This window comes from Henckelia pumila, chromosome 4 (assembly GCF_033568475.1).
Source record: "Henckelia pumila isolate YLH828 chromosome 4, ASM3356847v2, whole genome shotgun sequence".
In the NCBI taxonomy this organism is placed as follows: domain Eukaryota; kingdom Viridiplantae; phylum Streptophyta; class Magnoliopsida; order Lamiales; family Gesneriaceae; genus Henckelia; species Henckelia pumila.
In genome coordinates this window covers 154,036,694-154,108,782 of record NC_133123.1, presented here as the reverse complement: position 1 = coordinate 154,108,782, position 72,089 = coordinate 154,036,694, and the positions used below count along the sequence as shown (strand labels likewise).

Genomic DNA, 72,089 nt, shown 5'->3' with positions numbered 1-72,089 from the left:
CCAAATTTGTTTCAAATAGTATATTAATAAAAAGTTTTGGAAAATAAATAAATGATTATAGTAAAAATTGCATAGTATTTTCAAAAAAATTATTTTTTACTATAAAATATGAATGTAGGAGTAACGTTTTTTCATTGTCTATATACATATTTACCATTTTGTTCTATATAAATTATATAACAATGAGTAAAGTGGAAGTTATAGACTAATGAACAAATTTAAAATGAGAAAAATAAATAAAAATAAAATAAGCTAATGAACAAATTAATTAAAAAACTTAATTAATCTCACTATTAAATTAAATAAAAATAATTTATATTTAATTTTTAACAGTATTGCTGTTCAAATTTCTTATGGTGTGTAACAGTTAGACTAAAATATTTTAAATAAATAGAAAAAAAATTCAAAATCCAATTTTGTTTCAAATAATATATATACTAATAAAAAGTTTTGCAAAATAAATAAATTATTATAGTAAAAATTATATAATATTTTCAATAAATTTATTTTACTATAAAAGTATGAATGTAGGAGTAAAGTTTGTTCATTGTCTATATACATGTTTGCCCTTTTGTTCTGTATAAATTAGATAATAATGAGGTTAAAATGACAAAAAAAGAAAGGGACAAAGATGGAAAAATATACAAAACAATTAGGTGTAATAATTTCTCACATATAACTTCCATTTAAAAGGAGTATATTTAATTCTATATATTCCACTTTACTCTCTTTCTACTATTAATTGTGTCAAAATTATCACAAAAATTGTTATACATAAATTTCATATGTTATTATATGAAATTTGAGCAGCAATACTGTTAAAAATTAAATATAAATTATTTTTATTTAAATTAATAATGAGATTAATTAAGGGTTTTTTTAATTAATTTGTTCATTAGACTATTTTCTTTTAATTTTTTTTCACATTTTAAATTTGTTCATTAGCCTATAAATTTCATTTTACTCCCTTTCTACTATTAATTGTGTCAAATTGTAAAAAAATTTGTTATACATAAATTTCATATGTAATTATATGATTTTTTTTTCATTTCATCAAAGTATTTTCAATATTTCAATATAACATTTTGTAATAATATTCGATCAAGGTGTAGATTATTGTAACCGACAAATTATATTAAAAAGTATTGCAAAATAAATAAATATTTATGGTAAAAATTACATTTCATTTCGACAAATTTTGATAAAATATTTTAAATAAATATAAAAAAATTCAAAAATTCAAATTTGTTTCAAATATCATATTAATAAAAATTCTGGCTAAATAAATGATTATAGTAAAATTTATATAGTATTTTTCAAAAAAATATTTTACTATAAAAGTATGAATGTAGAAGTAAAATTTTTTCATTGTCTATATACATGTTTACCTTTTTGTTCTATATAAATTAAATAATAATGAGGGTTATATAAGTAAAATGACAAAAAAGAAAGAAACAAAGATGAAAAAATACACAAAACAATTAGGTGTAATAATTTTTCACATATAAATTCCATTTAAATGGAGTCTATTTAATTTTATAACTTCCAATTTACTCTCTTTCTACTATTAATTGTGTCAAATTATCAAAAAAATTGTTATACATAAATTTCATATGTTATTATATGAAATTTGAGCAGCAATACTATTAAAAATTAAATATAAATTATTTTTTTTAAATTAATAATGAGATTAATTAAGAGTTTTTTTTAATTAATTTTTTCATTAGCCTATTTTTTTCACATTTTAAATTTGTTCATTAGCCTATAACTTTTATTTTACTTTTTTTCTACTATTAATTGTGTCAAATTGTCACAAAATTTGTTATAAATAAATTTCATATGTTATTATATGATTTTTTTTCATTTCATCCATGTATTTTTCATTAAAATTATTAAAGATAATAAATATTTATTTTATTAGATTGTGTATTATTTCAATCTAAAACAATTAACATAATAAATATTTTCACTCTAATTTTTTTATTTTGTCTTTAGATTGTGTATTCTTTCTATTCATTGTATATATGGATGTTGAATCCGACATTTTGGTGATAACAAACAACAACTCATTGTATAGGAATGTGCTGCCAATCTTTTGTATTTCAGGAATCTACTACAACTCCTACCGCAACCGTCTAAACTCTTCAAGTTATCTACCGGAAGCTTGTCAACCGCCTTTGTCTCTCGATCGGTTGTAGTCACAAGCCTATCGACTGGTTATTCAAACCAGCAGAGGATAAATCTATCTACCGGTAGAATGCCAACTGCTTATCAAGATATCTCAAGACAAATACTTGAGACAAGACGTTCATTGCAAGATCTTTTATCAAAAGCAGAACCGGTGTATCAGAAGATCTGTTGACTCTTGCATCGAGAGATAAATCGGCGTATCAGAAGATCTGTTGACTCTTGCATCGAGACAACAGGTTGCACTAAAATGGCAAAAACGCAGAATGGCTACAGATAAAGCATTCGACCGTTTATACCAGTTTTGGACCCTGGAAGTTGTCTGCATTTAAAGAAGTGTACGATCTTCATGCAGAATCATCAATGTATTTATGAAGCATTAAATGTGCATAGCATCAGAACGTTCAAAATAAAGACGTTGTTGATTGACCTATATAAAGGGAAGATTGCTCAAGAAGTGACAAGAAGACAAGCAACACGAAAAATCTCAATCAACTCAATCACTTGAATACTATCAGAAGTCCTCATCTGATATACTGAAGCAATACTTGAGCACACTTACAAGATCATTCACTTGCTGCTCAAATAAACCCTCGCCTACAGTTTACATATCTGATCTTCAAGGATCATCCTAGGGTTTCCAAGCCTCTCGACCGCTCTGCAGTTTGAGAAGCTCAACCGGACTGTATTCATTATTGAAGAGACTTGAAGCTACTCTGAAAGCTTCCACCAGTCTGATAAGAACTGAGAATCTTATCTGTGTAAATCTAGGAGTTTCGGATTAGGCATTGGATAAGTCCTAAGTCTGAAGTGGGTGTATTGCAAGACGTTGTAATAACCAAAGTCTTCTAGTGAATTCCTTCCTAAGTGGAAGAAGGGGAGACGTAGAAGGATTAAGCCTTAGAACTTCCATAAATCGTGCCTTAGTCTTTACTGCATATTTATCTTATATATTGCTCATACATCGTGTTATAACTTGCCTTTGCATCACTAAAACCTCTGAACTATTTCCGCACTATTTAAGTTGTTCAAACCGTTTTAGAAGTTGAGAAAACAGATTAAGTGAACTAAACTTCACTTGATCATTTGAAAAGAAAGAAAATAAGTTTCAGAGTGTATTCACCCCCCCCCCTCTACCCTCTGAACCGATCCCAACAAGTGGTATCAGAGCGGGTTCCTTTCTCAACTGCTGATCTAAAGTTTTAAAATCATGACTTCTTTCAACAAAATTCCTATGTTTTCTAAAGAAGATTATGATGACTGGAAAATTCGCATGCAGGCACATCTTGCAGCACAGGACGATGACATGCTATATGTCATAACAGACGGTCCAATCAAAATCATGAAGGTCAACCCAGCTCTAACCGATGGTGCAGGACAAATGATTGAGAAACCAAGAGCTGAGTGGACTACTGAGGACAAAAAGAAGGCCAATCTTGACAATGTGGCCCGGGACATCCTATACAAAACACTGGACAAAAACATGTTCAGCAAAATCAAGTCATGCTCCACAGCAAAGGAGATTTGGGAGAAGCTCACTCAGCTGTGTGAAGGAAATGACCAGACCAAGGAAAACAAGCTCACCATGGCCATTCAAAAATATGACAATGCCAAAATGAAGCCAGGAGAAACCATGGCTGAATTTGATGAACGGTTCAGTAGTATCATTTGTGATCTTATTGCTTTAAGAAAAACTTATACTAACCGTGAAATTGCTGTGAAGGTTATGAGAGCTTTGCCCAAAGAATGAGAGATCAAGACAGTGGCCATGAGGGAGTCAAAAGACTTAAGCAAGGTTGAACTGCATGATCTCTTTGCAGATCTCAAAGCCTACGAGTTCGAGCTCAACATGAGGACAGAAGATGAACCATCTACCTCTCAACCAACCAAGGCCTTAACCTCAACGGTGATGCGTCCACCGGTCGAGGAAGCTCCAAAGAGATCAGCTGAGAAAATCAGCAACGAAGCCATGACACTCTTTGTCAAGAAATTTGGTAGATTTATGCGTAAAAACAATTCTAAATTTAAAAATTATCATAAATCGGACCATACAGACGATGGTCCTACTTGTTTTAACTGTGGCAAGCCAGGCCACTTCATTGCAGATTGCACCAAGCCTAAGAGCAATTATCAGAAGCAATTCTTCGAAAAAAGAAGGGGCAAGGAGGACAAGAGAACGTTTAGAAAAGGAAGAGACCAAAGGGTTCTAGTAGCAGACGAAAGCAAAAGCAAGTGGGCTGAGTCTGACTCTGACAACCCCAATACCGGAAGCTCTTCAGATGACAGCGATGATGAAAAGGTGGAATGCCTTATGGCTGACATCGAAGAAGAAGCTGAGGAGGTATTTGACTTTGGTTCACCTGAATTCACTCACAGTGATCTAGTTACTGCTTTACATGAAATGGCTAATGAATACAAAGCATTATCCAAGGAATTCGAGGAGGTAAAGGCAGAAAAAGCTGACCTAAAAGATAAGTCAAGCGAATCAAGCTGCATGCAGCGAAAAGAGCTTGATGGTCTTAAGGTCAAGCTAAGTCTGCTGGCTACTGAGAATGACACCTTGAAAAGAGTGTTCCAAGCAACCTTGACTGAGAACAAAAAACTACTTGAAACAATTAAGGCTTGGAATAAATCTTCTGTAACCATTGACAAGATTCAAGAAATCCAAAGACCGGCACATGACAAAACCGGTCTAGGGTTTGGAACAAATGAACAGTCTATGGAATCTTGTATTCAGTCAAGCCTGGACAAAGGCAATCTTAACAAAATAAGATTTGTCAGGTCCAGCATGATATATGAACATGATGAGTGCAGCTTTGACAAAAATCAAAAAGTATCTAACGAACGAAGCTCTAAGCATAGAGGGCTGGGATATGTGGATCCCCAGATCTCTAATCAAAGAGGAACTTGGATTAAACCAAAACCTAATGAAAGAATAAAGGGAAATCAATCTAATTTCAAAAGGCCATGGAATGAGTCTAACTACTCTAAGAGAAGATGGTCAAAGGAGAAGCCTTACCAGTACTTTAATGGCAGGCCAGTTCAAAAGAGGTACAGGCTAACTGATAAAGATCAAAAAGGCAAGCAGCACACAGCAACCTCACAAGCACACACATTTACTGCTTATCGACCGCACAGATTTCTGGACACACACACGGGCAAACCTGTAAGGGTGTTCCAGGTGTGGGTCCCGAAAGGGCTAATCCGACCTGGACCCTACTAGATATGGGTACCAAAAGTTCTTCACTTTTTGCAGGTACTAAAAGTCCAAACGGGCGAGAAGACCACTTCTATCAAGGACACTACCTGGTACTTAGATAGTGGTTGCTCACGGCACATGACAGGGAATCCAGAACTTCTAACAGAAGTTGTGCTGTGCAAAGGACCAAAGATCAGCTTTGGAGACAACTCCAAAGGTAAAACCGTGGGTAAGGGTAAGATTATTCATGGTAACATTATTATTAAAGATGTGTTGCTTGTTGACAAACTGTGCTATAATTTGATAAGTATTAGTCAACTATGTGACAATGATCATTCGGTCGAGTTTCACAAACACACTTGCATCATCAAAAATGACAAAGGTGAGACTCTTATGACCGGTGTAAGAGACCTAAACACCTACAAGGTAAACTGGTCTTGCTCACATATTTCTTCACCTACTTGTCTTACTGCTCATCATGATAAACATTGGTTGTGGCATAAGCGGTTAAATCATCTAAATTTTAAGTCCATCTCTAACTTGAGAAAGCATGATTTGGTTTCTGGTCTGCCTGAAGGAGATTTTATAAAAGACAAAGTTTGTCCTGCTTGTCAACTAGGAAAGCAGGTGAGAGCAACCTTTAAAAATAAAGGGTGTATGTCTTCTTCCAAATGCTTAGATTTACTTCACATGGACCTATTTGGTCCTATACCAGTAAGAAGCATAGGGGGAATGAGATATGCTCTTGTTGTTATAGATGACTTTTCTCGATTCACTTGGGTCATCTTTCTCTCTTCAAAAGATCAAACTGCACCTCACCTGATTAAGCTTTTTAAACGCTTGCAAAATGAACAATCTACTGTGATAGATAGAATCAGGAGTGATAGAGGGACTGAATTTTTAAACACCACTCTTATGACTTATCTAGATGATCAGGGAATCAAGCATGAGTTGTCAGCTGCTAGATCCCCACAGCAAAATGGGGTGGCTGAAAGAAGGAACCGTACTTTAAAAGAAGCAGCCAGAATTATGATTGCTGATTCAAATGTTTCTCAAAGGCTTTGGGCAGAAGCATTTAACACAGCTTGCTATACTCAAAACAGATCTATGATTAATAAACGATTTAACAAAACTCCATATGAGATCTGGAATGGCACAAAACCTGATATTTCATACTTCAAAATTTTTGGGTGCAAATGCTTTATCCACAACAATGGCAAAAATCATTTGACAGCCTTCGATGCCAAAGCAGACGAAGGAACTTTTATTGGTTACTCAGCCGTTAGCAGAGCTTATCGAGTGTTCAATCAAATATCACTAACGGTCGAGGAAACCATTCATGTTGTTTTTGATGAATCTACTCTTTGCACAGAACAAACTCAAGGGAGCATAAATGATCTGAGTCATAGACTGAAAAACACAAATCTACAGGAAGAGAGTGACAGTGATCCATATCCTCCAAAGAAGGATGATCCAGTTCCCTCTACCGTGTGTGATCAAACAAGGCCAGAAGAGGATCCACCGGTTGATAACGATCCTCCTGCAAATGATGATCCAGTAAACGAGGACGTTCGTCAACCAATTGATGACAACCCTTTAGGGAATTATTTTAGGTGGAACAAAGATCATCCACCTGGGTTGGTCATAGGTGACCCTTCTGCTCCTCGAAAAACACGTGGTCAAATGATTAATGAATTCTTGCATGCAGCTTTCATATCTCAGGTAGAGCCCAAGAAGATAGATGAAGCTCTATTAGATGCCAGCTGGATTGAAGCTATGCAAGAAGAGTTGAATCAATTCACCCGCAACAATGTTTGGCATCTAGTTCCTCGACCGGAAAATCAAAATGTGATTGGAACTAGATGGGTGTTTCGTAACAAGCTCGATGAACATGGAACTATTGTGCGTAACAAAGCTCGGCTTGTTGCACAAGGATTCAGACAAGAAGAAGGCATAGACTTTGAGGAATCCTTCGCGCCAGTTGCAAGACTAGAAGCAATCCGCATCTTTCTTGCCTATGAAGCTTTCAAGGACTTTAAAGTTTATCAAATGGATGTCAAGTCTGCATTCCTCAATGGTCTACTTCAAGAAGAGGTGTACGTTGAACAACCACCAGGTTTTGTCAATCCTACTCATCCTCAATATATCTATAAACTTGACAAAGCCCTCTATGGATTAAAACAAGCACTGCGTGCATGGTATGATACATTACTAAAATTTTTACTGGAACATGATTTCCAAATTGGAACGGTCGATAAGACCTTGTTTAAATTTGTAAAAGGTGATCATGTGTTACTAGTACAAATTTATGTTGATGACATTATATTTGGGTCAACTAACCCCAAGTTGTGCTCAAAGTTCTCTAAGATGATGCAGGAGAAATTTGAAATGAGCATGATGGGCGAGCTAAATTTCTTTCTTGGATTGCAAGTGAAGCAACTTGAAACTGGAATATTTATCAATCAATCCAAGTATGCCAAGGAATTGGTAAAGAAGTTTGGAATGGAACAGTGCTCAACTGTATCTACCCCCATGAGTGCATCAATCAAGCTTGATAAATATGAAGGGGGAATCCCGGTCGAGGTAACAACGTATCGAGGCCTTATTGGCTCATTGCTTTATTTGACTGCCAGTCGACCGGATATCATGTATTCAGTTTGTTTATGTGCTAGATTTCAAGCAGCACCTAAGCAATCTCATTTCATTGCCGCCAAACGAATAATTAAATATATTAAAGGAACTACTAATGTGGGTCTTTGGTATCCCAAAGATTCAAATCTTAATCTTATTGGCTATTCAGATGCAGATTATGCAGGTTGTAGAATTGATCGCAAAAGTACAAGTGGCACATGTCAATTCCTTGGAGATAGACTAATTTCGTGGTCAAGTAAGAAGCAGACATCAATTGCTACCTCGACCGCCGAAGCAGAATATCTTGCTGCTGGCAGCTGTTGTGCTCAAATACTCTGGATTCAACAGCAGCTTAATGATTATGGAATCCGGTCGAGTGAAGCTCCAATCTACTGTGACAATACAAGTGCCATAGCCATCACTCACAATCCAGTGATGCACTCTAGGACAAAGCACATTGATGTCAGGCATCACTTTATCCGAGATCATGTCTTAAAGAAGGAAATCAGGCTGAAATACATCTCTACCGATCAGCAAACAGCAAACATATTCACCAAGCCTTTACCGGACGCTAAGTTTTCATATTTTCGAAATATTCTTGGCTTAGTAGATCTAAGTTAGTATGCATGCTTTTAGGGGGAATGATTGCTAGTATGACTTTAATAGCTTAGCTGTTACATTGCCATAAATGTTGGCATATCATCCGCCTTTAGCTAGTCTCTGACAGGATCCGTACTAGCAGCTTTGTGCTTTGAACCAAATGACATTGATTGGGCGCGGTGATTATACTCTTCAAAACTTTTTGAATTTCAAAAATACTTTTCATGACATCACCATATGGCCCATAGGTTCCTATATATACTTCTTTACACTCGTATATCAACCTTTCACCGTTGCTAAAGCTTTCATATTGCATTAAAAGTTCTATCGTATTACTATCAAGCTTTTGCTTACTCTCTGCTCGAGTTCTTATCTACAGCTATCATGTCGATCCAGAAGACTTGCCTTGCAATCAACTTTGATTCCGTTATTGAGGCAAACAATGCAGGAATCACTGAGGTCTTCACCATGCTTGAAGCCTCTGGACTGAAGAAGTTTTTGGGAAGCAGCGCCATCTGCGATCTGCCTGTCTTGAAGGAGTTCATTGCAACTGCTCAAATCGAGCATGGGACTGTCAAATGCTTGATCCGGACAGAGTCCTACTCCTTCAATCAAAAGTTCTTCGCCAGCACATTTGATCTGCCCTCCAGGGGTTTGACAAAATGCGCGGATCTTCCCGATGGTAACTGCTCATACTGGTTGAAGGAATTCTCAACCACTGATGCTCCGATCAAACTGCCGGCTCAGAAGACATCTCTTAAAGCTCCATTCAGGCTATTGACCAACATCGTGGCCAAGAATCTTCTTGCCAAGGCTAGATCGTACGACAAGGTGACGATGGAGAAATTCCAATACATGGCTTGTATCGCCTCCAAAATCAACATCAACTGGTCAGACATATTGTTCACTACTTTATGTGAAATGATCAGGGGAAAAGGGCAATCCAAGGGATTTGCTCTGCAAATTTGCCACACCTTGAGCGTCCTTGGAGTAGACTTCTCCAAGACTGAGCCTCTGCATCCCACCAAATGACTCAACAAGTCTACAATCTTCAAGTTTCTGAACAAGAAAGAGGTTGCGGTCGACACTCTGCCTTCAACCGCAAGTGTTGTTGCTGTCACTCAACCGCTTTCAACAGTCCCGGCAGCGGCCAAACCAGCCCATCCCAAGAAATCTGCCAAGCATCAACTTATCATAGAGTCTGACTCTGAAGAAGAATCATGTGAGCACGTTCCACTGATTCAAGCCTTCAGCAAGTCATCTCCTTCTGTCTCCAAAGCAGCTGTGCCATCCACGCCTGCAGGCGAGAAGAAGAGGCAGCACAAGAAGTTAAAGTCCCTTTCTGGACTTGCTCCTACCGTTCCAACACCAATTCTGCCAACGGTCGAGACTACTACCACTACTGCTCCTACTGCTCCACGTCCTACCAAGGGTGTGATAATCATGGAAGGTGCCTCATCAACTCCAAAGGTCACTCTCGCTGATCCCAAGGACAAAGGGAAAGGTGTGATGATCTACTCACCTAAGGCTCAACCAGCAGCTACTGTAGAGCTCAACTTGATCATCTCTCACGTTCTCCGCATTGTCAAGCGTCACCTACAGCGCTTTGACAGATGGCATCATTCCCGTACTCACCTGACGCTTGCTCAAATATTTCCTAAGTGGAAAGCTCTGAACGTTATTGAGCAGAAGATGCTTCTTTTTGCTGACACTGAAGACATCGTGGAGGCTCTGGGAAGAAGACAGCTCATCGACTTGAAGCTTCGAGGAAGCCTGATATCTCTGTTGATTACTGAGCGTGTCCAGAACTTCAAATCCAAGGGTCCTACCGCCACCGATGACTTTGTGATTTTGATTGGACTACAGAATAGTCTACGTCAAATCACTCAACTACTTCAGCACTTCCAAGCTCTTAACAACGTAAAGACAACAGCTTCAGCAGCTTGTATACAGGCTTATGGACTGGAAGCACAGGTGATGATGAAGACTTTTCTTACCCAAGATCAGGGTGAAGAAGACGTCTCTGCTATTACTCTTTCAGATGGGATTCTGACCGGTCTCATCACTGCTGACCTGTTTCAGTCATCCGCTCTAGGATCGATTGTGGCAGCATCTTCATCGGTCGACCCCGCCTCAACCATAGTCCCAGCAGTAATTCAACCGGAAGCAGCTGTGACTGCTCACTCATCTCCAGCGGCGACCGCTCACACCTCTCCCAGTCGTCTACAAGATTTTTTAGAAGTGATTGAACAAGAAATTCCTGTCACCTCTGTGACAGAGGCTCCTTGCAGCAGTGAAGCAGTAGTGCCCCCAACAGAGATACCAAGCACTATTGTATCACTTGCACCTCCAGAACAGCCAGTGACTGATGCTGACCCAGCACTTCAACCGTCTCCATCTACTGAAAAGTTTGTGGAAGATCTCGTAATGGATGAACCGAGTGCTGATCCTGCTACTCCACCAACCATCTTGGCTGCAGTCGAGACCCTTACATCTCCAACTGTACCACCATTGGAAGGTACATCAGCTAGCTCACCAGCCAGATCACCAGCATCACATCATCTTGAGTCTGGCCCGGCTTCACCAAGTAATGACACATAGAGTCAAATGCTTCAGACTGATGACTCATATATTGAAGCCATGGCAGCAGCTCTGGATCACACATTGATGAATAGGCTTCATGAGCTCCTGCAAACAGTTCGATCCTTTTCACAAGACATCACAAACACATCCTCATGGGTTGACAATTCACGCAAGACGATGATTCGGCATTTTGAGACCGTGTCTCGAGACCTTGCTCATCTGTCCAAAGAGATCACTGCCCATCATCGCACTCAAATCAAAACGCTCTCTACCGTCTCCGAACAAGTTGTCAGATCCGAAAACCGCCTTCATAGGCAGTTGAATGATCGGATGGACACTATGAAATCTACTCTAATTGCTCAACTAGATGCAAAAATTGATACTATGCAAGCCTGCCTTGGCACTCAACTCACTGAGATCGTCCTTCGACTCAACCAAGGTGATGCCAAAAAGGGGGAAGAAGAGCAACGAAGAGCAGCAGAGGCAAGAAGACGTGAAGAAGAATCCAGAAGAAAGGAAGAAGCCGACAGAAGAAGAAGAGAAGGCGATAGGTCAGGAGGAGCCAGTTGGTTCAAAAGATGAACAACTTATCTCTTCTTTACTTATCGCAGTTGTATCTCATTTTGTTTTTCTTCAGTAGGTGTAATAAGAATGCTTATTGTAATTAATGAAATTCATTCTCTCAATGAAGTTTATTTTAATGCTTTCATATTGTTTTCGGAGCACTTAAGTTTTGTCATCACCAAAAAGGGGGAAATTGTTGAATCCGACATTTTGGTGATAACAAACAACAACTCATTGTATAGGAATGTGCTGTCAATCTTTTGTATTTCAGGAATCTACTACAACTCCTACCGCAACCGTCTAAACCCTTCAAGTTATCTACCGGAAGCTTGTCAACCGCCTTTGTCTCTCGACCGGTTGCAGTCACAAGCCTATCGACTGGTTATTCAAACCAGCAGAGGATAAATCTATCTACCGGTAGAATGCCAACTGCTTATCAAGATATATCAAGACAAATACTTGAGACAAGACGTTCATTGCAAGATCTTTTATCAAAAGCAGAACCGGTGTATCAGAAGATCTGTTGACTCTTGCATCGAGAGATAAACCGGCGTATCAGAAGATCTGTTGACTCTTGCATCGAGACAACAGGTTGCACTAAAATGGCAAAAACGCAGAATGGCTATAGATAAAGCATTCGACCGTTTATACCTGTTTTGGACCCTGGAAGTTGTCTGCATTTAAAGAAGTGTACGATCTTCATGCAGAATCATCAATGCATTTATGAAGCATTAAATGTGCATTCAATGCAGCATCAGAACGTTCAAAATAAAGACGTTGTTGATTGACCTATATAAAGGGAAGATTGCTCAAGAAGTGACAAGAAGACAAGCAACACGAAAAATCTCAATCAACTCAATCACTCGAATACTATCAGAAGTCCTCATCTGATATACTGAAGCAATACTTGAGCACACTTACAAGATCATTCACTTGCTGCTCAAATAAACCCTCGCCTACAGTTTACATATCTGATCTTCAAGGATCATCCTAGGGTTTCCAAGCCTCTCGACCGCTCTGCAGTTTGAGAAGCTCAACCGGACTGTATTCATTATTGAAGAGACTTGAAGCTACTCTGAAAGCTTCCACCAGTCTGATAAGAACTGAGAATCTTATCTGTGTAAATCTAGGAGTTTCGGATTAGGCATTGGATAAGTCCTAAGTCTGAAGTGGGTGTATTGCAAGACGTTGTAATAACCAAAGTCTTCTAGTGAATTCCTTCCTAAGTGGAAGAAGGGGAGACGTAGAAGGATTAAGCCTTCGAACTTCCATAAATCGTGCCTTAGTCTTTACTGCATATTTATCTTATATATTGCTCATACATCGTGTTATAACTTGCCTTTGCATCACTAAAACCTCTGAACTATTTTCGCACTATTTAAGTTGTTCAAACCGTTTTAGAAGTTGAGAAAACAGATTAAGTGAACTAAACTTCACTTGATCATTTTGAAAAGAAATAAAATAAGTTTCAGAGTGTATTCACCCCCCCTCTACCCTCTGAACCGATCCCAATAATGGAGATTTTCTACATAATGCTTTAAAAATATAAAAATTGATGTATTAATTAAATATATATATATATATATATATATATATATGTTCGTAAAATAAAAAATATTTTCACTGAAATTATTAAAAGAAAATCATGTAAATTTAATAATCTATTACCTTACCTATCTAAAATTATGAATAAAAGGATAAAGTTTTATCATTGTGAAATAACAACTTTGTCATTTTATTACACTATAAGTAAGGTCATATAAAAATATATAGAGATATAAAAGTAAAAACAAAATTTAAGTTAAGGCATAAAAGTAAATAAATATTTATATTATATTATATGTAAATATTAATATCTATAAATACATTATACACCTTTATTAAATTACAACTAATGCGACCATTAACACCATTATATAATTCATTTTTTAATTATTATTTTTTGAAAATAACCATTTTTTCATTTTTCACAATTTGTTTTTATTTATTTTACACCTTATGTAATGTTAGACAATATAAAAATATATAAGAATAAGTTAAATTTTAGTTTGTGGCTTAATTGAGTTGCAGTTAATCAAATAAATAAATAAATTTGAAAAGAACAAAGACAAAACTAAAACTTACGGTATTAATATAAAAAGTTAGAATTAAAAAAATATAAGAATATAAATCTTGAAAAGAACAAAACTAAAATTTACGGTAATAATATTAAAAGTTAGATTTAAAAACATATATTTACGAAATTAATGTAGGAGTATAAATTAAATCTATTACCTACCTAAAAATGTGAATAAAAATGGTAAAATTTTATCATTGTGAAATCTATCTATCTATTATATATTATATTACCTATCTAAAAGTGTGAATAAAATGATAAAATTTTATCATTGTGAAATAACAAATTAGCCAATATTTTATTTATACTATAAGTAATATCATATAAAAATATATAGGGATATAATACAAGTTAAATGACAAAAAATAAAAATAATATACAAGTTACATAACTATAAATGAAAATATATATACCACAACAGAACCAAAAAAAACATGCGAGTTAAATGATCAGAATAAAAATAATATAAAAGCGACTTGATTAAAAATGAAAATGCATCGTAATATGACTAAAAATGAAAACATTCAAGTTACAAGATTGAAAATACAAATTCACCATTAACATGACTAATAGTGAAAAAAATCATTGTATTATTTCAGTTGATTTTCATAATTAATAATTAAAGTTTATTTGATTTTTATTATGAGGTCGTGAAAATCTCAATAATTATAAAATATAATAGATAATATATTGTATAAATAAATTCTCACCACGTGCATCGCACGTGCTGTTTACTAGTTACAATATAAAGACCAACATACCTCTAATATCTTTGTGTAATATAATTACCAATATATTTTATCAAAATGGCATGAAAATAATTCACCCCCTTCTCTTTCATTTTCTTCACCTTTTTTTTTTCTCTTTCCTTCCTCCATTTGTGCAACTCGTGTTCTGTCATTTTTAATTCTTCTATTTTTTGTCCATTTTTCCTTTTCCTCCATTTTTTTTATTTCTTTCAGAAATTGAATGGAACAGCAGATCCTCCTAACAATTTTGTCACCTCTACAAATAATTTTCAGTAAAATCTTAAATTCTTTTTTCACATAAAATTTTTACTTTGAATCAAAAAAAATATTTAAGAAGATTTGTTGGAAAACTGTATGATGTTCCACGGAGATAGCGACGGCGACGAGATGTAGTGGAGTTGGGAACTTGCGAGGGATTTCTTTTTCAGTTTTAGCTCTTGAATATTGATCAATTTTACCATATTTATAATAAATAATAATATTTTTTATCATAAAAACGTGTTTCACAAAATTAAGTCATGATCTCGTTTCACATTAATTTTCGTGTGGTTTTAGCTACTCTGCTCACTACCAAATGTCATTCTCGACTCTCGAGTAGGGATGACATGAGTAAATAAAATGTTATATTTACATAATTTATTTTACCATTTTGGCTCATACATAAAATTAATTGAAATCTTTAATTTTACGCAAAAAAATGTTTGAGTTGCAAGAATTTGAAACTCAAGCATTTTTTGCCAGTATAAAATTAATAAAATGATACGATCGAGCTATCACACTCACACTTATGAGAAAACAAAGGTTAAATAGGGAAATCTAAAAACTTGAGTAGATGTGCATGTGATCATTAATAAATTTTTGTACGATTAAGTTCTTAATTATATGTGCTAAATTAGTAAAATAATAAATATTTAAAGCATGGAGTAATAATATATATCTCAAAAATTTTGGTTTGGCCACTATTAGAGTAAAGTAAGAGAAACGTTGATCAAAAAATAATCAAATACAAACGTATACATGTTTTAGTGCAAAACAATTGAATAATCAATTTGTCAACTATCCAAAATTTTAGATATACTACTTAAAATTTAAAATTTTTATTCTTTACCAATTTACCACGTTATATAAACTACGTTGTACAAAAATTTATTATCGTACCTACTTAATTTTTTTAAAATTTTCCTATTTAATCTTTTTTTCTCATAAGTTTGATGTAGACACTTTAATTTAAAAAATTTACAAGTTTGTAACCATATAAAATTGAAAAACATTACTTTAGTTTGCAAAAATAAAATAAATGTTTTTTAAATAAAGAGTTAAATTGATTTTATGTAAGTAAACCAAAATGATCTTTAAATAAAACAACTCAAAAAGGTAATCAATTGGCAAAAAAAAAAAAGAAAAACAGTTACCCCCTATGTGGGATCGGCATACCCCTTGTTTGGATCATTTTCAGGGGCATTTTCCTAATTAAATATTATATTTCATCCATATATTTGCGAGGTGTTTTAGCCTTAAGAGGGTACAATTCATATATTTTCTCGTGATTTCTTGTAACAGAGTTGGCTATACTAGCGTCCATTTTGTGTCATCATCGCAGCCCAATAATTGAGTCCTTTTGGAAAAAAACATAAAATTTTACTTTTAAAAAATATTTACACTCAGAAAAGAAAAATAATATTTGAGGTACGTTTGAATCATTTTCAGGAATATTTTCCTAATTAGATATTAATAAGTTAATTTTTATATTTCTTTTTAAATATTTTAGATTAAAAAATGGACTAAATTACATTAATCTCCCCTGTGAAAAGTCAAAAAACATAAAATCCCCTAAAAAAAATTAATAGGCTAATGCATCCAAATGTGATAGCGGTTTTTATGCTAAAATTTTTAAAACATAGGGTCTAACATGTTATTAATTTTACATATGATGTTTTTTTTTGTTTTTTTGATTATTCACATGGGGTGTTGATACAATTAGCCCCATTTAAAAATATATGATTAAATTTTGAAAAAATAAAATTATTAAATAAGATCATTTTAAAAAAAGTATGGTCGTCCCAATTTTTTAAAAAATTTATATGTCGCTAAACAATTTATTTTGATACCTTAGAAATTGCTTGAAAAAAGTTTGCTAGTAACAGTAAATTAAATTGTGGGCTTGTGTCAGGTGTAGGGGTGCAAACGGACCGAACCTGTTCGTGAGCTTTACGAGCTCGCTCGATAAATATTTGATTTGTACTCGAGCTTATTGAACTCGAGCCGAATTCGAACATGTTCGAACTTTTTTTCGAGCCGAAATTACTCTGTTCGATAGTTCGCGAATAGTTCGCGAGCCTAAATATTTAATTAATATAATATAATTATATAATAATATATATACATTTCAAGATTTTCGAACCATAATATCCGAATAGTTCACGAATAGGTTCGAATATTTCGAACCGAACTCGAACTTCATTTCGAGCCGAACTCGAGCCAAAATATTTAAAATTATTGAACTTCGAATCGAGCTCGAACTCGAATATAAGCCGAATTCGAACCTTAAAATTTTACCATTATTCGGCTCGATTCGGTTCGTTTGCACTCCTACTCAGGAGGTTTAACGTACCCTACCTACAGTGTATTATTAACGCATAAACGAGCCAGAAAAATCTAAAAGGAGAGGGAAACTTGGGCAAAAGCCGCAAAACCTCGTTGAAAGGCTATACAATTTCGGTATTAAAAAAAACATAGAGGAGAAAAAGCTAGTAACTAACATCTAGATTCTAGGTACTATAGACAAAGTCGTAGGAATGTCTATAACTAAGTGTACATGCACTATTTTAATAATGCATTTAAAGATAAAAATTTATCATGAACCCTGTATTTACAAATCTCATGTTCTTGCGGTGTTTGTACATGTATGATCAAATCACCGAGAGACATGTGTGACTTGAAAAAAAAATAAAAATAAAAATTTACACATCATCTCCACACTCATTACACATACTACAATTGAATACATATTATTTTCTCATATTTTTTATTGTCCAACAAAGCCAAGTACCATTTACCAAAAACGAAAAGAATCCCATACAGTCTTTCCAAACTCCATAACACCATCGATGACCGTCATGGCTAGACTGCCAAGGCTGTATTCACGAACATGAACCTGAAGCTCATAATTCCCAAGCTCTTGCTGTTCTTCTTGTATCTTCTTTGCAGAAGAATTGGCTGAATCACTACAGTATGTTAATGAAATTGATTGGAGTGTTTGTATTTCACCAATTCCATATGGGATTTCCTCCAAGAATGGAAGAAGCTCAAGTTGAAGTTTCTCAAGGCATGGGAAGTGGGAGCTCTCTGCTATCCATTCCTCAACATCTAGAAGTTTCATTCTCAAGCACTTCAATTCAAGGAATTCTCCTTCCACTGGATTCCATTCACTCCCTATGACTGCTCCATCCATCAAATGGAGAACTTCAAGATGAGGCAATGAGCCAACCACACTCAAATCTTCCCAAGACACACCGCACTTTCGCAAAGTCAACTTCTTGAGCGAATCATGTGGAAAGCATATATGTTGCAGCACATTCTCTTCAGCACTGTCTAAGAAAAGTGATTCCAGATTGCGTAAATGGGCAAGATTGTAAACTTCATAGTAATCCCATCCAAAGCCACTTGGGAATTGTGTGTAAGTGATTCCCAGTTTTTTTAAGTTTGGGAGTCTACCAACAACCTCTTCTGTACACCTGAAATTCCTTATCTTATAGAGTGTTTGCAGGTTTTTCAAAACGGTAATATCTCGCCTGCTATTTTCGCCGTTGGTGCTAGGAGGATCAGGCAGATAAAAGTCCCCTTCTTCCATTTTTAGATGTCTCAGCTGTACCATTTCCCATATTTCAGCCGGTAGATTTATTGGCGACTCAGTAAAACTCACGATACCAGCAATGGTAACAGTCTGCAGATTCCATAGTAATGCTAGAGATTCTAAAATATTCAACAGCTCTTTATACGTTGGAGACTCGAAATAATTGTATCTCAAGTTAACTAGTTGTAGAGTTTCTGTGACGGAGGAGTAGACATCAAGCATGCTGAGTACTCTTAGCAGTCTCAAACAAACAGGCAGCTTTATTTCAGTGCATTTGAATCCTTGACATATTAATGAACGTGTACATGATAGTAAATTCATGGCATCAAAGACCTGTTCATGAAATTCCCCTTCATCGGGGCTTTGCTGATGAATAACAAGCCGACGTTTATTATCGATGCTTCTGGGATGACTGTTAACACTAGCGACACAAAGAAATTTCTCCTTTTGAGCTTCCTTGAGGCAAAGGTCTCTCAAGAGATCATGGATGGTACAAGTTTTGATTTTGTTTCTAGACCCGTAATCATGGACCTGAATGAGATTTCTATCTGTTAGATCTTTTAAATTATCCTCTCCAATTTCCTCCAAACTTCTTGATCCTATCGGTTTAAGAATCCCCTCAGCTATCCATAATTTAACGAGCCTTGAAATTTTAATCTTACTGTCTTCCGGAAATGTTGCCATATAAAGAAAACACGGTTTTAGATGAACAGGTAAGTGCTTGTAACTTAAATATAATACCTCAAAACAGAGCCCATCACCTCCCATATTCAATGCTGCACTTGTATCATTAGCAACATACTCCCAATATTCAAGTGTTCGACTAGACTTTGCGAGAAGTCCGCCAATAGCAACAATGGCTAGAGGGAGTCCTTTACAATTTCTCACAATTGTCTTTCCTGCTTCCTCTAACTCAGGAGGGCAACTTTCTTTTCCAAACACTTTGTCATGAAACAAAGTCCAACTTTTATCATCGTCTAGAAAATGTAGCTCTTGAGGGGTACACGAACATAAACTATCAGCCACGTTTGATAGTCTTGTAGTTACCAGGACTCGACTACCATTACTATAATTCGGCAAGAACCTCTTTATGCCATCCCAAACCTCGATACTCCATATGTCATCCATTACAATCAAATATCTTCTATCAGACAAACTTTTATGTAGACATAATCCCAATTCACCATCATTCTTTCGAGTAATTTCTCGTTCATTTTCCCCTGCAGGAACTCCGACATCTTTTATTAGGCCTAAAAGTAGTTCGTGCACACTAAATTGTTGAGATACTGTAACCCAAGCACGACGATCAAAGTGCTGCACGATTAATGGATTTTCGAAAACATTTTTGGCGAGGGTGGTCTTGCCGATGCCACCCATCCCGACGATGGAGAGAATCTGGAGATTTGATTGGTCCCCAGTGAGTGTGTCCACTATTTGAATCAAATCTTTATCAAATCCCACCATAGTATTCTTGCTATCAGATGCACCTCGTATGAAAGAACCAGCAGTCTCGATGATTTTTATCCCTTCAGTTTCATTGATCTTCATCGCATCCTTCTTCATAGAATCAAATTCTTGTATCACATTCTGCAAATCTTGACAGAACAGAGTGGAGCTGCTCCTTTCACTTGCAGCTTCAGCATCTCCAAGAATTTGATCCACCACACGGCTTTCAATGATATCTTCTGCTGCATTTGCTGTCCTTGCAATTTTATCCTCCAATCCCTGAATCTCATCCCTCCTTATCAGTGAAAAATCTTCAAGAAACTCTTGCAGGAAAATGATAATTTCCAGGAGAGAATCGACCTGGGCTTTGTCAAGAACAGCCGTTTGGCGCGGTGGGTGTTGCAGTATATGGTCAAGAATGTGTCCGAGAGAGAGCAGTGATGCATAAGCTGCCATTGTTGATCTCTGATTTCTCAGTGTTTCAAAATCAATCTGAGATTTCTTGCCCAATAATTGAGTGATGCGTTGGTTTACTGGCATCCACTTTGAGTGATCAAAATTGTTGACAGCAGCAGCCCAATAATTGAAATTTGAGTCCCTTTTGGATAATTATCAGGAATAATTTTCTAATTAAATATTACTAATTTATCATATTAATACACTTCTTAAAGATTAAATTTGATATTTTGTTTGTTTCTCAATATATCTATCTATCTATTTTCTATCTATACGTTTACTATTTTGACCTTTTAGTTTTATGTCATTTTTTATTTTAGTTTAACGAGTCATTGATAATGTACTTAATTAATATTAAATATACCAAAGATCATTTATCATGTTTTTCAATTGGCTTCCAATTACAATATTTTTATATAAAGTCAGATTTTGTGTATTATAAAAAAATGATATTATTTTACTTAAACTAATTTTTTTAATTAATTATCATCTATATATTATAACAAAAATTATTGTATGCATGTTTTACCTCAGTTATTCATTGTTATTTATGTTCTTTTATATTTTAGTTTAGAAGAGTGATTAATAATACGGCTAATTTTTTTGTCTATGACTATTGTGAGTTTACTATTTTGATCTTTTAGTTGTTCATTGTACATAAAGTTATTTATGTCATTTTCTATTTTAGTTTAGAGTCATTAATAATGCACTTAATTAATACTAAGTATATCAAAGATCATTTATCATGTTTTTCAATTGGCTTCCAATTACAAGATTTTTGTATAAAGTCATATTTTGTGTATTATAAAAATGATATTATTTTGCTTAAACTAATTTTTTAAATTAAGTATCATCTATATATTATAACAAAAATTATTGTATACATTTTTGACCTCTTAGTTATTCATTGTTATTTATGTTCTTTTCTATTTTAGTTTGGAAGAGTGATTAATAATACAATTAATACTAAGTATATCAAAGATTATTTTTCATGTTTTTCAATTGGCTTCCAATTGAAATTTTTTTGTATAAAGTAATATTTGTTAATTATAGAAATGATATTATTTTACTTAAACTATTTTTTTTATAAATTAGCATCTATATTAATTACGGCAAAAATTATTGTATACTATTATCACAATGATATCATTTTACTTAAACTAAAATTTTCTTTACTCAATTTAATCTTTTAACTATTTCTTATTCTTTCTTAAAAATATTTGCATAAAAATGTTGTAAAATGTTTAAAAAAATATTAGTGTAGAGAATATTTATAAAAAAATAATATTGACCTTAGTCGTACTGGTGGCCGGTTACAAAAGTGTTGGAAGCATCATGTTTAATTATTAGGTTGAATTGACTAAATATGTTAAAAAAAATACCCTAATATGGGATTTTATTTAATTTTTAAAAAAAATTTCTGTTTTTTAATTAATGTCTCATTCAGTATGAAAAACTTACAATACTTTTCCACAAATCACTTGAAAACTTCATAAATTTCCTTTACTTTTTTTAAAGAAAAGATGCAATTTTATCATGTAATTTTGTCACTTTGCGATTTTGTCTCTCTATGTTATCAAATTTCACATTAATATATATATATATATATATATATTATTTTTCTTACAATTTCAGTCATTTTTCATTAGGAGTAAGGTGGTACGGTAAACATCAGCATGACATCATCATTGTATTGGTTCCATGTCAGATTCCAGACGAAAAAAAACTAAACTTTCAATAACAAAAAAAGATGGCGGGCTACACCAGATATTTGATAACATAATAAAAGACCAAAATTACAAAAAAAAAAAAAAAAAACATAAGATCAAAAAACACTTTTCTCTTTTCTTACAATGCCTATACAATAAAACTGAGCATTGAGAAGACAAATTTTAAGTACTCTTTTGTAATTTTTTCTAATTTTTATTTAAATTATATAATTTGATTAGTTTTATTTACTTTAAATTTTATTCATACAAAAGAAATTAACGAGAGATTTAAATATAAGATGAAATATTAATGTCTAGAACTTAAAGTATGAGATATAATAAATATAAATTATATAGATAATTTATTAGCATTATTAAAGATTAATTCTTTTACCTAGTTTCATCTTTAAAAAACACATATAGATTATTTAATGTATTATTTCTGATGTTAAATATTAGAAAAATTAATTAGTTTTAATTAATTACCATCTATCTATTATAGCAAAAATTATTGTATATTATTATAAAAATAATATTATTTTACTTAAAATATTTTTTATTAATTATTATCAATATATTATAGCAAAAGTTATTGTATACTATTATAACAATAATATTATTTTACTTAAACTAAAAATTTCTTTATGAAATTTGTCTTTTAATTGTTTCTTATTCTTTCTTAAAAATATTTGCATAAAAATGTTGTGAAATACTTAAAAAAATATTAGTGTCAAAGAATATTCACACAAAAATTAATCTATTTCATGTCTATTTCTATTTCTCACCAAATATATTTATTTGTACATAGTAATTTATTGAATTTACACTAATGGTAGTAGTTCTATTCACTGTTTTCAAAACCGAACCGGAACTGGCCGGTTCGACCGAAAACCGGTTGTTGGTCCGGTACAGGAATACCCCCCCAAAACCGGTCGAACCGGTCAAAACCGATCGAACCGGACGGAAAACCGGTCAAAACGGTTTTTCGAATTTTTTTATTTTTTTTTAAAAAATATATTTTTTATTTTAAAATCTTAATTTAATAGTTTATTATATAAATACATGATTATTTGGAATTTGTACTTCGTTAAAAATATTATTTTAGTATTATTAGAATTTTTTTAATTAATTAATTAATTTTTAAAAATATATATATAACTATAATTAATATTTTGAATATATTTATATAGTTATTTATTTTTTTAAACTATGATAAATATATTTTTGTCTTTTTATTTACATCTTTTAGGTTTTTAAAATTTAAAAGATATTATTAATTATATTATATTATATAAACGGTTTTTCGGTCCGACCGTTCGGTTAAAACGGTCGAACCGGTTGGACCGTTTTTTTAAGGTAGACCGGTTCGATCACCGGTCCGGTTAAGAAAACATTTGTAACGATCCACTGTATCAAAACGGGTCTTTCCAGCTTGCTTATATTCTCACTCGCACGCACCCTGAGAAGTTAATTCAAACAAGAGGTAAAAAAAAAAAAAAAATCAAAATACAAAAAAATCGGAATGAATAGCGTTGGACCGTTTTTTTAAGGTAGACCGGTTCGATCACCGGTCCGGTTATGAAAACATTTGTAACGACCCACTGTATCAAAACGGGTCTTTCCAGCGTGCTTATATTCTCACTCACACGCACCCTGAGAAACTTCTCAGGGGTCACCCATCCTATAATTGCCCCAAGTCAAGCACGCTTAACTTTGGAGTTCTTATGTGATGAGCTCCCGAAAAGAAGATGCACCTTCTTGATATGAATAGTACATATGAAATCTTTTAAACCCTCCTCAACTATGTAGTCTCATACCTACACAGTATCAGAATCTCCTCTCATTCCGGCACGGGATCGGTTCATTCATGTCTCCCTCCACCTAGAAGCCTACCAGGAGCCGCTCATTGTCCGTGCAACCTCTTGGCACCGGCGATCACTCCCTGCCTTTTCAGCCCCAGGCGTCACATGCCCACCAGCTTCCGCTTGGTTCGTCCCCGAACCATACCGTACTAAGAGAGGTCGGCTTTGATACCATTTGTAACGACCCACTGTATCAAGGCGGGTCTTTTCAGCGTGCTTATGTCCTCACTCACAGGCACCCTGAGAAACTTTCCAGGGGGTCACCTATCCTATAATTGCCCCAAGTCAAGCACGCTTAACTTTGGAGTTCTTATGTGATGAGCTCCCGAAAAGAAGATGCACCTTCTTGATATGAATAGTACATATGAAATCTTTTAAACCCTCCTCAACTATGTAGTCCCATACCTACACAGTATCAGAATCTCCTCTCATTCCGGCACGGGATCGGTTCATTCATGTCTCCCTCCGCCTAGAAGCCTACCAGGAGCCGCTCATTGTCCGTGCAACCTCTTGGCACCGGTGATCACTCCCTGCCTCTTCAGCCCCGGGCGTCACAACATTGGTTCTATTAAATTAATTTTTATTGAAATAAAATAAATTTATTGACCTTGATTGTTTGGTCACAACACTGTTGGAAGAACCTTGTTTAATTATTCGGTAGAATTGACTAAAGATGTTAAAAAATACCCTAATATGAGACTTTATTTAATTTTTAATTTTAAAAATTATGTTTTTTTTAATTAATGTCTATTGGAACTTTCAAAGTACTGATATTTACGAAACTATTCGTTCACAAAGTCTCCAAACTTAATTCTGCAATTGACATCAAGAAAAACAAATGCAAGATATAAACTGATGAGCTAAAGTTTTACATCAACTAATGCGAAAGAGATTACTGCACTTAGTTGAGGAAGAATCAATATTGATCAATCAACGGAGCAGTTGAACGGAGTTCAACTGAAAATATGAAGACAACTCGATCCAGTTTAGAAGAGATAAACTGAATCAGTTGGACTTAACTAAAACCTAAGTCGATCAAAAATTTGTCTAAGCCAATCCAAATCAAACGGAACACTTTTGGATAAGGTTTCCCCGTACCAGACAAAAGCGCCGAAATGAAAAATACGTTAGTGTACGATGTTGTCCGATGATGTTGCGGAAAAGACAAGCTAACGACAAAATGATTTTCGAATTCAAAATAAATTTGTCATCTGTTGGAACATAAATACCCATCCTCGAGACATTTCATAGACATCCGACGTCTTGAAAAAGCGCTCGCAATTATACTCTCACTATAAAAGGTAAACTGCTAAGTGTAGGAAAGAAACGCTTATTGAAGATAACACTGATCAAGAAAGCCGAAGAACACTAGCAAACTTCTGTGATTAGAATATCAATCAAGTGCCAAGTGTTGTGTTGCAAACATTGCTTTATCAGTGTAATCAGTTAAGGTGTTGCAATCCTCGTTGTAACAAGGAGCAATCTTGAACTGTGTCCTTGAAGTGCTTTTAGGAGTTCTGGGATAAGCAGTGTATATAAGTCCTGGTCTAATTGGAGTCGGCTGTTGCAAGTTGATTGTAATAGTCAAAGTCTTCTAGAGTGAATTCTTCTAGGAGAAGGGGTGGTGACGTAAGAGTTCTGAAATCTTCGAAGATCCATAAACGAACTTTAGTGTTCTTACTTTTAGTTCATCATCACGTACAATCCATAACTGGTTCAATATGTTAATCGACCTCATTTCGCACTTATTTAAGTTGGTTGCTTAATATAGACACATAAGAAGAATATATTTTCACTTGATCAACTTCAACTGAACTCATGATCTTGAAAGATTTCGTGGTTAACTGCTACAAGTACACAAACACTATCAGTCTAGCAAGCTCACCCCCTAAACCAATCATATCAATGTCTCATTCAGTATGCAAAGCTTATAAATTTTTTTTACCACAAGTTCACTTGAAAAACTTCAATAAATTTCCTTTATTTTTTAGAAAAAACTGCAATTTTGTAATGTAATTTTGTCACTTTGCGATTTTGTTCATCTATGTTGTCAAATTTCACATTTATTTCTATAAATTTTTCTATTTTCTTATAATTTTGTTCATTTTTATTGGGAGTGGTGCGTGACATAGTAAATATCAGCATGGCATCGTCATTCTATTGGTTCCAAGTCCACTTCCGGTGGAAAAAAAACTAAAATTTCAACAAAAAAATAGCGGATTACACCAGATATTTGATAACGTAGAAGACCAAAATTGCAAAAAAAATCTAACATAAGATCAAAAAATAATTTTTTCTTTTTTTTACAGTGCCTATACAATTAAACTGAGATTTACTCTTTTGTAAATTTTTCTAATTTTTATTTACATTATATAATTTGATTAATTTTATTTACTTTCAATTTTATTCATAAAAAATAAATTAACGAGAAATTTAAAAAATAGATGAAGCATTACTATCTAAAACTTAATGTATGAGATAATTTTTTTAACAATAAATATGAATTATAGAGACAATTTATATATTATCATTAGAGATTACTTTTTTACTTATGATTATTTCATCTTTTAAAAAAATACATATAGATTATTTAATATATTATCTTTTATAAATATATGTTAGTGCACTTATTTATTCGATTCATATCATGTTCAATGGATAATATTAATTTCCAAAGAAATATTTTTATACAAAATTAACTATATAGAATATATAATTATAAAACACAAATAGAGAAAGATAAACAAAACTCATAAGAGGTTATAAATTTATCACAAACATAAATATTATTGAATTCCATTATTTTAGTGGTTTTATTTTAACATTTATATGAACATATTTATAATCATGTTTTTATCCGATAGTCATTCATGTGCAACACACATATACCTTCTTAGTATATTTAAAATTTTCTACTTTAATTTTGATGTTTTAATTCTTATGTTCTTTTTCGCATTTTCTTTTGGATCCTTTAGTGATGAATAATGATAACTCTTGCATCAATTGATATCTCAATTTATTATTATTTTTTTGGTGGAGTTGCATATCTCTTTGGTTTGGTATGTGGTATTGCGTTTTGTATCATTTAATTTTGTCCGTTATTGTCCGAAAGAGTGGGGATTAAACGCGGATTTTATGAGATTAATGTGAAACATACGCTATAATTCAGATAATAACAGGGAAAAAAGGTTTAACTTTTAGTTGACCATATTAAATGTGTTTAATCCCGATTAAATATGAATTTTTTTAAAAAAATTAAATTAATTTTTGTTTAAAAAAATTATATGAATAAAAAAAATCAGAAAAAACCAATTTTTTTTCAAAATCAAAGAAACAATGCTCATATCTCCCTCAAAACTCTTCCCTTCAAAAGTCTTGTGTTTTAGACAATATTAAAATTTTAAATGTGGTTTAGCTATTGACACTACTAAAAATTATAATTTTGAGATTTATGTGATTTTAAAAACTTGAGAAATTGTGCATTACTTTTAAAACTATTATGTACAGTGTTATTTTGCTTATATATTAGTACGAGATAACCAAAATTTCAATAAAAATATATAATTTTTTTAACGTTTTAGCTAGCTAGTAGCCCAGTACTAAACACATTTCGACGTTTCACCACACATCTAATTTTTTTTTATATAATTGATTATAATTGAATGTCTTTCCTTTTCCTTTTCACCATCTTTGATTAGTCCTTAAATACAAATTTGTATTTTTGTGTTTTTTCAGGTTGTTGCGATTAGTTGTTTTGAATGTTTGTCTGTCATTAAATGCATCTGATTATTTTGTGAACTTATGGGAAAATTCGTTTTCAATTTAATGTGTTTGTTTCAGCTCCCTAAATGCATGAAATTACCGTGATACCCTTAAATTATATTTATATATATATTTTTTGTATGTTATCATGATCCATCTTCTCCTCTAACCCAAAAAAAAGCGAAGAAAAAATCGGGGTTGATAAGCATAAAGTTTTGGAAAGAAGTTCCTACTGATCGTAAATGGTAAAAAGGCTCGCAGAGCGTTATTTTCTTGTGAATTTGAACCTATTTTAGGAATTTTTTGAATAATTCTTTGTTGTTTGCATGTTTTTGAGTTTATTTTCTTATCTCATTTGTTAACCTTTTATCCCAAAATTCTTGAGTAAAATGTTCTTTGTTATGTGATAATTTGTTTGTTTTTACTTTATTTTTGTTATTTAGATGATTATTTATTGTTTTTGATGAAGTTTAGAAATGAAGTGACAGTGTTCTGTTTTCACCTAGTTATTTCCAATTTCTGTGGTTTTAAATTAATATTTTTGTTTATGCGAGAATTCGAAAGGAGATAGAACGGACTCTGCTGATACAAAGAAATCACAGATCGATTGAGTTTGGGCACTGAGAAATCAGAAATCAAGAATGGCAGCAGCTTATGCGTCTCTCCTCTCCCTCGGACATATTCTTGACCATTTATTGCAACACCCACCACGCCATATGGCTGTTCTTGACAAATCCCAGATCGATTCTCTGCTTCAAAGTATCACTTTCCTGCAAGAATTTCTTGAAGAATTTCCGCTGACAAGGAGGGAAGAGATTCAGGAATTGGAGGAAAAAATGGCAAGATCAGCATATGCAGCAGAAGATGTCATTGAAAGTCTTGTGTTGGATCAAATTCTTGAAGATTCTAAAGCTGGAAGTGAAAGGAGCAGCTCCACTCTGTTCTGTCAAGATTTGCAGAGAGTGATAGAAGAATTTGATTCTATGAAGAAGGATGCGATGATGATCAATGAAACTGAAGGGATAACAATCATGGAGCAGCCAAGACAATCTGGGACTGCTGGTTCTTTCATACAAGGTGCATCCGATGGCAAGAATACTATGGTGGGATTTGATGAAGATTTGATTCAAATAATGGACACACTCATTGGTGACGAATCAAATCTCCAGATTCTTCCCATTGTTGGGATGGGTGGCATTGGGAAAACTACCCTTGCCAAAAATGTTTTCGAACATCCATTAATTGTGCAGCACTTTGATCTTCATGCTTGGGTTACAATATCTCAACAATACAGTGTGCGCGAAATACTTTTAGGCCTATTGAAAGATGTCGGAGTTCTTGCAGGGGAAAGTGAAGAAATCACTCAAGAGCATGACGATGAATTAGGATTACGTGTACATAAAAGTCTGTTTGATAGAAGATATTTCATTGTAATGGATGACATATGGATCATCGAGGTTTGGGATGGCATAAGGAGGTTCTTGCCGGAGAATAGTAATGGCAGTCGAATCCTGGTAACTACAAGACTGTCAAATGTGGCTGATAGTTTTTGCTCATGTACACCTCAAGAACTACATTTTCTAGACGATGATAAAAGTTGGACTTTGTTTCATGACAAAGTGTTTGGAAAAGAAAGTTGCCCTCCTAAGTTAGAAGAAGTAGGAAAGACAATTGTGAGAAACTGTAGAGGACTTCCTCTAGCCGTAGTTGCTATTAGCGGACTTCTTGCAAAGAGTAGCGGAACAGTTGAATATTGGGAGTTTGTTGCTAATGACACTAGTGCAGCATTAAATATGGGAGGCGATGGGCTCTGTTATGAGGTATTATCTTTAAGTTATAAACACTTGCCTGTTTATCTGAAGCCATGTTTCCTTTATATGGCGATATTTCCAGCAGACCACAAGATTAGAATTTCAAGGCTAGTTAAACTATGGATAGGGGAGGGCATTCTTAAACCGACAAGAAGTAGAAGTTTGGAAGAAATTGCAGAGGATTATTTAAAAGATCTAATAGAAAGAAATCTCATTATGATTCATGAATACGGGTCTAGAAACAAAATGAAAACTTGCACCATCCATGATCTCTTAAGAGACCTATGCCTCAGGGAAGCTGCAAAGGAGAAATTTCTTTGTGTCACTATGAAGCATAGCCTCAACGAGCACATCAGAATCATCAATGACGAGCGTGTGCTTATGTTTACGCGAAGCTCCAAGAAAGTGGAATTAGAATCCAAGTTTGAAAAGCGAGGAGTACAGAAAATGTTTCATGTCTGCTCTCGTGAAAAAATGGTGCGATTTGTTAACTCTAGATACATTGATTTCACGCATGAAATGTTTGAGAATCTGCTGCATACCATAAAATCTGTATCCCTACTATGGAATCTGCAGACTGTTACCATTTCTGGTGCGACACCAATAACTCTACCAGCTGAAATATGGGAAATGCCACAACTCAGGCATCTAATAAGGAAAGAGGGAAGCTTTGAATTGTCTGGTCCTCCAAGCACCAAGAGCAAAAATGGCAGGCGAGATATTATTGTTCTGAAAAACCTGCAAACACTCTCTAGAATGTGGAAATTCAGGTGTACTGATGAGGTCGTTCATAGAATGCCAAACTTAAGAAAACTGGGAATCACTTTCGACTTTAGCTTTGGATGGGATTGCTACGAAGTTAACAATTTTTCCCATTTATGTAATCTCGAATCACTTCTCTTAGGCCGTATTGACAAGAATCTGCTGCAAAATCTCCGCTTTCCATGTTCGCTCAAGAAGTTGGTTTTGGAAAGATGCGCAGCGTGTTGGGAAGATTTGACGGTGGTTGGCTCACTGCCTCATCTTGAAGTTCTCTATTTGAAGTTTGTCAAAGGGCGTGAATGGAATCCTATGGAAGGACAATTCCTTGGATTGAAGTCCTTGAGAATTGAACATACAAAGCTTGCGGAGTGGGTAGCAGACAGCTCTCACTTCCCATGCCTTGAGAAACTTAAACTCGTGTTTCTTCGATACTTAAAGGAAATCCCATATGGTATTGGAGAAATACACACACTCAGATCCATTTCGATAGAATTCTGTAGTCATTCAGCCAACACTTCTGCAAATAAGATAAAAGAGGAACAACGAAACCTTGGAAATTATGATCTTCATGTTCGTGTGCTTAGTTTTACACTTTAATCAAACCTGGGAAATTACAACCTTCAGGTTCGTGCTAAGGATTAGAGGAGAAAGAACCTGAAATTGGTGCAGGTAATTGGCTCTCTTCAATAGTTTATTATGTGACTGCTACTGCTGGTTAACTAACAACCATTTTAAAAAAAATAACCCATGTTATTATGTATTTTTTTTAATCACATTAAGATATTTGAGTATTTACTTAATTGAGTGTAGTGATGAGAAGTATATAGTTACGGATCAGATGGCAAGTATCCTTTCGACTGATGATGGAAACCGATTTTTCGCTTATATTTCGTTTATGTAAGTATTGGTTTTCTGATGAAAAGTATATAGTTGCGTCGACTGGCGAATTCAAGTGCCCATATCTTAGATCAATTTGCTCTTTCTTGTTCTAGTTCATGTATTTGGTTTTCTGATTTTCCGTTGTGGTTATTAGATATTGTATCCTATGACATTTAAGTTATGAAATTTCTTATTCCCAAAAAAAAAAATAAAAAATAAAATTTGGTGGGTCGGTTATTGCACAGTTCTCATTTCATCATTGCATTATTTATCTTTCCACGTTTGTTTTCATGTGGCTAATACCATAGAATATATTCATAAAAAATAAAATAAAATTTCTTTTCATCTTTGAGATTTGTGTTCTAAATTATATAAAAATAAAAAAGAAATATATAATTGTATTTATCAAAAAAAATAAATGAGAATGATTGTTGTTGAATTAAGGGTTATTTTTGTCATTTCATAAATCTTCGAAGCAAAAAATAAATTTTGGAAAGAGCGACTAAAAAAATATAAGATGGGGACTAAAATGGTCAAACCTGTTACAAAGGAGGGTATTATATAATCGAGAATTTGACAGAGATATTTGACGTAATTTTCTCATTTATTTTTCATGTAAATTAAATAATTTAACCATTAATTTTGTAATTAAAAAAAAATAGAAGGGCGTGGGCGATCTTATTCATATAAATCACTTGAATAAAACTCGAGCCCAAATATACCACAATTCCGCACAATATAACACGTCTATACAGATATGAATGAGACATTACACAATACATTGGATTTGCTTACAAAAAGCAAGTCAAGAGAAACAAAACTAGAGCGATTTACACATCTCTCAACACCACTTCATTTTATGTGTGCATATTTCGAGTTCATCTCATCGTTTAGGCGGAAAACGCATGTTATGTTTTAGATGTGGCGGTTCTCAGCAGCAGGAGTCCCAAGCTGCCGATTGCCAAAGAAACAAGTACAGGAACGCCAATGGATACTCCATGTCTGGCACACCACCGGGCTGACTTGTTCGTCCTGGATGAGATCTTTCCCCAAAATACTCGTGCAGGAGATTGCTAAGACTGCCTATCTGATGCATGATTTGGCGCTGTCCGCGAGCAATCAGTAAAATCTGTTCCCAGATAAAAGTTGTCTAAGAAAACTGATGCAAACAAGTGAAACAACAAGCACCATCCCAAGATCATTAACCTCGCGGCAGATTTTCTGATCTAGAATGAGTTTTGGGATAATAAAATCACCTCTTCCATGAAAGGAGACTCTTTCGCCAATTGGGAAGATGATAAGGAATTGGGTAGAAGTGAACCACTCAAAGAGCCATTGCCTATGCCAGACACGAATTGAGAAGCAGGTACGGAGGCATTGCAAGCTTCGGCCTGCATCACCAAATTTTGTTGATTAGCACACTTTCCTTGCAGAAAATTTTGTATTCAGCTCTTCAAGACAATCTGTGACGTAAACTCATCCATTCGCTCATTCAGAGTTGAAATTTGTTCAGATAAAGCATTAAAGATCACTGTTAACCGAAATACATGACTGCGACGTCACCTGATTGGCAAGGGCTGCTGGTGAATCTGGGGTTCGTCCATCATACCTCCTACTGCTAGCAAGTTTTGTTAGATTTGCATCAGAGTATGAGCGCGGGATGCCACTGCGAGCAAAGACAAAAAAAATAAATTAAATATTGAACTCCACAACAAATCTGCAATATAATATTAGGGACATGAAAAAAATTGAATAGAACGGAGGAAACAATTACCAAATTGGGTAATGAGACAAGAAAGTAAAAACAAGTTTATCTGTCAAAATTTTCTACTTCCTAACAGAGGCTTATGGCAAAAAGCAGCTATACCCATGTAGGAACTTCGCTCTCCTATCTGCAGAGGCTCGGGATAGAGCTTCTTTAGGACTGGAAACCAAATCATCATCTATACTGAGTTTTGTCTTCAAATCATTAGGTAGTGCCTATGAAGTTTGAAATGAGATTAACGATTCCGATGAATGCAATAAACATGAATAATCACGACAATTTCTAAGGGGTCGAACCATAATGTCATTTATAAGTTTTTCCAATTGAATTTGCTCTATGTAAGTGCGTGGAATAAATGAACCATCCAAACCCAACTCCTCAGCCACATATTTCACATACAACCGATCTCTTCCTTGTACCTGTGTACAAATCAGTCATGGGTGAAATATAAAAAACGAGGGCTGCTCAGGCAAGAATGAGACCTAAGAGATAACATAATATTATCATAGAGGAAACTGCCTCAAACAAAAGAAAAGAAAAGAACAAATACACTTTGACAATCTATTTCTACTATAAAAATATTTGCACAAAAAATATGAATGATTTGTATTAATTGCATATGCATGAATGGAAAAATATGTATAATTTAAGGACAAATTTGAGATATTAAATTTGTGGAAATCAATTTGTGTATATTCATTTAATTGATGCATTAATTTATTTTTTACCCGTTGAATACAACATTTCAATGGTTGTCATCATATTCCTAAGTAAAAAAATTTGAGAACAAAATTATAAATATAAAGCATTACTTATTGTTGAATTTTCTAAATGAGTCATTCTTATTTTATTAATTAAGAAAATTTGGGGTTATTCAATTTTGGGAAATCAATGTGTGCATAATCATTAAATTGGTGCATTTATTTTTTTTAACCCATTGTATAGATATTTCAATGGTTGTCATCATATTTCTAAATTAATTCTTAAATAAAACATCAGTGGTGCAAAATTGTCACATCAGCGTTATGTCGAAAAAAAACTAAAATTGCACAAAAAAAACCAAAAAAACAATGATATCGGATTAAAACTGAAATCTGATAACATAGAGTATCGAAATTGCAAATAGAGAAACTTATAGAATAAAATAAGCAATTTTTCCAAAAATAAATGTTAAAATGTAATCCATATTTATCTAAGTAAATTTAAGACCCAAACATAAGACTTTATATATCAATTATTAAAAATTAATAGATCTTAAACAAATAAAACAAATAGATTAAGAATTACTTATTTTACTTTTATTATAAATGTGAAAAAATTTAAATTTATTTTTATTTTATATTATATCTAATACATTTTTCATGTGTCTCACGTGTCTCTCTCACGTGCCAGGTATGTGCTTCTTACTAGTTTTATCTAGAAAAATACAAATGAAAATGTTACACTTTGATTTCCCATTTACAAAAACCTTTCGTCCTACTCGCAACTCCAGCTAGATCACATGACCTGATTCAAAATTTCGTAAAAAAAACTTCATGCAAGGATAATGTGAGTAGGAACCAGAAATAAAATAACTTTGTGTTGAGCCTGGAGCCAACCACCATAACATTAAACAAGAATACACAGAAAACAATTTGACTGATATCGTACCTGGACATAGTTGCGATTTAGTTGCTCTAGCCAATCAGCTTTTACACTGATTTTATCATCGGAGAAAACAAGGCTGCTTCTTTTAAGGATAGAACCTATTGTATACCCCAGTGCCATCAGCATACCGAGAAGGCACACACCAACTTCAAACGTAAATCGTGGTGATATAATGAAGGGGCTATCTGTGACCCATTCCTAAGAGTTATGACGTTATCAAATAGCATGTCAGGAGGCTTGCAACAAGGATAATGTGAGTAGGAACCTTTACTCTCAAACAGTCAAACCTCAAACATGAGATAGTATTTGCCATCCCTATTCCTCATCCTCAAATAAGACTGGCAAGCCTCGGGGTCTTCACCAGGTGGAAGAAGATATATATCATAAGTTTCCTCAGTAGTTTCTATATAATCTCCAGAAAAGACAGCCTTAATTTGTTCCACTGTAATTGTCCTTGTTGACTATAACAAGACCAAAGTCAAACTCAAACTAGATTACGGTACCTGCAAAATATTTAGATGCATGGTAGCCAGAAGCTGAAGACTCACCTTTAAAATATACGTTGGATTCTGAAATCCAGAGAATGGATTAAATTTATTAATGATTTTTATATGCGCCGTTCGTAGATCTGGCTCAATAAAAGCCTTATACATGGGATATACCTGCAGCAAAGGACGCATAAGACTTCCGTGGTGCATCATCAGTAAAACGAAGATTTAACGTACTAATTGAGCTACATATCATGGAGACAATTCTGTAGGAAAGAGAGATACTGTTTCTGATATCTGGTGAATTATCTCTTCAGGTTCTTGTCCAGCACGTTGTATATCCCTCAGAAGACGTTTTACAAGGTCAAAATGCACTCCACCATTAACAGAGACACGTAGGTCTAGCAGAGGCCTTAATTTTTCACTCAATGCATATCTCCCTTCTATAATAACAATGCGGGAGCTGGGAACTTCCAGGGTCCTGTTTGATGTAGAAGTTACTAAATAAAAATTTTCTGAGTTGAAACCAGCCACTAGAAGTTAAGATAAAATACAGGTAATAATTGTTAGGCAACAAGGTAAAAACACAAGTTTCAAATTAAAGATAAATACAAGAAACAGATATGGCAATAACAAGCGATGAGCCTCAAAGTTGCAGGTGAACCTGTAGCCTATGCGAGAACCGGAGACAAAATCATAGATGGGAATTTGAACAGGCTTTCCTGCTTTTAGATCACGGATATTCTCAAGCAGAGTGTCATAGTCTGTTAAGCGCGGATCTGTTCACAAAACATGAAACATTAATTATTCTGAGAACCATCCTGCATGATAATCAATCAATCATTAAAGATCACAATTTTTCCCAGAAATAGCTTAAACACAAACACGGTAGGGAATGGAAATTGTCAAACTAATTTTGTTCCATATATGATCAGAATATGATCCACTCAACAAAATATTCTGCTTACCACATCCCACCACATTCAACAAATCACGTTCTCAAAGAATATTTAATCATTTTTTGTGTAAGGACAAGTAGAAGCATAAATTTTTTAACTTCCAAAGAACGATTGGGAAAGAGAGGATAGGAACAGAGAAAGTAAAAAGGCTCCAAGTTCAAAGTTCTGTCCGACTTATCCCTAATCCGTGCTACCACAAATACTAACCATGAAGTTAAAGCAAAATATACTTTCAGCTAAAACAACGATAAAAGAAAAAAAATAGGCAAGTTATAATTGTTTTCGAACTGCAGCTTAAATGGTTTGATATTAGCCCAGCATTACCCATCATCTCCCTAAAAACGGAATTAGGAAAACAATTATGTTTCAAGAGGGTTAGGGTTGATCAAAGGCTGAAACAGGATAAGTTACTTATGCAGTAAGGAAACCCAAATCATCAAGTTTTTTAAAACTTTTAATTTCAGAAACTTCTTAAAAAGCTAAAATGTTTTGGAATGTAGAGCTAACTGAATGAATGGGATAAAAGACAGCATCAATAAAGGCTTTTATTCACAGTCACTAAAGCAAAGGAAGTGCATTTGAATATAACAAAAAATGCCTCAAGAATGACACAATCATTTTCACAGCAAATTGCTGATCATTTAGTTCTTCAGAGATTCCAGTAACTACACATTACAGAACGAAAGCCACGAAATGTTCACAACGACAAAAAGAGAAAAACTTTATGTTTATCAAAATTTATAGAACGAAGGAGGGATATTCATGAAATATATTCAATTAAAGATAAAGGTTATGACTGTAGCTACAAGTCTTCGTACTATAGCTATAGGTCGGTTCTATGCATCTTGTTGGCTTCATTAAACTGTAATCTAGAACTATGTAATCCGATGAATCAGCTTGATTATGCATTTTGAGATGCTTTTTAGGTCGATAATATCCCTTTTATCTTATTTTCTAATAAAATTATGGTCATGCATGCAATCCACCTTTTTTTTTACTAGGGGGTGGGGGTTTGCGGGCTTAGAACTCATGATCTCTCCCAAATTTGGGAGGGGATAGGTGATGTCACTTGACCCATTGTTTCTTGGCTTCAATCCACCTATTTAAAACACATAACAGGGATTAAAGATCTGCAGAACCCATTGAAGTTAGAAATTCGATATAAATTTTCTTAATAAAAAAAAATTTAAGAGAGATTAAGATTATAAAGAAGTTTTCCGTATATATCAAGCAGGAGAGAGATCCTCTAGGACTGCAAACTGTCAACTTATTTTTCAGAAATTTGATATTGAGGATGCAAACACAAGATTTTCAAGGACTTCTGAAACAGTAAAAGAAATACAACATAAATATCTCAAATCCCAACAAACAGGAATTAGAGTGTTTTCAATAAAAGTTGGCCCTTGTGCATTGGACTTATCAAGGGCAAACCAACAAATAAACAAGGATATGATGCTATAAAACTAATAAGACTATAACGCGAATCCGAAATGTAAATAAAATTGATAACCAGAAACAAAAAAATGTAGTAATCAGAAAATTGTTCACAAGAATTACCATCAAAGTTTCCATCTACAATGCCTGCATCATTATAGTTATCCATATTTATGATAGCAATGCTTGGCACAAAGTTGTGGATCTTCTCGGTCATCACTGTCTTTCCAGCTCCAGATGGACCAGCTATCCCCACTAATACCATCCCTTCATTCTTTTGAGCCAATAACTGGCATGCACGAAGAGTTACAAAGAAACCCTTCTCAAATGACAAAGGATCGTGGATTGGAACAATCTCAAAGCGATCAGAATCTTTACTTTTAACTAATTGCACTTGATCTCTCAACAGGCCTGAGCGCCTCCTAGGAGATTCAGCACCTGGAAGAGCTTCCGGAGCCATATCAAAACATCAAACTTGGATGACTCTTCTGGTCAAAGACGTGGAAAAGTGAACTGCATTTCACATCAAACTACAGCAAGTAAAGGTAGAGAAATTGCTATCTTACTTTTTAATCAGTATACAAAGCACCAAATTAGAGACGAAGTAGAACACATACATGCTATATTCATCAAAAGAGTCAGAATAAGGAGATAAGAAAATAAAATAGAGAGGATTTAGACAACAAAAGGCCATGGATCAAGCAATAATGGCCCACAGCCGTAGTGAACAAGCTGCACAGTGCTTGAGCGTCATTAAATGATTTAAATCAGAATGATACACTTTCTAAACTTGAAAACATATCCACCTACTTGTATTTTCCCTTTGTGCTTGGATCCTAACGTAGTCTGAACATAAACAGTAAAAACACAGGCCAACAAAAAACATACAGCTTTAAAGTATGACAATCCATTGATTTCCTTAAAATGAGAGGCCCAATCACGAGGTCCTTAAAGTCCATATTTATTTATTAACTGCTCAAAGCAAATTTATTGCTTACCTTAGCTTATTCTAGTTATAGTTGGCTGGTTCTCCTCAATCCTATACGATAACTACTCAAAGCAGATATCTTGCAGAAAATCAGTCATATGAATCAACAATTATATATCTATATCTACAACAGAGTAAAATTTATCTTTCACATAATCATAAACTTGTTAAGGGATTCAAAATTAAAGCAAGAATCATAACACAAACTGAGAAAGTCAGTTAATGGAATATTAAACACACTAAAACGACATAGTAAACATCAAACAATATCCAAAAGAAAAAAAAATCCCACTGATAAATCATTTCTTGAAATTCAGTGTGATCAGTTGATGAGAATCAAAGACCGGCGCCCGGCGGCGCTTATGAAAACAAAAAATTTGCAAGTTGACGCATCATAAGTTAGAGGGGCGTAATCTTGATGCCACAGTCGGCGGAAATTCATGAATTATCACCAAACTTTTCAGGGAAAAAAAGGTCAAGAAAGTACTGATCATGATGCGACCTTTGGGTTCTGATAAAATTTTTAAGCAGTTCCCAGCTGATACCGCTTGCTCGAGAATCACCGTAATAAACTGGGTTAATTGCATTCATAACCTCTGTAAAAAATTTAAAAGACATAAAGCTGTCTAAAAAATATTAATAGACTAATTCATTTTTCAGTTTTTTAAAATGTAGCACATTTCACCCTTATGTTATACATTTATACCCTTCCATAGGAGTTTTTATGCTAATTTTTTTAAAACATAGGGTCTAACATGTAATTAATTTTACACATGGAGTTTTATGTCTTTTAGACTTTATTGGAGGTGTGAATGCAATTAACCCGAAACTGGCAGAGAATTCCTCCGTAAAAAATAGGGATGGAATGGGGCGGTTGTTGTCCCGTGTATCCCCATTCCGGCCCCAATGCCCCATTCTTATCGGGATTCCACGTACCCGTTCGTCCTCAACCCCATAATCATACCCAAAAATATATATATTTATCTATATAATAAATAAATTATATATAAATATATATATATATATATATGAATTAGTAAATTTTATTATATAAAAATATAAAAATTATTATTCAATTTTATAATAAAATATATAAAATATTTTGGGTCAAATTTTTTATTATAATACTAACTTATAAAATTAATAAAAATATTTTAAATACAAAATATTTCTATAAATAAAAATTAATAATGAACAGAAAAATATTATGTATAAAACATTTATTAATATTATATATTATTTTTAAATTTATCAAATTAAATAATATATATTTAGATTAATATAAATATTTTATATGTGTACATAACATGAATGAGATTCAAATAATATTTTTATATTATAAAAAACTAAGCTAATATAAAAGAATGTATTATATATAATGTATAAAAAAATATATAAACGAAATAATAATAATACTTTAATTTTAATTTTTTCATAATATTTTAGATTTAATAAAATTTTATTATTATTATTATTATTATTATTATTATTATTATTATTATTATTATTATTATTATTTTCGGGGCGGGTTCGGGGATGGGGATAGCATCCCCATAACCATGAGTGGACCCATATAGGGTAGGGGGCACATGCCCCCCCTCAATTTTTCATGCAAAATTTTTATTATATATTTGTATTATTTATTTAATAAAAGAAAATATAGTACATGTCAATTTTAATTCATATTGATGTTATATATTAAAAAATAAAATTATTTAGGGACTTACCAAATAATATAATAAATTATTACGTATTGATGACATTATTTTAAATTTTATGTTTGTCTTTTAATGATATAAATTATGCATTCGTGATTTTTTTATGAATTGCATTTTTTAACATAATTAGATTTTTATTTTTATCTAAATTAAAATTTTCTAATCTCTCAATTTTTTAATATATTTAGTTTGTATCTTTTTATTTTTAAAATTGCTAACAGAGATATTGACAAAATGAACTAAATTTAATGTATACAAAATAGAGAAAACAAAGTGGTCATCTAAACTACCACCCGACGGAGCAACACGTGGCTCCGCTCTTAATTGCGCCCCCTGAAAAATATTTCTGGGTCCGCCCCTGCCCATAACCGTCCCAATATGTTTCGGAAATTTTTAAAAATCCTCGAATCCGAACCCATACCCAAAAATACTCCCCCAAACCCGCCCCGTTTCGGATTTTTTCCGCGGGTAACCGAACCCGCGTGGAAAATTGTCATCCCTGGTGAAAAAGTGGGATTTTAAGTGAACTATTTTGAAGGTGGTTAAATTAATTTCTTTAGAAAATACATGGGAAATGTTTGTACACATCTCGTCACGTTTCTTTTACCTTTTATATTACAAAAAATGGACAAAAATGTGCCAAAGACCAAAACCCAAAAATAAAACAATTAGTTTATTTATTCTTGGGTTTTTTTTATTTTTAATTTTAAAAAAAATAAAATATTTCAAAAATAGGACAAAACGCTGTGGACGACTTGATAAAAAAATTATTAAGACAAAAATAAAAAATTTAACAGGTAAAAATTAAATTGATTAAATTAATTTGTTTGAGATCAATTATATTTATAAAAAATTGATTGAGTTAAATAAACATATTTTTATTAAAATTTGTGATTAAATATTACTTGATATGATAATTTTTTCTCAAAACTCTATATTTCAATTCTAATTTTTGAATTTGACGTCAACTAAAAAATTATTATGAGACAAAAATAAAAAAATTACGGTAAAAAAATTAAATTGAAAAATAAATGTATTGGTGATTAGTTACATTTATAGAAAAATTAGTTAACCTAAATAAACATATTTCGATAAATTTATTTTATTATTTATATTATATTTTTTAATATAAAATTTATTTTTTAATTAAAAATTGGTTAGCGGAGTTATTGAATTATTTTAATTCGTTTGGATATCTGCAAGTCCTTCAGTTTTATGGATAGACCTATATGATTAATTTCGATATATTCGGGTCGGTTCAAGTTCATAATTTTCGAGATAATTTCGTTTCGGCTTGAATTCGGGTTGAGAAAATTTTTAATAGCATTTTTGCATCTATTCGCCGCCCGAATAAATCTGAATTAACTACTATAGGTTTATCCATATAACTAGCATTTTTACATATTCATCATGCTTTGCAACTCCTGCAAATCTCGGGTGATGCCCATACATGTTCATCATTGCTCCGCAATTCCCTGATGATGTCTGATGATGTTCTAACAAAACCAGGGCCCGGGCTGTCAGGGTAGTGAAGTGGGCCTGACTTGGAATGGCCGGGCTGGTAGAGGTAATATATGATTTGTCCTTCCTTAGTCAAAATGATCTGCACCAAGGAAAGGGAAATAACAAGCACGTTAGTGGGGCGCCGGAAGGATTCCGGCGGGGCCACTCCGATGCTTAAGTCAGACTTAGAAATAGAGTGGGCTTTAGAGAATATGAATATAGTATTCTGGTAATTTAGATGAACATCCCTTTACAAATACCTGTGGCAAGGTATTTATAGGCCTTGGAGTGAGAGAGTCACTCCGCATTTTCAGGGTAGTGGCCACGATCTGGGTCGTGGATGCGGGAGTTGCCCACGTTTACCTGTCACACACGATGAATCCGGAATGCTCGGGTTTATGGTAATCGTGGGGATCATGTCCCTGCAACCTGGGCCTTATAAAAGTCCTCCATACCTGGTATCGCGGACTCGTGAGGATCCCGGTCTGCATTAATATGGCCATGTCATTCCTGGCCCTTCATGGCCCTGCTACCCTTGACCATTCATGGACCTGCTACCCTGACCATTCATGGCCCTGCTAACCTTGGCCATTCATGGCCCTGCTACCCTTGGCCATTCATGGCCCTGCTATCCTTGGCCATTTTGGGGTATCACTACTCAACCCAAAAATAGTCGGGCTAGAGTCGTACTCGCTGTCCTGACTTACAGCCCTGCCACCCTTGCTTTACTACAACCCTGTCATCCCTGACTCTTTATGTCTCTGCTATTCTTGACCATTTATGGCCCTGCTACCCTTGGCCATTCATGGCCCTGCTATCCTGGCCTTACCGGGGTATCACCACTCATCCCAAAAATAGTTGGGCTAGAGTCGTACTCGCTGTCCTGACTTACAGCCCTGCCACCCGTGCTTTACTACAACCCTGTCATCCCTGAATTTTTATGTCTCTGTTACCCCGTCCTTTCCGGGGTATTCCTCATGAATATCCAAAAGCTATAGGGCTGACGTTAGCCCTAGAATTCGAAAAGACGGGCAGGTGTCAGAGGACGTTACCTGTCCTTTCGACTGCCCGTGTCATCATTACGCTGCCCGGTTCAACTTCCCAAGTTTATCCTGACCATTCGATTGATGTTTCACCTGCGGCCGGGATTAAAGCTATTTGCCTATAAATACTGGAACCCTTTCTTCATTATTTCTTTAGTTTCCCTTCGCACTCATTCCTTCCCTGGTTCAAAAATCTCCGGCTCCGGCGACTTCGCGTGTCCAGCTTGCTTCCTTCTGTAAGTTTCCTTGTCCCTTAAACATGTCAAATTCCACCTCTTCCTCCTCCGGTGCCCACGTTCGTGGGTCCTCTGAGATAGAATCCGAGGCCTTACGCCATGATTCTCCCCCTCCAGTAACCTCCCCTGTCCGATCCATAACAAATCCTTCCTCATCGCGTCCGAAGAAGGCTAAAGCCGGGCCTTCTAAAGACAAAGGTAAGGCAAAAATATCCGACTCGGGGCCTCTTCTTCCCTTGCCCAAACCGACCCCCGAAGGTCCCTGGTTTTCACACCTTACCAGTACCCTCCGCCCGGAATCCATAGAAGAACTTAGGCTTATGGGTAACATTCCTCCTGCGTATTCTATCCTTATCCCGGGGCCTCTGGGTCGGGCTGACCAGCCTCCCGAGGGATTCTATACCTTCTTTAGGGAACAGCTCAGGAATGGGCTTCGTTTCCCTATTCATCCCTTCTTTTATAAAATTGCTGCTTTTATAAGGTTCCTCTGAACCAGTTTCATCCCAATGCCTTTCGCATGATGGCTGCCACGTACGTCCTTTTTACAGCCAACAATTTGGCCATCACTCCTCTTGTTTTTCACTATTATTATTCGTGTCGCTTCACGGAGATGGCCTTCTCCTTGAACGCCCGGCAAAATGCCAGGTTCTTGGATGACACCCCCTCCTCTTGGAAAGGGTGGAAAGAGAGATTCTTTTACATTCAATTACCGAGCAACCAGACCAGACCTACCAAATTCTTAGCGGCCCTTCCTCCTCAACCCGAACTTCCTAAAAATTTCAAAGTGGAAGAACCCTATCTCCGATCTCAAGAGCTAGTGGAAAACCACAAGTTTCCTTCAGCCCCTCTGTTGGAGGAAAAAAGTTTGAATGATTACGGGTTGGGTGCCCGGGTAGTGGATCCGATTGACCGGATTATTGATGAGTATGATGGCTCGGCTCCGGTTTCTGGTATGCTTTACTGTTACCATGTATTTACTTACTTTGCCTGCTGTTTCTAATATAGCGATTCCTTTAATTTGTGTGCAAGTTCCCCGGCCCCGCCTAAGAAAAAACCTCGATTAATGAAGCAAGCTTTTGCTCAAAAACGGGCAGCCGAGAAGGCGGTTGCTCAGGAAAAAGAAGCTAAGAAGGCTGCGGAAGCAGCCCGGAAGGCCAGGGTTCTTCAACTTGCGGAAGAGCGCCGGGCACAGGTGAGTGAAATCCAAGAGCACCCCGACCCTTTAACTGGTCCCGGGCCTTCGGCTTCACCAGCTACAACCGTGCCATCTATTGCTCGGGCTGTTGAGGCCGGGTTAGGTGGTGAGGCATCCTCCCCCCCTGCTGAGCTCTCCCCCCACCTGATACGTAAGAGAAAAACTGTGGGGGAGCCCGAGATGGTCATTCTAAGTGACCCTGAAGAGGTTGTCCCTCCTTCTCCTTCGTTTCGACCACTTGCCCCTTTTTATCAGGCCGGCCAAGGTGCTAGCCCCGTAGGTGCGAAGGAGAATATTTTCAACGCCGGAGCATCAGGTCGGGGTGTTCGGATGTTAAAGGATCTTTTGACCTCCGCGGAGCTGCTACACCTCTATCATCAAAGCCCGAATGTTAAATATTTCGAGGGCACCAACCGGATCATATCCGTAAGTTAATGTTTTATAATCATAACAGTTTTCCGCTTTCCATCTCTGACATCTGGAATTTTAGGGCTTGCACATGCTGGCTGATAGCTATGAAGATGCGACCCGATTTGGTCGTATTGAGACAGATCGGGCGCATGCGGAGGCTGTGAGGTCTCGGGCTGTTGAGGAGGAAAATAAGAGGCTGGAGGAAGAGCTGCAGATGGTGAGGCAGACCCATGATCAAGTGGTGTCTAGCCTTCGGGGTGCTCTAGGGACTACCGAGCAAGCTCTTCAGTCTGCGGAAGTGAAGCTCGGACGGGCGGAGAATGAGTTGGGACAGAGCCGAGCTGCTTTAATTGTGGCGGAGGGCCGGGCTACAGAATCCCAAAGTGAAGCTGCCAGTGCAAAAGATAAGGCAGAGAAAGCAGTATCAGCTCTGGAAACTCGTCTGAAGTCCGAAGAAGAGCTCAAAACAGCGTTCTTATCCTCTGCCGAGTTTCAAGGGGCTGTTGTGGACAGATCATACGCCTTTTTCCAAGTGGGTTTTTATAAATGCAGAGATCAATTCGAGGAAGCCGGCTTATGGTCTTCTGAGAAGAGAAATTTTCCCGACTTGGATAAGGCCATTGACTCCCTGCCTGCTACCCAAGGAGAGGAAAGTACAAAAGCTGCCCCGCCTCCGACAAGCACATCTGCCGGCCCTTCTGATAACCCTCCCTTTTAAGTTTTTATTATTTTTGTAATTGGGCCGTGGAAGCCCCTCCTTATGTACTCCTTGCTGTTATTAATGAAATTTTTCTTTATGCTTTTTATCCTTTGTGCAAAACCTTATTCTCCAGTAAAAATAAGAAGTAGAGAATGCCAATATATGCCTTGGGCTTAAGATGTTTGCCGGGGCCTGGAACCTCCCGGGCTTATATAATGCCAAGGGCTTATATATGCCTTGGGCTTAAGATGGGTGCCGGGGCCTGAAACCTCCCGGGCTTATATGATGCCAAGGGCTTATATATGCCTTGGGCTTATGATGGGTGCCGGGGCCTGGAACCTCCCGGGCTTATATGATGCCCTTGGGCTTATATATGCCTTGGGCTTATGATGGGTGCCGGGGCCTGGAACCTCCCGGGCTTATATGATGCCAAGGGATTATATATGCCTTGGGCTTATGATGGGTGCCGGGGCCTGGAACCTCCCGGGCTTATATGATGCCAAGGGCTTATATATGCCTTGGGCTTATGATGGGTGCCGGGGCCTGGAACCTCCCGGGCTTATATGATGCCAAGGGCTTATATATGCCTTGGGCTTATGATGGGTGCCGGGGCCTGGAACCTCCCGGGCTTATATGATGCCAAGGGCTTATATATGCCTTGGGCTTATGATGGGTGCCGGGGCCTGGAACCTCCCGGGCTTATATGATGCCAAGGGCTTATATATGCCTTGGGCTTATGATGGGTGCCGGGGCCTGGAACCTCCCGGGCTTATATGATGCCAAGGGCTTATATATGCCTTGGGCTTATGATGGGTGCCGGGGCCTGGAACCTCCCGGTCTTATATGATGCCAAGGGCTTATATATGCCTTGGGCTTATGATGGGTGCCGGGGCCTGGAACCTCCCGGGCTTATATGATGCCAAGGGCTTATATATGCCTTGGGCTTATGATGGGTGCCGGGGCCTGGAACCTCCCGGGCTTATATGATGCCAAGAGCTTATATATGCCTTGGGCTTATGATGGGTGCCGGGGCCTGGAACCTCCCGGGCTTATATGATGCCAAGGGCTTATATATGCCTTGGGCTTATGATGGGTGCCGGGGCCTGGAACCTCCCGGGCTTATATGATGGAAAACCTTGTTTCATGATAAACTTCCTTCATTAATAAAACATTGAAGATAAAACATTACACAAAATATTTTTTCAAATGTAAAGCATTCCATGGTCGCTTGAGGGGGCGTCCTTGTTGATCCTGTAGGTACCAAGTATTAGCACCGACTTTTCTGAGAAGTTTATATGACCCTTTCCATCGGGCCTCTAGCTTCCCCACTTCCCCTGCTGGATTAACTCTTTTCAGCACCAATTCTCCTTCCTGGAATTCACGAGGCCTGACCTTCTGATTATAGGCTCTTATCATCCGAGCTCTATAGGCCTCCATTTTACGAGCCGCTTTCTCCCTACGCTCTTCAATGAGGTCCAATTCTTGTGCCCGGGCTCCTTCGTCCGTGTCCTCATATGCTTTAATCCTCTCTGAAGGCTGTCCAATCTCTACTGGCAAAATAGCCTCCGAGCCATAAACTAGGCTAAAAGGTGATTCTTGTGTTGCAGTATGAGGAGTGGTGCGATAGGCCCACAACACACTCGGGATCTCTTCCACCCAGTCCTTCCCTATTCCATGCAATCGTGCCTGTAAAGAGCGAACAATAGTACGATTGGTTACCTCGGTTTGGCCATTACTTTGGGGATAGGCAACAGAGGTGAAGGCCTGTTTAATGTCCATCTCAGCACACCAGTCTGCTAATTTTTGCCCCTGAAATTGCCTGCCATTATCCGAAACCAGCTTTCTTGGTAACCTAAACCGACATACTATGCTTTTCCATAAAAATTTCATCACCTCGGTCTCTGTTATCTTTGCCAATGGCTCTGCCTCCACCCACTTGGAAAAATAATCAACGGCTACCAATAAAAACTTCTTCTGAGCCCGGGCTAGTGGAAAAGGTCCCACTATGTCTAGACCCCATTGGTCAAAAGGGCAGGATGCCCATACCGGGTTCAAGTTGCTCGCCGGGCTATGTTGTACATTACCAAACCTTTGACACCCTTCACAAGACCGGGCAACTTTGGATGCATCTGCCCGCAAAGTGGGCCACCAGTATCCTGATAATAGCACCCTTCGAACTAGACTCATATACCCTCCATGGTTTCCACAACATCCCTCATGCACTTCACGCAAGACATTCGATTTCCCCTTCCTCCAAACATTTGAGCAAAGGGCCCTGGTAGGAACGCCTATACAGCTTTCCTCCCAAGATAGTGAACCGGGTTGCCTGTCTTCGTAAGATCCGGGCTTGCCCCTTGTCTTCTGGGAGATTCCCCTGAGTTAAGTACTTGACAATCGGGGCCTTCCATGTGTTTTCTTGGAAGGCCGGGTCTCGGGCTTCAATTGCAGCCACCGTTTTTCTTTGCACAAGGGTTCTTTCACTATCACTTTCCCCAGCAGCCGCTCTTTTAGCCAAGGCATCTGCTTCCGTATTTTCTTCCCGGGGTATCTGCTCTATACTCCAGGTAATAAAACTGGCCCCGATCTCTTCGATCATCTTACAATACTTTATCAATTTCTCCTCTCGGGTACAAAAGGTTTTGTTTACTTGCTGAACAACTAACTGAGAGTCAGAATAAATTATAATATGACTTACCCCGACTTCCCGAGCTCGTTGCATCCCAGCTATCACAGCCTCATATTCAGCTTCGTTGTTGGAGGCCTGAAAATCTAGCTTTATAGCTATCTCCATCTTCTCTTGAGTAGGTGATATCAGGATAATCCCCACACCACTGCCTCCAACGCCACTGGCTCCATCTACAAAAATCCTCCATACCTCCTCCTGGCCAAAAGTGGCTACCTCTGTTAAAAAGTTAGATAAAGCCTGGGCTTTGATAGTCTTACGTGGCTGGTACTCAATATCATACTCTCCCAATTCCACCGACCATTTCACGAGCCTCCCCGAGGCGTCTGGATGAGTCATGATGCGTCCCAAAAGGCTATTAGTAAGAACAGTTACCGGGTGAGACAAGAAATAAGGTCTCAATTTCCGGGCTGTTATTACTAAAGCCAAGGCCATCTTTTCAATTTCCGTGTACCTGGCCTCTGCCCCCTTCAGAGCATGACTGACGTAGTACACTGGCCTCTGATCTCCCTTTTCTTCCTTGATTAAGACACTGCTGACCGCCTTCTCCGTAGTAGACAAATATATCCATAATCTTTCTCCTGGTTCTGGCTTAACCAGGATAGGCAAGCTAGCCAAGTGCTCCTTCAACTCCTGAAAGGCCTGTTCGCATTGCTCGGTCCAGCCAAATCTCTGAGCTTTACGCAATACTTGGAAAAAAGGATAGCTGCGGTGCGCTGACCGGGCTATGAACCGGGCCAGGGCTGTAATTCGGCCAGCCAACCGCTGCACTTCCTTGATAGACGTTGGTGAAGGCATTTCCTGCAACAGTTTCACTTTTTCTGGATTAACTTCTATTCCTCGTTCAGTTACCATGAACCCCAGAAACTTGGCACTTGTCACCCCAAACATACACTTAGCCGGGTTCAACTTAATACCATATCGCCTCACTGTTGCAAAGGTTTCTTCCAAGTCAGGCAAGAAACTATCCCGGGTCCGGGATTTCACTAAAATGTCGTCTACATATACCTCTACGTTTCGCCCCACCTGTTCCCGGAACACTCTGTCCATCATCCGCTGATATGTAGCTCCTGCATTTTTCAAACCAAATGGCATTACTACGTAGCAGAAAGTACCTCCCGAGGTGACGAAACTGACTTTGTCCTGGTCTTCCAGGGCTAAAGGAATTTGATGGTAGCCCTGGTAGGCATCCATGAAGCTCAGCAACTCATACCCGGATGTGGAGTCCACCAACTGGTCAATCCGGGGTAGAGGATAGCAATCCTTGGGACATGCCTTATTTAAATCCCGAAAATCCACACACATTCTCCACTTCTCCGTAGCCTTTGGTACTAGTACTACATTGGACAACCAAGTAGGAAATTGTATTTCCTTGATGTGCCCAGCCCGCAGTAGTTCTTGAACCTGCCCTGCTATCACTTTATCCTTCTCAGTCCCAAAATGCCTTTTCTTCTGTAGGACGGGTCGGGAAGCCGGGCTAACATTCAATTTGTGCTCTGCCACCTGAGATGAAACGCCCACTAAATCGCCCTGAGCCCAGGCGAACACATCCTTATTCTTAATGAGGCAGTCTCTTAATGCTTTAAACACCCCGGCCTCTAGATCCCGGGCTATTTTAACTGACTTCCCTGTTTGTCCGAACTCCATCTCTACCTCTTCATACTCACTTTTAGATTCCTCAACAGAACAGACTTCTCTCCCCCCCAGGGCTCCTTCCTTTCCATTCTGTCTTGCCCTCTTGTAATCTGTCTTCATTGTCTCGGCATAGCACTTTCGAGAAGAAGGCTGATCTCCTCGGACTTCTCCGACCTTATCTCCCACTGGGAACTTAATCTTCTGATGATAAGCTGAGGCCACAGCTTGGAAAGAATTCATAGCCGGCCTGCCCAAGATCACATTATAGGAAGAAGGTGCCTCCACTAACGTGAATCTTGTCATGACCGTCCTCTTCTTATCTCCCGATCCCAAGGTGATGGGTAGCAGCATTTCCCCCTGGGGTTGGATAGTGTGCCCGGCAAAACCATACAAGGCAGTTTTTACCGAGCTCAACTCATAACCCTGTAAATCCATCTGCTCGAATGACTCTTGAAAAAGGACATTTACTGAGCTTCCCGAGTCAACAAACACCCTTCGTACATCATAATTAGCGATCCGAGCTTGTATAAGCAAGGCATCATTATGTGGTAGTTGTATTTCTTCCAGATCCTGAGGTCCAAATGTGATGATTGGCCCCGCACCTTGCCTTCCTTCCTCCACCCCTAAACTCTCCCTCCGACTCCAGGCCTTCCTCGCCCGGTTGGAGTCTCCGTCCGTAGATCCTCCTGATATCATGTTAATGATACCTTTGGCTGGCCCATCTCCCGATGTTCTATCTTTTTTTTGCGTGATCCATTTCTTGTTTCCCTTTTTCCCGCGAGCTGGTGTCATCCCGGGAAGGAATCAATGTCTGCGACCCTCGAAACCAGGGCACGTTTCGAGGCTTTTTTGGGACTGGCCTACCATCTCTAACATAAGGCAGTTGGTGTCTTTGTTGCAGGGTTCGGCATTCACTGGTGTCATGAGTGCACTCTTGATGAAGCGCACAGTACTTCCATATTTTTTCCTTAGAAACAGGGGCCGGCGTATCAGCCTTTTCTTCACATATATGAACAGCCCTGTCTCGAGTCCCTCGATGTGGAGCATACCGGGACAATCGTCCCATGTGATCATGGGTATCTCTACCTCTTCCTTGTTCCCGACCTCCCTCTCGCCGGGTGACCTCCTTTTTCTGCTTCTGGGCTTCCTCCATGTTAATGTATTTTTCCGCCCGAGACAGCAAATATTCAAAGGTTCGGGGTGCTTTTTTCACCAATGATTTGAAAAATTCCCCTTCCCGAAGGCCTTGAGTGAAGGCTGTGATCTTGGTCTCCTGAGCACACGTTGGGACTTCCAAAGCAATCTTATTAAACCTTCTGATATAGGTTCGTAGAGATTCCTCCCCTGACTGCTTTGCCTCAAAGAGGCTATAGGCAGTTTTCCTATATCTCTTGCTACTGCCGAAATGCTGCAAAAATACTTGCCTGAATTCTGAAAAGGATTGAATACTCTGGGGCTCCAATTTCTCGAACCATCTTTGGGCAGAATCCACCAAAGTGGTTAAGAAAACTTTGCATTTGATTTTATCTCCATAGCAATGTAGCATGGCTACATTTTCAAACCGAGCCAGGTGTTCCTCTGGGTCTGCACTCCCATCGTACTCCCGAATTTTTGCCGACTTGTAACCCAATGGTAAGGGCTCCTCTATCACCTCCTGTGAAAAAGGGCATCCCTGACTTTTGATGGGGCCAGACATTTTGGAACCCCCCTCCTCCAACTTTTGTACCTTCCTCCTAAGCTCATGCAACTCATCCGCCATGGATGGCTGTATTGAGTGCATCCAAGAACTTTCCTCCTCTCTTTCTCGAATCTGAGCATTAGGGTTTGGGTTACCCTGATTTCCTTCTTCCTCCACCGTTATGTCCTTAGATTGTGGCTGCTTTGCGGCTATCACCGATTTCCGTATCACCTCTTGGATGTATGATTCGAACTGTTCAACAGGAACAGTAATATTCCGTACTGGCTGGTGATTTTCCGGTGAGGTTTGATTCTGAGAAGCCATATCTACGTCTATAGATCAAGCTTTCCCACAGACGGCGCCAATGATGATGTTCTAACAAAACCAGGGCCCGGGCTGTCAGGGTAGTGAAGTGGGCCTGACTTGGAATGGCCGGGCTGGTAGAGGTAATATATGATTTGTCCTTCCTTAGTCAAAATGATCTGCACCAAGGAAAGGGAAATAACAAGCACGTTAGTGGGGCGCCGGAAGGATTCCGGCGGGGCCACTCCGATGCTTAAGTCAGACTTAGAAATAGAGTGGGCTTTAGAGAATATGAATATAGTATTCTGGTAATTTAGATGAACATCCCTTTACAAATACCTGTGGCAAGGTATTTATAGGCCTTGGAGTGAGAGAGTCACTCCGCATTTCCAGGGTAGTGGCCACGATCTGGGTCGTGGATGCGGGAGTTGCCCACGTTTACCTGTCACACACGATGAATCCGGAATGCTCGGGTTTATGGTAATCGTGGGGATCATGTCCCTGCAACCTGGGCCTTATAAAAGTCCTCCATACCTGGTATCGCGGACTCGTGAGGATCCCGGTCTGCATTAATATGGCCATGTCATTCCTGGCCCTTCATGACCCTGCTACCCTTGACCATTCATGGACCTGCTACCCTGGCCATTCATGGCCCTGCTATCCTTGGCCATTCCGGGGTATCAATGTCCATACATGTTTATTATTTTTCTGCAACTCCCGAGTTTCGATCTTCCGAGATTACCTTTTAGGAACATCCACCCCAACCTTTGCTCCCCATCTCAAGAACCCGGGAAACCATAACTCTACCCCGAGTTTGAACGATAGCCCTCGGCCTCCAGAGATATCACCGCTAACAATCACTTACTAATAAAATCAATAGTTTATGATTTTTTTTCTTCTTATTAATCATTTTTTGGTTTTTATAAAAGTCACATTTAAGTGTATTTAATGACACTTGACTTTTTTTTTTTTTACCGTTTTTGACCAAAGCGAAGCCTTTTTTATTTTTTTTATTTTTAAGGAAGCTTCAAACATAAACATGATAAAGTGAAAATTAATCAAGTAAAACACTGCTTCTACATAAAACCATATCTTAAAATCTTTTGGATAATAAATAGCCATATATTAAATATTTTTTCAGAATAAATAATGATTTAAAATATCGAAATATATAAATGTTATTTCTTATATATGTTTTCATGGAGATCCTGCCCCAAGTATCAATCAATCAAAATTATAGGAGCAATTTGGTCAATAAATGATTTAATAAATTGTTTTTTTTGTTGTCTAAACTTTTAAAGTGGTAGATAGGTTAGGATATATTTTTCATTTTAAAATCAAAAGTAAAATAATTTAAAAATAAATTTTTTTGAGGATATTTAAAAATAAAATTAAAAGCATATATTATATATTAAAGTAATTTTCAAATATTAAATTACTTTTTTACGGGATTAAATTTTTTTTATTTTCTATCAATTATAAAAAAGTGAAAAGGATAATAAAATTGTATATAATCTAAAATATTATTGAATAAATATTTAATAACAAAATTACAATCAATACGCAGATATGACTTTTAGTTTATATACAATAATAAAAAATAATTTTCATTGAAACAAAATCAAATAAACAAATTAAGATATCACAATATTCCAACTCAAGCATACAATAGTTAATGTTCGAGTACATTATAATTAAACTCTTAGAAATTACAAGAAACTATTCTAGAATAATTAGACTTTTATAGGTATAAGAATGTTTTATTAATTTTAAGTGTAATATATAATTACAAATATAAATAAAGTAAATGACTCAATTTGTAAGACTGACATTTTTTTGGGATGACAACGGGGCGGGTTTGGATAAACCCGGGACCCGCCCCGCCTCCCTTTGGACCTGCCCCACCCCTCCCCGCCCAGCGAATCCGGCGGATCCAATCCGGGTTAGACCCGTTGGACCCGTCATAAATTAAATAATTTTAAATTTATTAAAATAAAAAAATTAAAAAGTTTAAAAATTAACAAATATCATTAAATTTAATTTCATATATAGATTTATAATATTTAAGACAAAAAAGAAATTATTCTCACAAGTTTAAATTTATTAACTTGTAATTAATTAATATTTATTAGCTAAAAAACATTATAATGATTTATTTTTATAGTAAACATATCATAATAAAATAAATTAATTTCAATCCAATAATATTACACATTCAAATTATGGATAAAATATTAATTATTTAGTATAATAATATAATTATATATTATTAATATTACATATATATTTTATATTTATATATATACATGAATATTTTAAATTTTTATATATATAATACTTTCAGTAGTTGTTGTCGCACATCAGAAATATCAGGCACTACAAGGCGATTGTTTACATAAAAAATATCATCTCGAACCTGGTATTCAGATACATGCCCTGATCGGACTTTCTCAATCGAATTTTGCACATTCTGATCAAGTTTCTGAGCTTCTTTAATAAGCAACAATAACGCTGGTTCAACTTGAATTTGATAAAGTCGAAGAGGCGGACAATTCGTGTCAAATACTAATCCAAAAAAAACAACATTCTTCAATCAAATGAGATACACCAATCGTCGATAAAGACAAAGAACATACCTTTCGACTCAGTGCATCAGCAGCTGCATTAGATTTCCCCGGATAATATTTAATCTCACAATCAAAATCTTTAAGCAAATCAAGCCATCTCCGCTGTCTCATATTCAGTTCTGACTGTGAAAACAAATATTTCAGACTCTTGTGATCAGAATAAATCTCAAACTGTTCCCCGTACAAATAATGTCGCCAAATCTTCAAAGCAAAAACGATGACGGCCAATTCAAGATCATGAATAGGGTATATGGTTTCGTGAGGCTTCAATTGTCTCGAGGCATAAGAAATCACATGCCCTCGCTGCATCAAAACACATCCCAGACCTCGATGAGATGCATCACAATAAACAGTGAAACCACTAGTACCTGAAGAAATCGTCAAAACTGGTGCACTGGTCAGTCGCTTCTTCAACTCAATAAAACTGGATTCACAGGCTTTAGAACAGATAAATGGAGCATTCTTTTGAGTTAACTGAGTAATCGGCTTCGCAATACTGGAAAAATCTTTAATAAAACGATGATAATACCCAGCCAAACCCATGAAACTACGAATTTCAGGAACAGATGTAGGTCTAGACCAATTGATCACAGTCTCGACTTTACTTGGATCAACAGATATACCATCTCCGGATATGATATGTCCAAGAAACACAACCTGTTTCAGCCAAAACTCACATTTCGACAGTTTAGCATACAGTTTCTCAGATCTTAGAGTCTTCAACACAGTTCTCAAATGCTCAGAATGATCAATCAAATTCTTCGAATATATCATAATATCATCAATAAATATTATAACGAAGTCATCGAGATATTTCTGAAATATACGATTCATCAAAGCCATAAACACATCTGGAGCATTTGTCAGACAAAACGGCATAACTATAAACTCATAGTGGCCATACCTGCTTCTGAAAGCAGTTTTCGGAATATCAGAATCTCTTACTCTAAACTGATGATAGCCAGATCTCATATCGATCTTGGAATACACAGCAGAACCCTGTAACTGATCAAATAAATCATCAATACGAGGTAAATGGTATTTGTTCTTTACCGTTGCCTTGTTCAGTTGTCGATAATCGATACACAATCTCATTGAACCGTATTTCTTTCTGACAAACAAGATTGGAGCCCCCCAAGGAGAAACACTGGGTCGAATGTATCCCTTGGCCAGTAAATCTTCCAACTGATCTTTCAACTCTTTCAATTCCACGGGTGTCATTCGATAAGGTGCTTTAGAAATCGGTGCAGTACCTGGCATTAGTTCTATGTTGAAATCAATCTCGCGATACGGAGGTAATCCTGGAATTTCATCGGGGAAAACATCCGCAAATTCACTAACCACTGGCAAATCAGCCAGGTTAGGGCTAATTTTCAGAATATCAATAGTATAAACAATAAATCCCTCTGCTCCTTTTTGCAAAATTCGAGTCATAGATAATACTGAAATCAGAGGAATCTTAGCTCGAGAACCCTTACCATAGAATTTCCATTCTCCAGCCATCTCGGGTCTGAATCTCACCACCTTCTGGAAACATTCTACGGTAGCTCTGTACTTGTTTAGCATATCAATCCCAACTATGCAGTCAAAATCAGACAAACCAAGCACAAAACAATCTAGGTCTATCTCATTACCGTCATACTATAGCAAACAATTCTTAACTATCTGTATAGCAATAAGACCTCTCCCCAAAGGTGAAGAGACAGATACTACAACAGGTAATGATTCAACAGGAAAAACATGTAATGATGCAAATCGTGCAGAGATAAACGTATGGGAGACACCTGTATCTATCAATACATATGCAGGATAACCACAAATAGAACAGTTACCTGCAATCACATCATCCGATGCTCCCTGTGCATGTTCCTCCGTCAGTGCAAATACATGAGCTTGTTGTCTCGGGGTTTGACCACCTGTCTGACTCCCTCCTGGCCTTGGCTATTGCTGTGGATGGGATGGTTGAAAGGAATGGACAGAAGAGGCTTTCCTCGCAGGTTGAGCCACTGATCGGGATGACTCTGCACCTTGTGATTTTCCAGAACCTCTCTGAGGACACACCCTCGCAAAATGGCCAGGCAGATGACATATATGGCAACTCCCAAATACACCTCGGCACTGATCCTTCGTATGACTTCCACCACAACTGTTACAAACCATTCCAGACTTCGGTTTCGAACCACTTGAACTCGATGAACTGCTCCCTGATCTCTTAAACTGTTTTCCTCGAGCTTTACAAAACTTTTTTTTACAACTGCTGCTACCACCGCTTTCAAATCGAGAAGATTGTTGTGAGATTGGAGCTGGAGGTTGTGACTGTCTCGGAGGCTGAGCGATATACGAAGCTCCTCGCTGTTGTATCAAACCAGCTTCCGCTCCCTTGGCATTGTTCAAAGCCTCAACAAAAGTATTTGGTCGCTTAGTCTTTACCAGAGTAAAGACCTCCGGAGTCAATCCATTAATGAACTGATCAGCCATTGCCTCGTCACTATCGACAACATGTGGAGCAAAGCGCAGTAAGGTAGAAAACTTGGTCAGCATATTCTTCAATGTTTAAGTTTCCCTGCTTCAGATTGGCAAATTCAGCACCCTTTTCCTTGCGGTAAGACACCGGGAAGAAGCGTTGGTAAAACTCAGTTTTGAAGACTGTCCAAGTGAGTACAGTTCCTCTACGCTCCAAGGCCTTCTTGGTAGTGAACCACCAACTCCTTGCAACCTCATGAAGTTGGTGCCCTATCAATCGAATTCTCCGCTTATCTCCATAATCAAGTGAGTCAAATAACATCTCCATATCATCAAGCCAGCCCTCACATTCAACTGCATTCTCAGTACCTTTTAATTTCGGCGGTTTGTAGGATTGAAAGCGTTTAAGCAAAGTTTCCATTGGAGTAGCTGTCATATCCGTCATATCTCGAGAAGTACTTCCCTGTTCATTACTCGGAACAGAAGCTTGAGGCACAGTCGGTGTTACTAATGTCTGTTCTGGCAGAGGAGTATGAACTGTCCGTTCTGGTATAGGAGTAGGAACCTGTGGACTAAGAGGAGGTCGTCCTGGTCATCGAGACATATCTGATTACCAAAATGGTTAGGATACCATAATTATCAAATCTATCTCAGTCCTCCTCCGATCATCTTACCTCTGATCAAGACTCGGTTCTGATTAATTGTAAATAAATAATCGAAGTACTCATACAAGACATGCTTCCAATCAATTCAGATAATCAGGTAGCATGACATTAATAACAGAACACATGCTCTAATCGCGTCAGATAATCCAAGAAGCATGTGTCTTAACCAATCGTAACAACATACTTTCAAATAAAATTACCAAAATCAAATAATTAAGTACTTGAAAGTAAATCATGCTAGCACTAAGAACATATAACTAAAGTACTCAAATAAATAAATCATATCATGCTAACGTACACAAGCAAGGAAGATGACTCGATCTACCCCACTCGCTATCTAACTCAGTCCAGAATTTTCTCGCTCTGATACCACCTGTTGTGGAGACCCGAGTTCTAATCTCTTATTTCAATACAATTAACCAATTAATCATAATTAATAGCCAAGCATCAAATACTAAATAAAATATAATTTTTTTTTAAAATTGGAGCACCTCGCTCTATCGGTGAAAAGCACCCGATCGAGCGAGCTCTGAAGCCCAACCCCTCGGGTTGGAAAAGATTTTGGCCTCACTCGATCGGCCAATCTTCATCGATCGAGCGATCCAAAATGCTCACTACCCTGCCTCCAAAATAAGGGCCTCGCTCGATCGGTAATAATCACCCGATCGAGCGGGCTCACGTCCAGAAAAAGGAAATAGAAATTTTTGCTGTCAAAGCCTAGCAATTCCTTCTAACATGCTCTAGTAATCTCATGGTATAATTGTACATCAACAATTCAATCTTGTAATCACAACTAACATACATCCTAAACATGATATAGTTGAAGAAGAACAATATCATACCATATACTAGAATATAATATCATGCTAGAATCACATATCATACAAGAATCATCTTTACACAAGAAGGATTATTCTACAACATGTTGTCTTAAGGATTTACAAAAACCATCTCAAGTCTTATGAACCTCAACAAGACAACAATTTAATAGCCATCAAGTCTTAGTAAGAGTACCTACAACATGATCATATCCTTGAAGCTAACAAACTAGACAACTACACTCGGATCACCACTTTAATCTCTCGTTCTTCATTCTTCAACCTCTCTTGTGCCCTGTTCTACTCCCGCCTATTGCCATGACACATACAACACAACAATAGCCGGATAACTCCGGTGAGAAATATATTTCTCAGTAAAAGCAACTAACATGCAAATCATGTCATATATATCAAACTCAGGATATAAATAAAAGACAATGCATGTTTTAAAAAACAGATTCTTTCGAATCATTTCTCATTTTGTCGATTGGGATCCCGAGAAGAAGATATCATAGCTAAACCACCGACACTCCCAATCGAGGTGAGGCTACTTATCCTACTTCTCTAGACTTTGAAGCCACCATGCATGAAAATCGGACGCTAGGCTATCTCAACCACCCAGTCCATACACATATAGTTCCTCAAATCGTCTATTCGAACGTTTTCGTTCATTTTAAAATCAAAGAACAAGTCTCACAAGATGAATGCAACATATACATCGATATAACATTCATTGACCTCAAAGACTCATTCAACAATTCATAAGAAAGCACATAAAAGCAAACAAGCAAATAAGTATGTGATTTAAGGGAACTCGATACAAACCATATCGAGTTATAGTCCCATTCAAATAATAGTCCACTTTTACCTTTCGATTGTGATGTTTAAGAACAACTTCAAGCTATCCAAATCTGAACAATAAACAACCACAAGCCTTGTCTCAAAATCTGCATTCCAAACTAATCAAACTCTATTGATGAATAACTTCAAACCTTGCTTCAATCTCTATTGGTTCGAAGGCGATGTTCTCAAGCTCAATGGTCTTTAAACACAATCTGAAATGAAGTTTAGAAAGCTTACAAACATCAGCTAGGACTCACCAAAATCACATCTCAATACAAGATAGCAAAACAATCTCGAATCATAATTTCGACGGCGTAACGGGGTAAAGTCGGCAACCGAAACACAACGTCAACAATTCTAACAAACATATATATCTCATATCCACCAAAACCAGCAATAATTCCTCACATATCAGCAGGTATACTATCGAACAATAAGCTGGAATCATAAGAACATAATCAAGATCCATTCTTCATCCCAACTTCAACATAACCAAGAATACAAGCTCATCAACCATATTTCAAAACAAATATGATCGCTGCCATTTTCAAATTCTCAAATCGTGATGAACTAAAAGAAAACTTACATAAAATCGAAGGCCTTCTTGCAAGGAGTTCAAAACCTTTTTCGGAATCAAATTCGGATAAAAGACGCAAAAGATATCAAACTTTGAAGATGGAAAATGAACTTGAAGATGGGATTCTCATTTCTTGCTGAATTTTCTTCTGAAAATCTGAAGAGAAAGGCATACATACACGTACAAACACTATGCACGACATGTGTCCAAGTAAAAAATCTGAAAATTGCACTTTAGTCCTCCAATTCTTGCTTCTTTGCAATTCAATCCTCAACTTATCATTCCATTCAATTTCAATCCTAAATAATTTAAGAATATTAGAATTTAAATCAAAACTCCAAATTTCCCAAATTAAATATTCTCGGATTAAAATTAAATAATTCCAGGCGTTACAATTCTCCCCCACTAAGACACGATTTCGTCCTCAAAATCTCAAGTACGAACAACATATAAGATATATCAGATAATAGAAAACTAAAGGAGAACTCACATCATTGAAACATCTCTGGAAATCGTTGCCTCATGTCTGATTCCGTCTCCCAAGTTGCTTCTTCAATACCATGACGACTCCACTAAACTTTCACAAGCGGAATAGTCTTTGTTCGAAGTTGATTGTCCTTACGATCAATAATCTGAATTGGCTTCTCAAAATAACTCAAGGTTTCGTCGATTTCAGCCTCATCAGACTGAAGCACGTGAGATTCATCAATAATATATTTTCGAAGCATCGATACATGAAAGAAATCATGTATTCCAGATAAAACCGGAGTTAGAGCTAATCGGTAGGCAAGATTTCCTATTTTCTCAAGAACTTCATACGGACCGATATAACGTGGATACAACTTCCCTCGCTTGCCAAATCGTGCAGTGACTCTGAACGGAGAAATCTTCAGAAACACCCTATCCCCCTGTTCAAAAGACAAAGGTCGACGTCGAACATTAGCATATTTGGTTTGTCTGTCCTGAGCTGTCTTCATTCTTCTCTGAATAAGCTTCACCTGTTCAGTCATATCCCTAATCATATCAGGCCCAATATCAGGTACCTCTGAAATATCATCCTAGTAAAGAGGAGATCGACACCTTCTACCATACAAAGCTTCAAACGGAGCCATTTCAATACTCGATTGATAGCTGTTGTTGTACGAAAATTCGCAAAGAGGTAGTGACTCTTGCCAAATAGTGCCAAAATCAAGCACTACAGCTCTCAACATGTCTTCCAATGTCTGAATGGTATGCTCAGACTGTCCGTCTGTCTGTGGATGATACGCTGTGCTCAAGTGTAGCTGAGTACCCAAAGAACTCTGTAAACTGCGCCAGAAGTGAGATGTAAATCGAGGATCACGATCTGATACAATAGACTTCGGCACTCCATGTAATCTGACGACTTCTCGGACATAAATCTCTGCCATCTGGTCGTGTCTATACGTCACACGATAAGGAATAAAACACGCTGATTTCTTCAATCTATCAATAATCACCCAGATAACATCGCAACCTCTAAAAGATCGAGGTAACTTCGTCACGAAGTCCATGGAAATATGATCCCATTTCCATTTTGGCACTGATAAACTTTGTAACAAACCAGGCGGTTTCTTCCTTCAGCCTTCACCTGTTGGCAATTAAGACATCGAGACACAAAATCAGTGATATCAGACTTCATTGGTTTCCACCAATATTGAGCCTTCAAATCATTGTACATCTTCCTACCACCAGGATGAATACTATAACGGCTACAATTCGCCTCTTTCAGTAGTTGTTGTCGCACATCAGAAATATCAGGCACTAAAAGGCGATTGTTTACATACAAAAGATCATCTCGAACCTGGTATTCAGATACATGCTGTAATGCCCCGATTTTATCTTAATTGACTTTATTTGAGATAATCGGAGATTGCAGAGTTCAAGAGCCGACTTTATTTTGACCAGGGTAATTTTTGAAAATTTTGGAATTTTGAGGGACTAAAATGCAAATTTGGGATTTGTTAGATATTTATAAGCTTGTTGACTATTATTTCTCCTTCATATTCACCCTCCAAACCGATTTCTCCATTAGAGAAGAGAGAAACGTCTCCCAAGCTTTCCAGATTTCTCTCGAGCTCGATCCGTCCATTGGAAATTATTTCTGAAGGCAGATTAGCGATCACTGCAGCGAGAGCTCCGTTGTATCGTAAGTTTTTCTACGATCAGATACATTCTAGTTTTGGGATGTTGTTAGAATCGATTGAGATTGGAGTATGTTGTTCTTGACAGAGTTCTGATCGTTTATTATCTGTCAGTTTTGAATTAGAGCGACGTTCGGATTTGTTATGATTTTTGGAAGCCATTTTTGAAAACTTGGATTTTGAGATTGATGGGTTTGCCTTATTATTGTTGTTTTGGGCTTTGATATGAGTTGTTTGGATTGATATTTTGATGTCTGCATTTCCGATTTGATCAGATTATAGCCGTTATGCCGTCAGTTTGAATTTTGGATTGTCAATCGGTTCGATTTGTTTGATCCAAGTATTCGATTGAGTTGTACGTTAATCTCGAGCCTTATTACTTATTGTACAGATTGATTTGAGGCCAGTAGGAGTTGCGGGATTGCAGCTTTGTACAACTTGGAGATTGTAGCCGGTATAGTATCGATTTCTTATTATCGATTGAAGTAGTTTGATTGAATCTTGAATTGAGGAATCGTTGTTGTTTCCAGGTTTTGGAGCATCGACGTTGTTGAAAAGAGGTATAAGATGACTTAGATTGGAATGGAACGTATGACTTGAATCCGACTTGATTCGAGTGTTCTGAAGAATCACATACTTGCATATTATTTGATTATTTGAATTATTTGAGTTATGTTTTGAATTTGCATTCATCTTGAACATGAATCCTTGATTTGAGTAGCGGGCAGGACGACCCTTTTGATGATAGACGTTTTGGGGATTATATTGTGAGTGGCCTGGGTGTAGCCGTTTCACCTAGTGCTAGCATACTCCTTATAGTCTCACCAAAGTCTAGAGGATGGAGATACGTAGCACCACCTCGATCGGGAGAGTCGGTGATTTGTTTACGTGATCTCGTCCTCGGGATCCCAATAGCAAAAGCTGAAATGTTTTGATTATCCGACTTGATAATCCCAGATTTTAAAGACATGCATTGCATTTATGCATATGATTTGAGTTTTAGACATGCTTGTGGAATTTTCATGGTTGATAATTGATTAATTGGAAGTCGATGTATTTCGTTTTGAAATACTTATTTGATATTGCATGTTTGTCTCTTTTACTGGGAATATTATTCTCACCGGATTATCCGGCTGTTGTCTTTGTTTGTATGTGTACTTGGCAACAGGTGGGGCAGGACCGAGTCAGAGGCAGCATGGCTAGGTGGTTGAGATGATAGACGTGAGACTTTGGTGTTTTAGAAGTCGAACTTGTATTCGAATTCATGTTGTTGTATTGTTTGAATAAGTTAGATTGAAGCATGTTCTTCTAGTTGGAGATTGTATAACTTTAGAACTACTTTATATTGGATTATGAATGTTTTAACGTTTTGAGTTGCGTTGTAATTTCATGAGTTTGTCTTGGAAGTGTTGGAGTCGAGCCTTCTTGTTTCTGCTGTTTTCTTGATCTGCTGCAGGGGGCGCCCGAGCTGCATTTTTTAGCAGCCCGAGTGCACCCCACTCTGAGAATCCAGTAGCGCTTCTGTCCAGGGCGCGCTTGAGCGGCAGTTTTTGGCCGCCCGAGCGCGGCCCTCTTTTAAAAAAAATTAATTCTTTTGGCTTTTGATTACTGATGTTTAATTATTGTTTATCCGAGTTTAGTTGTTTAGAATCTAGGTCTCACATTAAATGGTATAAGAGCGATAAGATTCTTGGACTGAATTTAGAAGTGAGCGGGGTAGATCGAGTCCGCATGAATTGAATTCTCGCATGTGATTGAGTTATTTAAATTGATTTGTTTAAATATCATGCGAGCATGCTTTATTGTTGAGAATTATTTGAGTTACATGATTATGTGATTTAAATTATAAAGCATGACTTATTTGAGTTATGAACTGTATTTCATTTCGGATCCGAATTCCAATTGCTTGAGCAAGCAGAACAGAGGTTGTTTGAATTGCGAATGAGAATCAGTTTGAGATCCAAATTCAACACCTTTGGAGTAGAATGAGCTTATCAAACAGAGATTTTTGGGCACCGAATTTATGAGATGGAGATATTTGTGTCCCTAGCATCTAGAATTATCAGAATCATCTTATTGAAGAGTTTGAACAGACGACAACCAACAGCAACTCCTTCGACTGATCTAGATCGTGCTACTACTGAGAATGCTGATGGAGACAAAAGTTGAATAGAAGAATCGATCAGTGGTTGAATCTCTTGACTACTCAGATGACGTCGAATCCGATTAGTGGCTCATCAACACAAGGTATTGCAAGGTTGGTAGAATTCGAAGAAGCTGTCAGGACTGTCATCAGCCCAGACACTTTTGACCTTTTGATTTCAGAAATGTGCGGAGGAATTCTCTTTGTTTGTAGTTGATATTCTAATCTAGCCTAATTGTATGATAAACCAGTAGTTAGGGAGTTGCTGACGTATTCCAGATGAGATTTATGTTTTCCTTTGATTTATGAGGTTAGTTTCAGCAACGACTTGAGATCGGACATCGCAGTTGAGAATTAAGAAGAAGTGTTCCTTAGACCGCACTTATGTACAGGTACGACGCGTTGAATTTGTCATGCCATTTGCTTAGACAGACACTCTTGCAGCATTCAGAAATTTTAGGAGTCAAATCCTTCAGAGATATTTAGTTGAATTCGGGGCTGTTCTTATCGATGAATCATTATCCGTTCGAAGAGCTGTACTGATCTTTCAGACTTTTTGAGAGTTGTTTGCAAATTTCATGCCGAGCAGTTATGCTATTCTATCGACTTCTGATTTATGTTGGGATCAAGTGTCCTTTCCTCGATCTTTTTATAGCTGAAGATGAAATTTCATTGGATCACCTCAGGACTAGAACCGGATTTTATTGATCGAGATCAACGTTATTACCTGAAATTGAAAATTTTTGAGTTCTATCGCAGATTTTTGAGGAATTCTTATCGTTTGCGAAACAAATTACTCTGAAGATTATGTTCTTCTGTTTGGACTTCATCTTATGAGACCAGTTCTTATTGATTGAAGAAGAGTTTGTTCATCGCTTCTTTGTTCTTTAATTATTCTGTATTGATAACTTTACGGTGCATTGCACTTCTTCTTATCGAGACTGGAGATATATTATTTTTCAGAAGAATCACTTATTAGCTTGATGCATCGAGACAGCTGTTGACGCTCGAGACTCAATGTCTGATTCTGGATTTTGAGCTCGCAATGATCTTATTGATTGAAGATCTGTTTCTATTGTCTTATGAGGAAATTTACGTGATATGTTCTAATATTAAGAGTTGGAGAAATTGTTTTAGCTTACGGAACTGATTTGGAAACAAATAAGAAGATTAGATTGTTTGAGTTTTCCGACTGCGAATCTTTATCTGAGGAATTGTATGCAACAACAGATGTTTTGATATGTTATTATGTTATCTACTATCTAACTTCGATTGACCGATTGTTGGAATCTTCTACCGCTTTTTGTACTTATGGACTTTCAGTCAAGATTAGAGGATTGATATCTTGTCAGAGGTCGTCAGATGTCATGTTTTGCCGAAGTCTGTCAGCTTAGACAAAGATCCTTGATGCACTCGTTCTTTAGGAAAGGACTTCAATGAAATTTTGTTATCTGATTTCAACTTTTTCAGTTCGATACCCTCAGAACGACGGACATCTAGAGAAGATGAGTTGAACTTTTGAAGTTATGCCATGAGTTGTAGTGCTCTATTTAGCACTAGTTGGCAGAACTCCGAATTCTTGTGGAGACTTCGTACAACGATAGCTTTTTGGTAATTCTTGAATGCACTTTTCAAGAGATGTACGAGAAGAGAAGAAGATTCCTGTTGATTGGAAGTGATTTTCTGTGTCACTTGTTTTGGAACCAGAGATGATTCGATTGTGGCGGAGCTTAGGAATTGCTGACGAGAATGAGTCGACTTTTGATCGACGGACTGAAGGAGTATTTTAGAGACACAGTTCGTGTTGGAACCGTGTTTGATTTCGAGGACGAAATCTTTTCTTAGAGGGGGAGAATTGTAACTCCCCGATTTTATCTTAATTGACTTTATTTGAGATAATCGGAGATTGTAGAGTTCAAGAGCCGACTTTATTTTGATCAGGGTCCTTTTTGCAAATTTCGGAATTTTCAGGGACTAAAATGCAAATTTGGGATTTGTTAGATATTTATAAGCTTGTTGACTATTCTTTCTCCTTCATCTTCACCCTCCCAACCGATTCCTCCATTAGAGAAGAGAGAAACGTCTCCCAAGCTTCCCAGATTTCCTCCCGAGCTCGATCCGTCCGTTGGAAATTATTTCTGAAGGCAGATTAGCGATCACTGCAGCGAGAGCTCCGTTGTATCGTAAGTTTTTCTACGATCAGATACATTATAGTTTTGGGATGTTGTTAGAATCGATTGAGATTGGAGTATGTTGTTCTTGACAGAGTTCTGATCGTTTATTATCTGTCAGTTTTGAATTAGAGCGACGTTCGGATTTGTTATGATTTTTGGAAGCCATTTTCGAAAACTTGGATTTTGAGATTGATGGGTTTGCCTTATTATTGTTGTTTTGGGCTTTGATATGAGTTGTTTGGATTGATATTTTGATGTCTGCATTTTCGGTTTGATCAGATTATAGCCATTATGCCGTCAGTTTGAATTTTGGATTGTCAATCGGTTCGATTTGTTTGATCCAAGTCTTTGATTGAGTTGTACGTTAATCTCGAGCCTTATTACTTATTGTACAGATTGATTTGAGGCCAGTAGGAGTTGAGGGATTGAAGCTTTGTACAACTTGGAGATTGTAGCCGGTATAGTATCGATTTCTTATTATCGATTGAAGTAGTTTGATTGAATCTTGAATTGAGGAATCGTTTTTGTTTCCAGGTTTTGGAGCATCGACGTTGTTGAAAAGAGGTATAATATGACTTAGATTGGAATGGAACGTATGACTTGAATCCGAATTGATTCGAGTGTTCCGAAGAATCACATACTTGCATGTTATTTGATTATTTGAATTATTTGAGTTATGTTTTGAATTTGCATTCATCTTGAACATGAATCCTTGATTTGAGTAGCGGGCAGGACGACCCTTTTGATGATAGACGTTTTGGGGATTATATTGTGAGTGGACTGGGTGTAGCCGTTTCACCTAATGCTAACATACTCCTTATAGTCGCACCAAAGTCTAGAAGATGGAGATATGTAGCACCACCTCGATCGGGAGAGTCGGTGAGTCATTTACGTAATCTCGTCCTCGGGATCCCAATAGCAAAAGCTGAAATGTTTTGATTATCCGACTTGATAATCCCAGATTTTAAAGACATGCATTGCATTTATGCATATGATTTGAGTTTTAGACATGCTTGTGGAATTTGCATGGTTGATAATTGATTAATTGGAAGTCTATGTATTTCGTTTTGAAATACTTATTTGATATTGCATGTTTGTCTCTTTTTATGGGAATATTATTCTCACCGGATTATCCGGCTGTTGTCTTTGTTTGTATGTGTACTTGGCAACATGTGGGGCAGGACCGAGTCAGAGGCAGCATGGCTAGGTGGTTGAGATGATAGACGTGAGGCTTTGGTGTTTTAGAAGTCGAACTTGTATTCGAACTCATGTTGTTGTATTGTTTGAATAAGTTAGATTGAAGCATGTTCTTCTAGTTGGAGATTGTATAACTTTAGAACTACTTTATATTGGATTATGCATGTGTTTAACGTTTTGAGTTGCGTTGTAATTGCATGAGTTTGTCTTGGAAGTGTTGGAGTCGAGCCTTCTTGTTTCTGCTGTTTTCTTGATCTGCTGCAGGGGGCGCCCGAGCTGCATTTTTTAGCAGCCCGAGCGCACCCCACTCTGAGAATCCAGTAGCACTTCTGTCCAGGGCGCGCTCGAGCGGCAGTTTTTGGACGCCCGAGCGCGGACCTCTTTTAAAAAATAATAATAATTCTTTTGGCTTTTGATTACTGATGTTTAATTATTGTTTATCCGAGTTTAGTTGTTTAGAATCGAGGTCTCACACATGCCCTGATCGGACTTTCTCAATCGAATTCTGCACATTCTTATCAAGTTTCTGAGCTTCTTTAATTCGCAACAATAACGCTAGTTCAACTTGAATTTGATAAAGTCGAAGAGGCGGACAATTCGTGTCAAATACTAATCCAAAAAAACAACATTCTTCAATCAAATGGGATACACCAATCGTCGATAAATACAAGGAACATACCTTTCGACTCAGTGCATCAGCAGCTGCATTATATTTCCCCGGATAATATTTAATCTCACAATCAAAATTTTTAAGAAAATCAATCCATATCCGCTGCCTCATATTCAGTTCTGACTGTGAAAACAAATATTTCAGACTTTTGTGATCAGAATAAATCTCAAACCGTTCCCCGTACAAATAATGTCGCCAAATCTTCAAAGCAAAAACGATGGCAGCAAATTCAAGATCATGAATCGGGTATCTGGTTTCGTGAGACTTCAATTGTCTCGAGGCATAAGAAATCACATGCCCTAGCCGCATCAAAACACATCCCAGACCTCGATGAGATGCATCACAATAAACAGTGAAACCACCAGTACCTGAAGAAATCGTCAAAACTGGTGCACTGGTCAATCGTTTCTTCAACTCAATAAAACTAGATTCACAGGCTTCAGACCAGATAAATGGAGCATTCTTCTGAGTTAACTGAGTAAGCGGCTTCGCAATACTGGAAAAATATTTAATAAAACGACGATAATACCCAGCCAAACCCATGAAACTACGAATTTCAGGAACAGATGTAGGTCTAGACCAATTGATCACAGTCTCGACTTTACTTGGATCAACAGATATACCATCTCCGGATATGATATGTCCAAGAAACACAACCTGTTTCAGCCAAAACTCACATTTTGACAGTTTAGCATACAATTTCTCAGATCTTAGAGTCTTCAACACAGTTCTCAAATGCTCAGAATGATCAATCAAATTCTTCGAATATATCAGAATTTCATCAATAAATATTATAACGAAGTCATCGAGATATTTCTGAAATATATGATTCATCAAAGCCATAAACATAGCTGGAGCATTTGTCAGACCAAACGGCATAACTATAAACTCATAGTGGCCATACCAGGTTCTGAAAGAAGTTTTCGGAATATCAGAATCTCTTACTCTCAACTGATGATAGCGAGATCTCAGATCGATCTTGGAATACACAGCAGAACCCTGTAACTGATCAAATATATCATCAATACGAGGTAAAGGGTATTTGTTCTTTACCGTTGCCTTGTTTAGTTGTCGATAATCGATACACAATCTCATTGAACCGTCTTTCTTTCTGACAAACAAGATTAGAGCCCCCTAAGGAGAAACACTGGGTCGAATGTATCCCTTGGCCAGTAAATCTTCCAACTGATCTTCCAACTCTTTCAATTCCACTTGTGCCATTCGATAAGGTGCTTTATAAATCGGTGCAGTACCTGACATCAGTTCTATGTTGAAATCAATCTCGCGATACGGAGGTAATCCTGGAATTTCATCGGGGAAAATATCCGCAAATTCACTAACCACTGGAAAATCAGCCAGGTTCGGGCTAGTTTTCAGAATATCAATAGTATAAACAATAAATCCCTCTACTCCTTTATGCAAAAGTCGAGTCATAGATAATACTGAAATTAGAGGAATCTTAGCACGAGAACCTTTACCATAGAATTTCCATTCTCCAGTCATCTCGGGTCTGAATCTCACTACCTTCTGGAAACAGTCTACGGTAGCTCTGTACTTGTTTAGCATATCAATCCCAACTATGCAGTCAAAATCAGACAAACCAAGCACAAAACAATCTAGGTCTATCTCATTACCATCATATTGTAGCAAACAATTCTTAACTATCTGTATAGCAATAAGACCTTTCCCCAAAGGTGAAGAGACAGATACTACAACATGTAATGATTCAACAGGCAAAACATGTAATGATGCAAATCGTGCAGAGATAAACGTATGGGAGGCACATGTATCTATCAATACATATGCAGGATAACCACAAATATAACAGTTACCTACAATAACATCATCCGGTGCTCCCTGTGCCTGTTCCTCCATCAGTGCAAAGACATGAGCTTGTTGTCTTGGGGGTTGACCACCTGTCTGACTCCCTCCTGGCCTTGGCTGTTGCTGTGGATGGGATGGTTGAAAGTAATGGACAAAAGAGGCTTGCCTCGCAGGTTGAGCCACTGATCGGGATGACTCTGCACCTCGTGATTGAAAGAGTGGGTGCCCGGTGAGCCAACTTGTGGCTAAGGGCTTTGATGACTCTTTGTATAAACAATCTTTTGTTTAATATAATTTAAACTTTTATTAATGGCAATGACTTTATCTTTCTTCATATTGTTATATTGTGATATACTATTGTTGTTTTGATAAAGACCTTGAATATACTATAGTGTATGTAAGATGTGGTAGAACATGGAGATGTCTATCATGAAACACATCTTATAGTCACTGTATATTCTAAACTGTTCCTAGTCGATTGAGCCGTCCGATAATAAGGATAAGGATCGCTCGAGTTTGAGACTAGCATTTGCGATGCAGAGTACCACGTTTCATTGGTAGGGAACATAGAGATGTTCAAATCATGCAAATGGATATTCATATGATGAATGATCGAACTACCCTATCCGGACTTTCCAAGTGGTTATCACTTATCGAGTGGAAATAGTCCGCGGTTTTGGTTGTACACCATTAGTCCTTACTACTTGAAACATCATTGAGACTCTATATGCTAGTACTGTGCTTTGACTCGTTTACCGACTCTATTGGGGTCATCAGGTGTCGGGATTGGGTACAGTTACAACACATGTAGGAGTCGATGCTTTGTTGTCAAGGATTCACCACATACTTGCGAGTGTGGATATCCTATGCAATCTGAGGAGATATTAGTGTGACGAATCTCTGGCCAGAGTACATGATGTGATTTAAGAAATGGTTTCTTAGTAGCACATGCGATGTCACTATTTGATCTTCAAGATGCATTGCATAGTTATCGAATCTCGAGCGACTCTCGATATACCAATGGTTGTTGATTTGATCGGGATATATGGATGAAGGGACCGTACTGTACGCTAACCAAAATCTACTGGTTCTTGTAGGCACTATCAGTGATACCTAGGGAATCATGGGGCGATGTTGCTAGGCGCTCATACCATGATTCGATGGGCAAGTCGGAAATTGTTGTTCCGAGTCACAAGGAGTTGTGAGCCCACGGCTAGCTGTATCCCTGAACCATTGAGGGTTACACAGTGTAATGGATTTTTAATCCCCGTTGAGATAGTTAAATTTAAAGAGTTAAATTTAATGAACGAAGAAGTTGGACTTTTTATTTAAGAGTAGAGGAGTAAGATTTCCTAAAATGACATAGGGATGGCCATTTTTGGAAATCACTGAATTCGGATTCAGAAAAATTTATCTTGACTTTAAAAGGTGCAGAAATGGTTTCTGTGCACATTGGTGAAATCGGTTTATCAATCGGAGTCACGATGAATTTTATATTAATTTCTGAACATGCGGGCTTTGCTTGTCGGGCCTGAACTTATGACTAATGGGCCCTAAGCTGTTAGTGGCCTACATTATAAATAAGTTATTGCAGTACAGAAATTACACACAACAGGTCACAATTTTCAAAAACCCTAAGTATTTTTCTAAAAAGTGGCCGCCCCCCTCCCTCTCTCTGACAGAAAAATCCAGCCTGTGATTTTGAATTACAGTCTGGTTTAACGATCAAATTCGTTAATCTCTTCGTAGAAAACTTCTGATAGATTTTCTAGTGCAATCTATCAGAGGGATTAAATCTCTGTTCGTGGACCTGATTGAAGAACAGTTCGTCCATCAGTTCCAGGGATATACAACAAGAGCAGAGAAATCTGTTGGTGTCCAATATCTCGATTCGAGATTAAAGGTAAAAATTTTATAATTGTTATTTAATTTTTACACACACAATTTAATCGTAAGGTTGATACCCATTATGGAATCGTTCCATACAAAATTTTTAAACTTCCGCTACACCGGGTATCAATCATAATTGATCTGATCGCCGCGTTCTCCACCAGTGGTATCAGAGCCAGGTTGCTCAGATCAAGCGATTAAATTAATCAATTGTACAAAAATTTTTAGGCCTCGGTTTTTGAAACAAAATAAATATTTTAAAAATAAAAAAAAAAATTATTTTTTTTCGGGCAAAAACCCGGGCAGCGATTGGATCGCTGCCCGGGGCAGCGATCGTCGCTGCCCTACGGGCAGCCGGGCTGCCCGGCCCGGGAACGTCCCGGGCGGGCCGGGGGAAAAATTATTTTTTTTAATTTTTTAAATTAAATTTTAATATGTTAAAATTCTATTTTTGGTCCGATCGAAAATTGTTTTGATTGGT

The 72,089-nt window shown here is 36.9% G+C and overlaps 4 protein-coding genes across 5 annotated transcripts; 1 reads left to right on the top strand and 3 right to left on the bottom strand.

Annotated features, from left to right (window-relative positions):
- Positions 1 to 17,476: 17,476 nt before the first annotated feature.
- LOC140864824 (putative late blight resistance protein homolog R1A-3) lies at positions 17,477 to 20,487 on the bottom strand. The gene has a single exon (XM_073269209.1). The coding sequence runs from the start codon at positions 20,466 to 20,468 to the stop codon at positions 17,682 to 17,684; it is 2,787 nt and encodes a 928-aa protein (XP_073125310.1). The 5' UTR covers positions 20,469 to 20,487; the 3' UTR covers positions 17,477 to 17,681.
- Positions 20,488 to 27,575: 7,088 nt separating this feature from the next.
- Positions 27,576 to 31,393, top strand: LOC140864277 (putative late blight resistance protein homolog R1C-3). Its single transcript, XM_073268362.1, has 2 exons — positions 27,576 to 27,962; positions 28,282 to 31,393. The coding sequence occupies exon 2, from the start codon at positions 28,359 to 28,361 to the stop codon at positions 30,885 to 30,887; it is 2,529 nt and encodes an 842-aa protein (XP_073124463.1). The 5' UTR covers positions 27,576 to 27,962; positions 28,282 to 28,358; the 3' UTR covers positions 30,888 to 31,393.
- A 455-nt stretch (positions 31,394 to 31,848) lies between these two features.
- Positions 31,849 to 38,945, bottom strand: LOC140863352 (inorganic pyrophosphatase TTM1-like). 2 transcript variants are annotated; one of them, XM_073266715.1, is made up of 11 exons: positions 37,586 to 38,944; positions 35,734 to 35,848; positions 35,355 to 35,550; positions 35,130 to 35,243; positions 34,869 to 35,042; positions 34,585 to 34,779; positions 33,231 to 33,353; positions 33,037 to 33,149; positions 32,733 to 32,835; positions 32,426 to 32,560; positions 31,849 to 32,298 (listed from the first exon to the last, which is right to left on the bottom strand). In XM_073266715.1, the coding sequence occupies exons 1-11, from the start codon at positions 37,920 to 37,922 to the stop codon at positions 32,101 to 32,103; spliced, it is 1,803 nt and encodes a 600-aa protein (XP_073122816.1). In that variant the 5' UTR covers positions 37,923 to 38,944; the 3' UTR covers positions 31,849 to 32,100. The 2 variants fall into 2 exon arrangements, 1 of the variants encoding a protein (XP_073122816.1); XR_012143923.1 differs by lacking the exons at positions 31,849 to 32,298; positions 32,426 to 32,560 and having other exon boundaries at positions 32,794 to 32,835; positions 32,944 to 33,149; positions 37,586 to 38,945.
- An 8,535-nt stretch (positions 38,946 to 47,480) lies between these two features.
- On the bottom strand, positions 47,481 to 50,270 carry LOC140862128 (uncharacterized). Its single transcript, XM_073265132.1, has one exon. It carries the CDS (start codon positions 50,268 to 50,270, stop codon positions 47,481 to 47,483), a length of 2,790 nt encoding a protein of 929 aa, XP_073121233.1.
- Positions 50,271 to 72,089: the final 21,819 nt, after the last annotated feature.

Excerpts from the sequence above, each read along its gene's own strand:
- LOC140864824 (XM_073269209.1), bottom strand. The coding sequence starts at position 20,468 with ATGCCAGTAAACCAACGCATCACTCAATTATTGGGCAAGAAATCTCAG.
- LOC140864277 (XM_073268362.1), top strand. The coding sequence starts at position 28,359 with ATGGCAGCAGCTTATGCGTCTCTCCTCTCCCTCGGACATATTCTTGAC.
- LOC140863352 (XM_073266715.1), bottom strand. The coding sequence starts at position 37,922 with ATGGCTCCGGAAGCTCTTCCAGGTGCTGAATCTCCTAGGAGGCGCTCA. Across the intron at positions 33,354-34,584 it reads TAAATCGCAACTATGTCCAG|GTACAAGGAAGAGATCGGTT; the intron begins GTACGATATCAG and ends ATTTGTACACAG. Across the intron at positions 32,836-33,036 it reads AGAGCGAAGTTCCTACATGG|TGGCATCCCGCGCTCATACT; the intron begins GTATAGCTGCTT and ends CTTTGCTCGCAG.
- LOC140862128 (XM_073265132.1), bottom strand. The coding sequence starts at position 50,270 with ATGATATCAGGAGGATCTACGGACGGAGACTCCAACCGGGCGAGGAAG.